Source organism: Falco punctatus, assembly GCF_963210335.1.
Source record: "Falco punctatus genome assembly, chromosome: 3".
Taxonomy (NCBI): domain Eukaryota; kingdom Metazoa; phylum Chordata; class Aves; order Falconiformes; family Falconidae; genus Falco; species Falco punctatus.
Window position 1 is genome coordinate 40,135,063 of NC_137582.1, and position 55,008 is coordinate 40,190,070.

The following is a 55,008-nucleotide window of genomic DNA, read 5'->3' on the forward strand; positions in this document are numbered from 1 at the left end:
AAAAATCTTATAGCAGCAGAAGCCCTCAGGAGAAGCTAAGAGGTTTGGATTAGGATCTTCTCTTTCATTGATAAGAATACTTTTTTCTAAGCTAAAACAAGAGAAAGAGCAATAACATCTGCACTTGAATAATAGTGCCTAAAGTAAACTCTTACAAGCACAAATGCAAACAACCCTACTTCACCCCAGTCTTTCTGGATCAAGGCATGTCTTGAGGCAGATCTTCTAACACCTACAGAAACAGTGACAGACAAAGAAAAGGCGGAAACTTTAACTCTTATCTGAAAGACTTAGATGACTTCTTTCTCATCCTCAAAGGCCAGAAGACAGCTCTTTCTCTTTAAAAATAATTAGTATTGTTAATTAAGAAATGTCTAAATCCCCAGTGATTTACACGTATCTTATGCTATGTATGGTATATTGATCTCGTGCCTAAACTGAATAACCTTCAGTAATCAGAGACTCATTAGCTGAAGGAAGCAATATGCTGGTTTTCTCTTTCTCTGCCAGTTTTTCACCTGTGCCACACACCAAAATGTTATGGCCTGTTTGGATATCTCAATTTAGAGGACAACATACTCGGCACATTAAACTTTATTTCAGGAGTTCATTAAGTTTAAAAAAAAAAATCAAATGTGGCTCAATGCCCTTTGTGCAGACCAGTGTAACACATGAATTATCTAATTCATCACTTAATTCGCAAATTCTCCAGCTCACAAACTCGCAGATCTACAGGCAAAGCAGCTCCTAACGGATGATGAGCGTGCTTGCCCTTCCTCCCGCCTCGCAGTGTGGGCATCCTTGTGCCACACCGGGGAGCACTCAAGAGCCTCAGCGGTCTGGCTGCTAACAGAGCCACTTTGGAGGCTTTTTTGGTAAGCTGGTCTGTTTCTACCTTCCAGCTTGGGAGGCTGGTCTATACATTTCCATAGTTAGTGGATTCTGAAGAAACCAACAGAGGACTCCTCTGCAGGAGATGGGAGCTGCAGGGGAGAGCAGGCAGCAGGCGACAATATCTGCAGTCACCCTTATCTCTTCTTCCCGCTGTGTCCTGCCCAAATGCTGCTTTTGCTGTGCCCCAATGGCTACTCCACTACACATCAGGCTGTGGCACAAGCTGTGTGTTGGACCAAAACCGGAGCTGAGCGGACAGTCACACTTTCCCCTGGGCATAGAGCAAACACACAGTGAAACCACTGCCTAGGCGAGTGGAGGTGCTGTCAGTCCTCTTGCCTCGGCGGGGGTGAGGGCAGGGGGAAGATATGGGCACTCACTTAAACCCAAATCGGGTAACAACTGGTGAGGCATGCTTTCAACACAACAAGATATGTGATAGATATAGATATAAAAACATATTAATAGCAAAACTAATAAAATACAGCACAATAATACAATGATCATAGGATGTAACATAAGATGTGATATGCCATTTGCAGATGGCACATATCTCATAAAACGTCATACCAATGATGTCCAGCAGTTTGTTCTATTTCTGTTGCAATTCTGACAATCCAGCCAGTATCATGTTTGATAGCAATGGTCACCTGCTTTTGACAAATAAAAGCCTTTTCATATTTGGTGCTTAAAGTTTCCAGTTCCTCAATTTGAGAATACACTGTGTCCCATATAAGTCCTAAGGGACCAACTGGGTGCAAGCTGTAGGCCAATATTCCACCAGCACTGACATGAGCTTACCTTTACGGTCTCTGTAAAGTTGTCCACAGGTCTCTGGTGACATCGCATTGCACCAGCACTCTTGGACAGGAATGATGGCTTTATTCCGGTCATCCCATAACAAAGTTCAGAGCAGACATCATGTACTATCTAGATGGGTAGTACATCCATCTGTAGTATATAGGTTGAATGATGATTTTAGCTTGTTCATCAAGGAGGTCAGCAGTTCCTAGAGAGGAACAAAGAAGACTTAGGTCTTGGACCATATCCAAGCTATTATTAATTTCACTCCCAGAGTATCAAGTTTCCCATATTCCTTTCCCTCAAAAGTGCTGCAAAGTAACACAGTGTCTTCCAAGTGATGAGCATCAAATTCTTAACTGCTCTCCTTGATACCACACTAAGGTGTTTAAAGCATCCTGGTGGTGTTGGTTCAGCACAGGGCATTCTTGAAAAACCTCTCTATAATGGACTACCGGTCGGAGTCTGCTGGGATTTCAGCGCTCGCACATCCTGCCATTAGGTTTCTTCCCTAGCCAGCATCACCATTTCACCATTTGAGTTGCTGTTTAAGCAACGCATTCCATCTTTTCTGATATATCATTACTCTAAGGTTGACAGAGTAAGTGGGAAGTCTGCTTAACACCATGCTTGAGTTATCATTCTTGTACTATTTTATTTTTGATGACACACATTATCTGACTGTAACACTTGTGGCGTTGGCTGCTGTGTGTTGGGTTTATGTGGCAAGGTTTTGGTAGTAGGGGGACTACAGGGGTGGCTTCTTGGAGAAGCTGCTGGAAGCTTCCTCTGTGTCTAACAGAGCCAGTGCCAGCCAGTGCCAAGACAGACCCACTGCTGGCCAAGGCCAAGCCCATCAGTGACAGCGGTAGCACTTCTGGGATAATATATTTAAGAAGCTGAGAAAAAAACTTTGGCACAGAACCAGGGCTGAAGAGAGGAGTGAAAACATGTGAGAGAAGCGACTCTGCAGACACCCAGGTCAGTGCAGAAGGAGGCAGGAGGGGCTCCAAGGCTGGAGCAGAGGTTCCCCTGCAGCCCATGGTGAAGCCCATGGTGAGACAGGTTGTGCCCTGCAGCCCATTGAAGTCCATGGTGAAGCAGATACTCACCTGCAGCCTGTGGAGGACCCCACACCAGAGCAGGTGGATGCCCAATGGATGCTGTGACCCTGTGGGCAGCCCATGCTGAAGCAGGGTGCTGGCAGGGCCTGTGACCCCGTGGGGGACCCATGCTGGAGCCAGCTGTTCCTGAAGGTCTACAACCCTGTGGAAGGGACCCACGCTGGAGCAGTGTGTGAAGAACTGCAGCCCATGGGAAGGACTCAGGTTGGAGAAGTTTGTGGAGGACTGTCTCCCGTGGGAGGGACCCCGCACTGGAGCAGGGGGGAGTGTGAGGAGCCTCCCCTGAGGAGGAAGGAGCAGCAGAGACAGCGTGTGAGGGACTGACCGTAACCCCCATTCCCCGTCCCCTGCGCTGCTGGTGGGAGGAGGGGGAGAAATCGGGAGGGAAGTTGCACCTGGGAAGAAGGGAGGGGTGGGGGGAAGGTGTGTTTAACATTTGGTTTTATTTTTCATTTTCTGATTTGATTGCTAACAAATTAAACTAATTTCCCCGAGTTCAGTCTGTTTTGCCCATGACAGTAATAGCTGAGGGATCTCCCTGTCCTTCTCTCGACCCAGGAGCCTTTCGTTGTATTTTCTGTCCCCTGTCCAGCTGAGGAGGGGAGCGACAGAGCGGCTTTGGGGGCACCTGGCATCTAGCCAGGGTCAACCCACCACTGCTGCATAACAAGTCCTTGGTTTAAACCCAATCTGGATGTGGTGAAGGTTAACAAACATTACCCAAACTGCTCACTACTTCAACCCCAATTATAACGAATTTCTATCCTTCAGAGGTATGAGCCATAGGTCCAATACAGCAAACACCCCAAAGGACTTTTTGTTTCCTAAGGTTTGCTTGCTGTTGAATTTGGACAATGTAAGCCTTTTTTTTTTTTTTTTTTTCATTACAAAATCCACAGGTGATCACTAGCTGAGCTACTTCCTTGCAAGTCAAGTCATTAAGAGTACCAATGATCCTTCTTACAGAAGTAATTTAGTGTCTCCTGAGTGAACTGCACAGCTACTCTAGCAAGGAAATCTGGACTTGAGTCCACTCTAAGGCTGTAGATTTCACTACATTCTTTTTTCCTTCAGCTTTCATCACTCAACAAATAGTCCATCCCAGTCAAATCACTTTTCTTCTGTCATGTGTGTATAAACCTAAGCAAAGCTTTATATACATAAGCGATGGAAGAATATTATTTTGTGGAACCCCTTTCTTCAGGTTTGACTTAAATTCATATTCCACGGAGTAGGCAGAAAAAGGTGAAACACTTTAGTAAGATATAAAATCAAGAGTCTCATCACTGCTGGCTATTAAATAGATAGGGTAATGTCCTGTAAATGAAATGCTAACCTGGTAAGTCTAATAAACCACCTTCTCTCTTTGTTATGTTTTGCTAGCACCAACACCTTCACTGTTCAACACTTAACATTTTGTCACTAGCACTGCTATACAGTATTTTCTGAATTCTGTGAAAAGCTGCTTTACATTTTGTAGAGTAAAGGTTTCCTATTTGCTGAACAGTCTCCAAATTTGAAGCCCCATGCAACCCACAAGTCTGTAATTCTTTATTTCTTGGCACACAAGTTAGAATAAATACTGCATTCAGTTTTAACACTGACCTGTAGAGATGTAAAGCCTCAATTAAAAGAAAGCTGTTCAGGAATTCCTTTAGAGAAAGAATACATGTAAAAGTCCAGGGGGACTACAAGGTACTGAAGTCTCATCATTCAAATAAATATTCAGTCCTGTTGGGTTACCTGTTACTCTGTTGTTCTGAGGAGACTCATCCAGCTAGTCAGGGCAGAGTTCAGTTCCTGTGCCTGGTCTGGTGTGGCCAGGGCGCTCTCCCAGGACAGCTTTCTGGTCTGCCAAATGTGCTTGAGACTGCTGACTCCCCAGTTCAGCAACCTAAGAAATGAAATTGTGATCTCCATGCTCTGCAGCTCTCTTTGCATGGCCATCATATGTAGCCAGGTTCCCACTGAAACCCCTTTCAGAACAGCCTGACTGGAGACCTAGCAGAAGAATTTCACATTTGTGGACGTCAGCTCCAGCAGGAGCATCACCCCCTGCTCTCCTGCCACATCCTAAAGCAGGCTTACGCTTGGCAGCCACATTCCCCCAGTAACACAGGGTGCCTTTAGCAGCAAATCTGAAGGACCACTCTCAGTCACAACTGACAGCAGTGGCAGCAGAAAGTTATCATCCCCAAACTAAAGACATCACCTTGGAAAATCACTGGGGTTTATGGAACTTCTTTTTCCAGATTCTTTGAACAAACATTCAGCTGTTCTCGGCACTTCAGTGAAGAATATGGGGATGCTTCCCTCATTGCATGGGATATACAGACACTCTACAGCTGTAACAGGAATATCCTTGAAGTCCCACACCTGCTCATTAGCAATTACATAGCTTATTAGCACACAGGTGAGTGTGGTATTTCAAAGCTAGGAAATGAAAAGTTCTATTGCTGTAGGAATACTATTAGAATACTTTCTGCAGAAGTGTAAGTTTAGATTAATTTTTAATAATTTAAAAAACCTGTCCAAGCTCGGTTGTGTCAAATGGCTTCACTGTAGCTGCTGGAAAATCTTTCTGGCTCTAAGTAAAGTTAATGGGTTTGTATCAACTTCCACCACATGGAATTTTTCCAATAGTTGTAAAACAATAGAGAAAGGTGTGTTAATTCTTCAGTTTTGAACAGACCATGACCAATAAAACCAGACGTAGGAGCCAATTCTGAGAACCTCTAACAATGTGCATGCTCTAACGGACTGGCCTCATATTATCACCAGATTTTTCAACACTCTGAATGTTATAATACTCTAAGCTGTGTCTTAACACCTCTTAACACAAGGTACAGCTTGCAAGGAGAAATAACTTGTGCCAATTTTCCCCATATCAGAAGTGTTTGGGATTTTCTTGTGTATCTGCTTTTCATGACATTCAGAAAAGATTCAGGTGACCTTTTCTCTTTATGGATGACATCCACATCTGTGCAGAAGGGAAATGGAAGATATAGTGAGGGTCATCAGAACAAAAATAGCTTCCTCCCTAATAAACTCCATGTATTCATGCTGTAAGTGTAGTTGCAGGCCTGACAGAAATGGGGAGAGTGAAGGGAACACATTCAGCAAGGTGATTACACCAGGCTGTGCAGGAGTTTGAACTGCATCTGCTAGTGCTAAAAAAGAAGCCCCAGCCCCTTTGCTATGTCCGCTGTCAAAGATTTTATATATACATATATGTATTCATACACACACACACACATAATTTCTTTCATCAGCTATTATCTTTATTTCTGGGGTTTTTTTTCCTTATGAAAACACATTTCGAGTGTCTGCTGATGAAAAGAACTATCATTTTTGGCCATACATATCATGTGCAAAAGCTGTATGCAGAATAAAATTAGTTTAGCAGTTTTAAATAGAAGTTAAAGAAGACATTTAAATAGAATAACCGGAGCTTGTCTTGAAAAGGAAGATTGAAAGAATACATAAGGGCATGTGGCTGATATGGGGGTTGTTGCTGAAGTTAGTAGCAGAAGCAAGAAAAAAATGTTTAAATTTAATACTAGGCCTGTAAAAAAGGAATGGCAAAACTGCATCTAAAAATAATATTCATGGGCATGCCATTCCAGGATATATTCACAGTGGCGTTCCAGGCAACAACAACAGCAACAACAAAGAAACACAACACAAAAAATTAAAGAAAATGCTTGTTAAATTAAATTATTAATTAAAAATTAAGGAAGACGTTTTCTCCTTTCACCAGGACAGTAGCTTTATGCCAAATGCCAGCACAGAAGTCACTTTGCACTATAAAATATCTTTGTTACAGCAGCCATTGCAAAACTTAATGAACTTGTTCACTTTCACAAAACAGGGTTTGGATTATTTGCTGTTATCTCTTGCTTTCTCACAGCACAAGCACATTAGACTAGTACATAACATGAAGCACGGTTTTTAATTTGAATTGTTACTAGTTTCTTTAATATTCAAAGCAGCCCTGCTAGAGAGAGAAACAATAGCTTAAAGGCAACAGAAGCTGTTTGCTTCCCTTCCACTGAATAATAATCTTTCCCAGCCTTACTTTCAGGCTGATGCTGAAATGTGGGTGGAGGTGCTCACAGTTGTTGCAGACCCAGGCGGCTATCCATTTCCATACCAACAGAGGAGACAGCCTCCTCTTCCTCCTTCGGTGCAAATGGGGGCTAGGGGAGAAGGTGAGAGGTGTTAAGGAGCCCAGACCTGAGTTGGTAGCTGCAGTGCAGCTCCAGTGCAGCACTAGCATGCTGGTGGGGCATCAAGCATGGGACATCTCTGACCTCAGTAGCAGGACACACCATTGCAGCCAAGTTAGTCAGCTCCCTAGAGGGCTCACCACCAAGCTGTGAGGGTGCTTGAGCTTTCACGGACAGTTTTTGCCACTATTAGCATATAAACCAAGTACACTTCTGTGGACAAAGGACTCCTCACCACACTCTGCTGCATGCTTCCTCAGTGGCTCAGCATCACTGCTACTGCTTTTTCTTTCAACTCGACTAGTGTGATGTCAATCATTCTCCAAGTTAATTAGGTTTCAATTAGCAGGATAATTAACACCTCATTTAAAGCAATAAAATAATTCTCTTAATTTTAGCACTGTATGACTAAACTTGAGTTTTACCTGCAGCTCAACAGCTCCCAAAAAACTTGACCTGATAGTGAATCCACTGGAAGAGCTAACCAGGAATCAAAATCCCAACAAATTATGAAGTCACAATGACTTTCCAGCTCTGTTTATTCCAAATTTAGCAGGATTTTTCAGGGCTCCCAACCCAGTTTTCCTTCAAAGTATACCCATGGCTTTGCAAACAGTTTCACTCTACAACCACACAGAGAAAAACTCTGCCTGCTGCAGCAGAAGAAACACAAGTGGCCACTACATGAATTACCATCTTCATTTGGGTTTCTTCTCACAGGAAGGGTAGAAAGGTGCTGCATTGGTCAGTGGCCAATCCTTCAACAAAACCTTCAAAACCTTCGCCTGTGCATGGAGTTGAGTGACCCTGGGTCATCTGACTAGCAAAACCCCCTCTGTGTTGTGAGAGATTTTTACACAGTAGGTCTTTAGTAAGAGGAGGTAGGCAAATTTGCTAATACGTGCAGAGATCTGCAGAAAATAGGAGACCTTCAAAGGGACAGTTTCTTGGAGAATTTAAGGTAATAGAATTTGTCTTTAGGAGAGATTCTTGTTCAGATGTAAATCTGAAAGGAGTCAGATTTTTCTGTGGAAAGGCTAAAGGAGCATTTAGATCTCTTGTATTTCATTTAATGAAAGCGAATTACATCCCAGGAGGAAAAAACTATTTAATCTGTAACTAGCAATCAGTAATATTCCTGATTGTATAAGGGATCCATATCCACTTAGTTTAAACAGGTATTCCTCCTTTCAGCTTTGGTATTTTAAATCAATCAATTTTCAGGAAGATATTTTCAGTACAACTGAACTTTGATCAAGACAGTAACCATGAACTGCAGTGCCACTCAAATGTGTGCTTATTTTTGTGTTCCCTTACTTACACTGCAATAAGCTTAGGGGTGCTCAAAAGCTGAATAAAGATTTCTGTTCAACAAAGAAAGATTTTCTGCAGATTTGGGGAAAATGCCTGTACCACACTGCTCAAAGGGTGATATGTGATTGGGTTATTAAAGTCTGAATCTTCAGGCTGTAACAGATAGGGGCACATTAAAAATGAGTGACAACCCTTCCCGATTTGAGTAATAACTATACAAGCAGCCTTAATATTCTTCTAGCATTGCTTGGAATTCTTGCATAAAATTTCTTGAAGCAGGGACTTGTGGTTGCTTGACAGATTCAAACCGACAGTCTACAGGTGAAAGGTTACTTAGTCTTCTGAGTCATTCAGGAGCATAGTGACAAGTGCATATTATGTGTAGGCACTTATCAAGGGCCAAGCTGTAAAAATCCTTCTAAAAAATTGCTTCATTGGCTTAGGTAAGTTTGTGTCATGCTTAAGGATGTGTAGAATTTGGTTCCAAGTACAGAGCTTCCTTTCATGTTTGATTGCTCATTTCTTATTCAGGAAGATAATAGCCTGTCAATCGTCGGTGACGATAAGCTCTCCTAGCACTGTAATTCAGAGAGCAGAGCAGTTGTTGATTTTATAAAGTGAAGCAGGAACTTGCAGCCAACATCCTTTTTTTATTCTGGTCTTGATATCAACTCTGGAAGAGTTATTGAGAATTTAAAACCCAAACAGAGCATATTCCATTTCTTTCTTGAACATTTCAGTATTTATCTTACCTGTTTAAATCATCAAATATTACTTCTTTTTTCCCATCGGAAACGAGTAGAGAAAAACCAATACAAAGCATGCAGGCAACATTGTGCAGTTTCCTTTCATGTGCATCAAGATCTCCTGAATGGAATAATGCACTCTTGGCAACTCAAAAGATGTACCCTGTAGGCTAAGTTTCATTATTTAGCATATATGCATTTATAAAGTAACGGTTCCTGGCTTGTGTGAGAAACCTTGCTGTTCTGCAGTAATTAAAACACACCCCCAGTGACAGAGCCAAACTCTCACCCAACGGGGAGGACTTCACTTCAACTGCAAGTGTGCAAACTGCTTCACAGTTTCAAGGGAAGGAGGAAAATAGGACTACGACTTCATGTAGGGGATCTAAGATCAAGAACTAGGAAAGCATGGTAGCCTAGCAAGAGGAGAGTCAGCCTGGGTCATTAACCCTTCAATATTTATTTCTTCTTGGTAGGAAAATTTATCATGTGTAGAAAATTGAGGCAACCACGCAACTGCTAGACTCTCTTTGTGGTACTATGCACATAACAAGACACTTACTGTGGTGGGTTTAGGGAATCAGATTAACGTATAAGACCATTCTACTTAAGAACCATACTGTGGTGAAGGGTCACAACCCTACAGGAGAGAAGGTGCTGAGCATTGGCTGGCAGCTGCTACCCCAGTCCACTGAGGAGTGACTCTGCTGTTCCTCAGGTCCATGAGTTTACAGTGGTTCCTGTGAATGACCTCTGAGAAACTGAAAAACCACCCGGACCTGCCAAAACGCAGCAGACTGAAAGTTTTCCACCTGACTACAGTGAACATTAGGGCAATGCACCTCAAAAATACATTGCTTTTTTCTTGGTTTCTCAGCCTTCAGATAGAACCTGAAAATAGAGAAAACAATCACTGAAAGGCTCAGTGATTTGGTCTAGAGATTGCATCGATGTTCTCCTTGTGTTTGGACCTTGTTGATAACACGGCCACATACTTTATTGTAGTGGAAAATAAGGCAGTTTAGTTTGCCTACCATCTTATATTTCACAGAACTGTTGTCAATGTGATGTCCCATGGAAACTTGTGAGGTCACTGCAAAAAATGTTGATGTTAAATCCATGTAGCATCAGTTTAAACATCCAAACGATACATATGGTTAAGACCCATCAGAGTTGGGCATCTGCCTCTATTTTCCACTTGGTATTCCTTGTGCTTATATTCTGTTATATACTTTACTGTGTCATGCTATATGCTTTTCAGGCTGTTGATGCTTTGAAATACAAATGACAGTAGAAAGTGCATTGGAAAATAAGAATTAATTCAGTTTGTCTGCCATCCTCTGCAGAAAACTGTCTTGCACTGCACCGAACCAGTCCCTTCATTGTGTAGGATTTATGGGTTGCTTTTTGGAGATGCCAAACAATCTCACTGCAGAATTCAGGGATTCTGCATCGCTCTCTTGGGGTTAGGTACTTAGCAGGTGCTTTGGAATTGGCCGTGATTAACATTTCAAAAAACCCTTAATATATTATTTTACTAATTTCATAAATATTTATACAGCATGCAGCAGGGAAGCAACAGTCCTGATTACAAGCTACTTATAGAAGGCACCACTGCATTTCAGGTCTTGAAACAGATCGTTGTAATTGTAATTGCTGAATACCTTGGGCTCATGGTAAATTTTAGCTCTTCTCACAGAGTTACGGTGTCTTAGTCAACCTTGTTGTATTGACAGAATGTTTGGAGAAAGTATCCTCTTTCAAATAAACTTAATATTAGTGCCTGACTCACTGATACTGCAATGTTTTCCCTATAAATATTTCAAACATTTTGTGTTTGATTGTATATTATATGTAGCTCTTTACCCCACCTATATTTTCTTCCCTATTTTCTTCCACATTTTCCAAACTGAAATTTTATTTATCATTTTATTCCATATTTTCTCCCCAGAACACTGTGATTTTTGGGTGAAGAAGTGGACTATCACAAGGATCGGCTGTACCTACTGATGGAGCAACAGTAAAACAGGGAGCAGCTGTGTTTCCACTCCCGTTGTGGTAGTGGCAGGGACTGGGCTTTGCAGAGAGCTGTCCCTCTGAAGAGGCCAGAAGAAAGCATTTCCCCCATGTTGCTCACCTGTTCCATCCAGGCTCGGCAGGTTGAACAGAGTAATATTTGTATAAAACATTGGCTGTAGAACCAATACCAGTCTGGAAGGAAATACCTTTCCTTTATCACAGACTTCTCAGCTACACTTACATGAAATCATTTGTATTATGACTGTGCTAAGATTGGGATATATGAAAATATATATTTCTGCGTATGTCCAGCTCTGTTTCAGTAAGATTTGGAAATGCTCGATACCTCTAGTAGGGTTTATCAGAAGTTGGCATGTCAGGTCCAGGATGTCACTAAAATATGCTTTAACTTTTGGTCAGCCCTGAAGTGATCAGGCAGTTGGATAAGATGATCGTTGTAGGTCCCTTCCAACTAAAACTATTCCATTCTATTCTGTTCTGTTCTAACTTTTGGTTACCCTAGCCATATACTCCTAAAGGTGCATAAGGAGCAGGCATATCAGTTTATTTGTTCTATTTGTTATAACATTTGCTTTTTATAAAACCAAAAGTACCAAAAGAAAATAATAATTGACAAAGTTAAAATACATGGTTTGATCTGTTCCCCCTGACATCCTGCTTCCTGTTGTACTGTTTGTAAAGTCTTGATGTTTCCATTTGCATATCAGTCCTGGAGGAAGGCATATAAAGTCATTTAGAACCGGGCTGTGCACCTGTACCCTATAGGGCAACTCAGATTTTCAGGTACATACTAATATGAGTACAACTATCACAGCTAAACGCCTGGCTTGTTAGCAGAATTACAATAATTGAATAATGCCAATTCGTCAAAAACAAAAAGTAGAAAAATATTTTTTATTGGCTGAAGCATCTCAAATTTAAGTGAGTTGAATTTTTTTTTTCAGTGAATATTTTTAAATTATTTGGTCAAAATAAATACACAACATTCTGAAGTAATCAAAACTATTTATTTCACACCACCACTTTTTCCTTATTACTCATCTGAGAATACTTATTCTTTATTTTAATATTTTGGATTGTCCTAGATAAGCAATTACTTTAGATGTTTTTTTAGGATCCCCTTTCCTCCGTAATTAGAATATTAAAACCACCAAAACTTTTACAGGTTAGAGAAACTTTATCTAGCCATCAGAGTCACTGGAAGGTAACTTGGGGATTCAGAAAGGTGTATTGCTGCTGACAGTCTGCTTTTCTGACAGCTATATGCAAAACTTTCATTAATGATGTTCATTGTTCTATCCATGTTATATCTATGCTATTAAAGCATCTTTAACGCTTTAAAGATATAAGGAAAATTCCACTACATGCAACATCCAGTGACACAGGAGAGATTGCTTCAGCATGATATATGATTACGAAAGATAACCACCAGTTACTGATACTCCAATGTGACATAAAGTGAAGTTGTTCTAAAACAGGTCAAATTAAAGTGCTCGCTCTTGTATGCATTATGTTTTGATTGATTATTTCCTTCTCTATGCACCTCATAAGTGAAGGGCAGATTTTAAAATTCTATTGCTTTCAGAGGACTAGTGCTAAAATTTTGCTTTTCTGTATTTATCTTTACTCACTGTAGGGTTGTGGGTTTGGGTTTCTTTTCTAATTTGCATTACTGAAATTGTTAAACTAAACTACCATATTAAAAATACAAAAAATGGTGAAAAGTCCAAATTGAATCCGGCTAAACAGAATGTATATAAGAATTAATCCAAGTTCACAGTCAATATGGAGGTACTTCTTCAGGAGAGATGCCAAATCTCCTGGAGAACAAAAAACGCAGTGGATGTGCCCAGTTAGCAGAAGTTAAAAATTAATAACAAATTATCATTTGCTCTGTAGCGCTTGAAAATTTTGTGCAGGGCAGGAAGATGGGCAGACGGGAGCTTAATGCTCAGAATGAGTGACAGTTCTCTCCTAAGAGCAAAGAGACAGGTTTGCTATTAAAAGTTTTGTTTTCTGAGATGTGACAGTGAGAAATTATGTTAGCAAGAAATTTAAGCTTAAAACCATACCACCTGTAGCTAAGGCAGCTGTTTAGGCTAAAGCCCAAGAGAAAAAAAAAAGGGGTTTTTTTGCAGGCAGAAGCTTTGGGAAGCTGTTATAAATTGTCTGGCCAAATACACATAAGTGTATATATGTGTATATATATTAAATATGTATTTTTATATACATATATATAAGGTCTGTCTTTGCCAGCAGTAAAATGCATCTTGAAGAAAAGAGGTTATGGACATACCCATCTACAGCAGCCATGCAGCAAGGCCCTGGTGTCTGGGATCCACAAGACAAGCATGCACGCACAGTGACTATTTCCAGGGATTTCCAAAGTCCAATCATTTCTAACGCCAGTGAGGAGAGTTTCCAAATTTCCTTTCTCCTGCCCTCTCTCACCTGAGCTCTGCAGACATGAGCTGCCCTCCCTCCCCTCCCTCCCTCCCCGCCTCCTTCTCCATCCCTCCCCATTAGAAATGTCACTATCCCCATCTGCTGCCCCTGAACTTCCTACGCTGGCAGGAACACACGGGCAGAATGAAGCAGCTGAAGTCATTCAGCATAATATGTGCTACATTGACACTTCGAAGGCAATTGCTAGCATTTTCCACCCAGAAGAAAATTGTGCCAAAGGTTTTAATGCTGCCATGTTTCTCTTTTGATGCCTGTAACACAGATCAGGATATATCTCCTGCATCAGCGAGCCCAACTCCTTGCTGCAGGCACCATGTAGTTTATTTGTTCAGTATGACTGCGCATGCTTTTTACCAGTTAAGCTTACTAACTGGTGCCTGAGGGATTGCTTACGCCCCCTGGTACATACCTGGATCAAACTATGCTGTCATAATACCTGAATTACGTGGAATGTTCTTCGTGTGTCTCTCTCAAATGGTGTTACAATTTCAGCCAGCAAATGTGTGCGTTATTGCGGTCAGCAGGACTTCTCTCATTTGAAATTATGCATGCCTTACTCTTTTTATCAAATTAAACTGTAATAACAGCTCAAAAAGTGTGCGCTCTTACTGGGAAACCATTTTACAGGAACTGCTTCTTCTGATAATTACATATTTGACGACAGAGGGTGAGGGGGTGAAGAAAAGCTATTTTCCCATCTGCAGTAAATCCTGACAGCCGCTTCAAAACAACAGTAATGAGGGAGAGAAAAAGAGATATTTGTGAAGGCTTTAGATAGCAGTTTCAGATAAGCACGCCACACACAGACAGGCCTTCCTTGACTTACTTGGGTTTGCAGGAGAGGGGGCTCTGCACAGCTCACTAGGAGTCCTGGCAAAATGCAGGTATCTCAGGCTGTGTAGGTCTCACTGAATATTTTAAGCAAGAAATACTTAGTGAATGGTTTGCTTCACAGCATTCACACCATTCAGACTCTGGACAGAGCCAGGAAATGAAGAAGTAAAAAATGGATTCAAGTTTACTGAGCCAATAAATTGAAGAAAAGGGAAACATTCAGGTCTGTCTTTACTGAGCCCAAGTAATTCACTTCATCCTAAGTAGACTCCTCTTTGCTGTAGAGCCCTGAGTATGGGCTCAGGAAAGTTTGGAAAGGATAAAAGTTAAATGATAACTGTTGTCGACTCTGGACAACAGCAGGAGAAAGAAAAGCCCTGTAACAGCTCTGTCCTGTCCTGGGAACAAGCCACGCTGAGCAAACCTCTGCCTTCAGCTTTCCTTTTCACCCTACAGTACTGCAGCGATTTCAGAGGTTTTGCATGTTTTCATGCAAAGATCAGCTGTTTGCGTGGTCTTACACCTTACAAAAACCTGTCTCCTCTTGTCCAGGGGGAACATGGCGCAGCAGCCACCAGCACGGCAATAAGTGGAAACCTGTCATGTGCAAGAGAAAGCTTGAGGCTTTTGAAAGGTCTTTGCTTTATAAAGTTGTGGCTCCTGTGTTCTGCCTCGCAATCCTATCTGCTGGCATGTGTAATCATAACCCTTCAGCTAAAGATGTACACTATAAATGTCTGCAACGCAAGCTACCAAATACATATGTTTATCTGTAAATGTCCCTATTTAGATACAGAAATTCTATTTCTACCTTTACATATACTGTAAATTTTCTGTAACATCTATGAGGCACGAAAACACATGCTTATGAAAAATAGAGCATATGAATGTCCTTGATTTTCTGGAGCTGTCAGTCTCTCCTGCCTGCGGTACTTGCTGCTTAATAAACAAAACATTTATTCTAACACCCTGAACAATTCAGGGCAGCAAAAATCTCAGAACGCTTTGTCACTAAAAACCATTTTGAGGCTTTACCTGGTGCTTGCTGGACACTGTGAAATGGGTACACAGGAACATCATACAGTAAGACTGCTCCCTAGATCAGCAATACTATTTGAAATGAGCAAAACAGAAGAAGGAAAGTACTTAATGGCTATCAGGCTGCTTTTGATTCATATTTTAGATTAAGAGGAAACTGATTGCAACTCTAGTAACTTGGTTCAAACGTAAGCAGGAGCTGCTGTGGTACTCCATCATGGACTGTTCCTGGAACGGTGCATAGATGGAAGATGGAAGGCAAGGACAGATGCTTTGCCATTGCCACTTGGGTGTAACTGTGGCTTCTTGTACCTAGCCACGATGCAGTTCTACTTCTTATATTTTTACTGACTCAATGATTTTGCTTTAGATTGCCAAACTAGCTATACTGAAACCAAATTTTCAATGGAGTATCTATATACTTGGGGAGGGGGGTAGTTGTTGATTTTTCTGATGCCAAATTTGAAAAACACCTTTACGTGTAAAGTAAGATTAAAAGCTTCACTTCTGCTAATCTTCATGCTTGGTATTTAGCAGTCTGAAGGAGGGATGGTTTGTTCTGTTTTTTCTTTTTTTCCAGGCGTTTGGAAGCAATTTGCTAGACACAGCACGACCTAGCGGCCAGCGCAATGTGTAACTTCAACTCGGGCCCATTCCTTAGGGAAAAGCTTCTGAACTCACCAAGCAACCACTGGCTGGGGGCTGAGGATGAAAAGAGGATACGGCATCCACAGGGTGTAAGGAGGGTATCTGTCTGAAGGCAGCAAGCACTTGCACACTGCACCGGTCAGCTGTCTTTCACCATACAGCAGCACCAAAGCACCACGAAGCATGAAAGGATGCCACTCTCTTCCCAAGGACCAAATCTTATACTCCACCAAAGTCTTGCCAAAGGCCTTGGGTGCAGAGATGCAGCAAAGTAAGACAGTGCCCATGGTCAGGCTGCCCATGAGGCAGAAGCCACAGCTTTAGACATGCTTTTGATCCCTGAGGAATAGATCAACCTGTTGGGCAATGACAATCCTGCTGCTTCTGAAGGAGACAGCTTGTGTAGCCTCTGCTCCTCAGACCCTGAGCAAGAGCTGAAAACATGTTAGGGCGTGGCAGATACAGCTCTGGACAGCTAAATACAGCTGTACTATACCAGTGTAACTGGAAACATGTTCCACTTTCTATGTTATTCACATCAGCTGATACCACATAAGAAATCATTACTTCTCTGGTTCAGCTCAATGCAAACGGAGTAGAATATTAGGAAACATCTAAAGATAATCACAAAATAACAGGAGAATAACAACTATTTCTCAAATTGATTGTACAAACAAGTTTTATTGTTAAAAGGGAAAAAAAAAAAAAAGAAACACAGCAGGGTTCCCAGTTTCAATTGCTGTTTTATTTCAAACTGAATACTGGTGAACTTCTGATTCTTGCACTTCAAAACTTCCTATACTAGTTTTGTGCAGTCTGAAGGACTTGGCATTTTCATAACTCAAGGCACAGCACCAAAATGCAGTCCTCAGCCTGACATCCAGTCAGGGTTATTCTGTGGATTAATCAGGATTCTTGATTCCCAGAGATTTTGTGCACACTGGTTGAGCATCTGATTACAATGGTGCTATAAATGGGTAAGACTATCCATCAGGTAGCTTTCCAGACAGTACATGATGTATTCTACCTCAGGAAAATTAGTGTGCTTATTATTTCACAGCTCGGATTCCAGTTGCTTGCAGAAGTGACCTCTGTGTTCTGGAATTATTTGAAATGTTTGTCACATTCAGTAAATGTCTTGTTTTACTATCATGGTGATATTCAAGCACATGAACATATTATTCTCAGAATCATCAGAGAATCCTTGTAAAATAATGTCATAATTGCCCTAAAACAAGCAAGAAAAAAAATATTAGTGCATAAGGCTGTTCACTCTTGTCTAAATAGCTGCTTGGAATAGTTCTGGTGATTTCTGTTAGGACTGAAAAAGAAAGATTCCCATTGGGGACTGTTATCATGGGTATATTCAGATATATGTGTATATAAAAAAGTATCACTCATCTTTCTTCCCATGACCTGGGTACTAAGGAACAGCAGTAGGCTGTGGTCCAGCTTGCACTTGTCAGGGTCCTCTCTCAAACCAGAGTCCTGTGCTCCTGAGGGCATCTGCTCCTCCTTCCAGAGCTGTTCTCTTGAGTAACAATTCTGACTCCACAAATGGGAATTAACTGAGTTGATACACCAGGATGCTTTCTGCAGCAACCAGCTTTTTTGTTGTCAGCTATAATCACATACTGGATAACTAACTGCTATTCACCCTCAGTGGTGTTTACCAAAATCATCAATTCATAGTGAACGTATGATGTGAATACATCAAATCTCTGCTTGATGAAAGCTAAAGTAACTTCATACTATTATTGGTGGCAAAAAGTTTCTCCTGAGTTTGGACGTGATGTCAAGATTAGGATGAACTAAGTTAGAGAGAGGAGAGTAGGAGGAAGGAACCACGTGAGAAGAGTGCTGTAGCCATTCTTCAGTCCCTGATCAAAGCAGAGCCAGTGCTTCCCCTAGTGTGAGGTCTTAAGCTGCCTACTTCAATCATGCTGTCAGTGGCCAGCTCACCTCCCTGCATGAAGCATCTGCTCCCTGACTAGTGGGATACAGCTTGCCTGTACCTTAGACATAAGCCTGGCTCTGTCAGTCACACTTTCTCGTGGTGCACACTGCTGTAAGCAACACTGGTACTCACATCAGCTCAGCGTTCCTTCCAGACCCACCACTGTGCTCATTCACATCCAGCAGTCTGATTCATAAAGCAGCATCAACCCAGGCTTAGCTGTTGTCTAGCTACCCACCTTCACGCTCTCGCACAGACTTTTGTAGGTACCAGGACAGAAGACAGCTTGGTGGCCCCTACTGAATCCAGGTCTTACCTTACCTTCTTTGACACCTGTCACCTTCCTCTTCTGATACGGCAAACTGGAGATGAGTACTTGGGAGGTGAAGGGCTCTTAGGACCAATCTAAAGACTGGGAGGCTTGCAAGTGTTTCTAGTTTACAGGGAAGGCTATGATTAGAGTTAGCTCCTGGTCTGGAAGAGTCCCATCAGGAAGTGTCAGGTCTGCCTCACCTATAGGAGGACTGTTTATGGCAGAGGATATTCCTGTCTACTACCAGCTCTGGGGCTAGAAGAGATGCTGTGCTGGATGGTGTTCAACACCATTGAAGGCCCATGAGCTTTGAGTTAAGGAGAAGCTGGAGATTTTGTACCAGTAGAAGCTCCTTAGTAACATTTATGGGGATTAATAGGGATGGTAAGGGTCTTAAGGCTCAGGCACCTGATGAGGCAGGTGTTGGATGAGAGTGGGCTAACCTGAGGACTGATGCTCCTCCTGGTTTAATGCTGGAGCATTGCTTTTACTCTTGGATATGGTTATCCCTCTTCAAATCTTTGAACAGGATTTCAGGGAGGAACAGATGAGCGTGTGAAGACAACATACCATAAAGAATGAAATGGGCAAGAAGAGTATGGATGGATTTACTCAAAAAGGTTAAAGGAAACACAATAATTTACCAAACAAAATTGAATGATTAAGGTGACATTAACTGATATCTTTGGTCTTTTCTTTTATAAAATAAAGGAGTAATAATAAAGGAATAATAACGTGAGGACATCTAACATTTCAAGATGCTACCATTCTGGAGTCATAACATCAGGCATGAGAAAGTTTTCTGACATTTCCTTCTGCTGTTTTCTACAGTTTGAATGAAAATCTCTTTTCAGAAGATATATACCTGTAAGTATGTGATTCTGCTATTGCTATTTTTTTATATAAAATGCTGAAAAGTACCTTTGGAAAGTTTGTTCTTGAACCTTTAATGTCAAATGTTGTTTCAATTGTTTCTGTAAAACAGAGATAATGATAATATAAATGGTTACTTAAGCATAAAGCCATCAATCAAATTTCTTAAATAACTTCAAAGCAATACGGCATATCTCTCAGCAGCAGTGCCCATACCATTTACTCTTCCACCGATAAAGCCCTCACCTGTTTCTCCTCCCAGAGCTCTGCCTCTTTGTCTAAACCACAGAAGAAAATAGAAATTAAGCCCAATACTCCTGCAACATCTCCTACAGACCCACCCTACTGTGATAACTCAAATAATTTAACTTGTAATAGTAGTTCAGTTGAATGATAACCGAAGAGAGCTGGAATTAATCTTAAAACAAAGGAAAACACAGATTTCATATTTTGACTTCCTCGCAGGTCTCTTTGGCCTTTAGTTTGACATCCTGCCTGAATTTTCTGGATCTGAGCCTGTGTCATGTTAACGTTGGTTAGCCCTTACAACAGGATTGATGCCTCTCTAATAAGAAGAGCGTTATACATGGACGTAGAGAATCTCTTTAAAAACACATCCAGACACATCTAAATGAATTGTTTTCTGTATATTAGTAGTGCCCCTAGCTCCTCTCAAGTTTTCTGTCCAGTCCAGTCAAATGTACTCTTTCTGGGTAATTTTAAGAGATGTTAACAATAAGTGTCATGACAAGATGAAGGGTATTAGCAATCCTAATTTATAGAGATGGAAACTGCAGTACTGCAGTGATAATCCTAATTTATAGAGATTAGTAATCCTAGTTTATAAAGATAGAAACTGAAGCACTATTAAACCGCAGGATATTACAGCATAGAATATGGAAATTTTCTATTTTAGCGGGGTTCTGGCACTGGAGGACTGCCTGCTTTGAAGTCTGCTGCCTGTCAAGCAAGGTGAACAGGTCTAGATTGTGGAGAGAAAAATCCATCTGCATGGGTTGATCAATCAGTCCTTTAAGAGATCTGCTTAGTGAGGAAAAAGGGCTGGCAGGATATGGCCCTGTTGGGGAGGGAAACTGCCAGGCAAGAGAAAAGCACGGTATGTTTTCCTTACTGACCTCCTTTCAGCCTTCTGCACACTGAATATTCGTCGTCAGTGGCTCCACTACAAAGGACTTCTTTCCAGTGAAACGCTTTGGCTCCGTCAAACCAGACATAGAAGATGACCTTCAGGAAGGTGATGTCACTTCCTAGTTAAGACATTACAAGTAAGAAAATGGTAGCTGGTGGGGAGGAGAAACATATATGCAGACGTGCTACTTAAATAAAAACTATTTTTCTCTGAAATACAGTATTTTTTAAATACTCCCCCCCCCCCCCCTCAACTAACAAAAATACATATCTTGAAAACTGTTACTTCCAGAAAAACAAAAAGCTGGTTTTCAACAAAAAGCATCAGTCATAAAAAACACTTGAGCAAACAATTTCAAAATCAGTTTTAATTTCTTTAGCAAAGATATCGAAGTTCACTCAGCTCCACAGCTAACCCAAATAAAGAGTCAGATGAGGACTATGTTGTTTTAAGCTGGTGTTGCAAACAAACTCTCCTGGATGCTGGTAGCCATGATAAAGACACCTTTCTAGTGAAGCAAACTTAGTCCAGCTCCAGCATATTTACTCAGAAGGTAAAGTTTATCATACAGCCATTTCATAAGTAACTCCACCTGCCAGCTTAAAGATAGGTTTAAAGATTAAAATTAGGTTTGCATACACAATCCGGTATCATTTCCAGCCTCTGGAACACACATATTCTTAGTAGGAGTCCTGCCTACTTGGATAGCCTAATAATATTCTCCTTCCTTAAAAAGACTTGGAAGTTCTTCAGGCCAGAAGAGTTTGTGTGCTGCAGCTCCTGCCTGCTTCTTCCAGACAAAGGCACGTGCACCTAAACTGTCTCAGATGTGCATGTACCGTGGCAGTCAGCATGCACAGTTTTGGTAAACGCCCCAACAAGCAAAATTCAAACATGCTTATTTCCATAAATCATTTCTGTCCATCAATATAATTTACCTATTCAATTTTTAATCACAGAAACTAATCTCCTAAATAATTTGTCATTTAGGATGAAATGTCAGCTTTTTGCTTGTATTCCATTTTCTGCATTTGCAGAATATAATTGTCTAGTCAAGGGGGACTCACGTGGAATCCAGGTAAGTGCAGCCTTCCAGACGAAATTGTTCATAATGCTGCAAGGTGTCAGGTTAAACATGAAAATATGATCTGTGGAATCTACAGGAAAAAAGTATTTCATATTGGTAGTGTGACTAGGCTTCTCTGGGAAAATAATAAAAATATACATATATATACACACAATAAACACATACACAGTATTTAGTATAAGGTATATACTATAAAATTGCCTCATCTAAATATCCATTATAAGTATTAGATAATAAACATCTATTTTGAAATACAATTTTATTTATTTATATGCTTAGAGGTAAAAATAATGTATTTATTTAAATAGCAAGAAAAGTCAATTATTTGGTCAAAGATATTTTGCACACAAAACATAAGAGGCAAAATTATTTTTATTCCTCTTCTAAAGTTAAACAAACCTTTTATTAGCACTAAGCCAGCGTGGTCCTCTGCTGAAAATATTACTACTAATGCTAACGATGGAATCTATATAAACTTGCTGACAACAGCTGAAAATGTTTTTAAGGTACCAGCATATTTTCCAGGATAAGGTAAATGAGCCTTTGAGCAGATTTGCTTTGTGTGACCCACCTAGCACTGTACAATGCACAGTGTCAGAAGCAGGGTGATAAAGCATCATACAACCTGTATCTAACCAAATGTAGACCCCATTAGCTGATATTTTAATTTTTTAAAAAAATAAAATTCAGTGACAGCCTTTGGAAGGGTTTTCAGTCAGTGTTTTTATTTTTATTTTAGGGAAGATGTCTGTTCAGACGTGCGCTGCGTGCTGTGGCGGGGAGGCGGGCTGGGGAAGGGGTGCTCCTGCACAAAGGGGGCGGCAGGGACATGTACAGGGAAGGGTTCTGCCTTGTGTTTCAGGGATTAAAGCGAGGGCGTGCAGAGGGAAACTGTCTGGCTCTCTGTAGCCATCAGTCAGCTTCTCATCTGAGGCACAACTATGCATGGGGAATTACGATGGGAAAAAGGACAAACAAAACCCACCATGGTCCCAAAGGTTTGGTTTGCAAGCTTAAGCACTGCCACTTTTACCCTTGTGAAGTTTTTGAGTATTAATATAAAGCAAAGTACCCCAAAGAAACATGCCTTCCTGTGCCTCATTTTATATAGCTATTTTACTGTGATGTACAGTAGGCATGCACACAGATTTCTGAAAGACATGGGCTTTTCCTTGCAAAGTGTCTCCTCCAGTGCCCACCTTCTGGCCACTGGGCTCGCCTGGGCTCACGGAGCCTGGTCGGCACAGACAGAGGGGGGTGTGCCACGTCGTTGAATAATCAACCAAAACTCAGTGAATGATATGGATCCAGTAGCCCACAACACAGGCGTGGCAAGAAGGGACACGCCACGTTTCCCCAGTGCCTGACCAGGCCTCCAGCCCAGCAGGATATCACATTCCCCCTTTCCTTCCATATACTTAAAGCTTTTCATCGTAATACATTAGTTAAATCGATGTGGATAATTTATACAGCACAGTACTTGCAAAACACATTTAAATCACTTGTCTTCTAATATTTCCTGAACCAAAACATGCCTGCTTTACCTGGGAGTAAACTTAGCTGCTGCAACCAGCATTGTGGTAATATTTACACCTATGCAGTATAATTCTTATAATAAGGTAATTAATAACAGAAATATACTTCAGCTGAACTTCTTATTTTGCTGTATTCATCAAAAAACAATTTTGAAAGAAAGCTCACATTTCATCCAACTACAACAACTATTGTGCAAACACCAGTAAGAAAAGAATAATCTATGTTTTACTTACCACAAAAAGTGTAAGACAGTTCTAGATCTGATGATATGCAAAGAAATTCACTGACTCCAGGGGCAAATAAAATGAAAAAGAAAAGTCCAAACATAGTTACTTTTTTTGCTCAGTATTCAACGGAATAAAACTTTGGCTGGGGGAAAGAGGAACAAAAATTCAGCGTAGTCATGCCCCGTCACATGTCTTCAGGGAATATTCAGTTGTTTTGTCAAATTCTCTGCAAGCTTAATTAATCCTACTACAGCACGATCAGTTATCAACACAATAAATTTTGTGTAGAAAAAGAATTTCTGCCTTTGTTGTTACATTTTCACGAGACAACGCAGATCGAGCCACGAGTGAAAAATGAAAGAGAGAACTGTATGAAATGGGGAAGTGAGGAGAAGTAAAATTATGATCACTAGAAGCACGTAAAGGGCAAGTTTAGTTGACTCATCAGATGTAACATTTGTTAAGGCATAATTTCAAACACTCACAGTGTTTGCTGTGCATACTGAAGAGAAAAGTTTGCAAATTATGAAAACGAAGTCTACTCTTTTTATTGATATGGTAGCCAGTAACTCTCACAAGTTTTCAGAATGAATTTCTTACAAAGTTCACCGTGCTTTAAGAACACGCCAGCACTCTGGAGGAGCGTAATTAGATGACACATTTCCAAATGGAGGTAAGCACGGAAGCTGAACGCAACTGTCTGACACGTTATTGAGTAGCACCACCGATATCCTTCACAATGTCAGCTGCCATCTTCAAAGCTGTATCTATCAGTTAGACTACTTAGTGAAAAAAATCTTAAAAATCCATAAAATGACAACTGCCAGTGCAGCGCTCAGGCGTGGGTCCAGGCCAACACCGAACACTAGGCAACTAATCACAAAAGCTGTTGGATTTTGACGGAGATGTTTCTGTAAGAACAGAGAATCTACCTGCCACAACTGAAGACGGGTTAGGAGCCCGATTTTAACCTAGGATGTTGAAAACAGTCCAGGTTGCAGATTTTGATACCTAAGTTTGAAAACGCTTTTGGTATTAGATATACCCCCTTATTCTGTCTGTTAGTGCAATACAAAAAAGAATAACATATTTTGCCTCTATGTGCTATATTAGTTCTGTGGGATCATTTAACCATCTAACTGGCAGGAAACACAATTACATATTATTTTTTTCTGAATGTAATTAAATACACAAAGTTACTGAATTTACAGAACTTAAATTATTTTCTCATGAGTTATCTTCTTGATTTGCATGTATGTCTGTAAGGTCCTCTTAGATCAGAAATTGTATTTGTTTCATGAAAAAGAAGCAGTATATACAATAGGCAGGTATTTGGTTTTGTGCTAGGCAGGAAACTCAATAAAAATTACTTAGAACAAATATAACTTAATCGATTGTTCTGACTCTCCCCACTTCCTATCACAATTCTCACAAATTGTGTGCACACCAGGGCAATATTTTACCTATTATAAAGGTGAAGTTGCAAAAGATTAATAAATTGGTTTTCAGAAGTCTGAACTTGTAACACAAAAGGTGATTTAGGAATAGTGGCATGCACAAGAACATGGCTAATTGTGCCCAGAAGATGGGGGGAGTTCACAGTCTAGTTAAAGAAGGTGAAAATTCAACCAAAAATGCTTAAAAGTACCAACTAATGAGCTAATACATGTAATAATTCACAAAATAAGTTAAAAGTTTTAAAATTTAATATGGGTAGACAATTCTTTTCATTATTTCCCTATCTTTCTACAGACCACAAGAAGAATCCCACTGGCCTGGCAGAGTTCAAGACTGAAAGAAATTTCTGGCATTTGGCTTTTATGTGGGGAATTAAAAATGATACAAATTTCCTGACAGATCTCCAGAGTACATATATCACACAATTTTTGCTGTTGTTTAATTGGAGGCTATAAAACATGCAAACCCTTTGTGATCACAGCAATAACACAGTTCTGTTTCAAAATGGCCAAATTTTGCTTAAGAATAGTAAAATATGTAGTGACATTGAAATAAATAGAGAAGGCTGTAATAGTGGGAAAGAAGAAATGGAGTAATGAGACAGCCACTAAGGAGTGATGAAGCAGCCACTAAAGAAGAGCTACCCTATGCACATACGGTCAAATAAAGGTTCCTTTCAACCCCAAAGCCATGGCGGCTGCTGCGGAGCGAGTCTCATCAGTGGGAAGCCAAGCCAGGCTCTCTGCTGAGTCTTCTGTCAGCCCAATAGATTTAGCAAAAGTCACAGGTCAGTCTGAATCAGGCACGAGATGGCACTGGCTGTACCCTATGGACGTATGCGATCACCCAGCTGAAAGCACGTCCCTCGGCAGCCAGACTTGAACTTGCTTTGCTGCACAGTGCGTTGGGTGGCTCATGGGCAGAGAGGAAAGAGCACTGCAGATGTACAAGGTTCTATATCAAAGCTCTTTAAGCAAAACTGAAGACAAGCTCTCTGCTGAACTCCGTGACTTTCTAGCCCTGGTTCAAGAACAGGTGGTTTTTTTCAGATACTTGACGCGGTAAGTGATATAGATGAGGAATGAGTCCCCCCTGGTGGCTTAGACAGACACAGGGTGAAAGCTCTCTCCTCTCCTGTTCCTTATTGCACTTTCATTGTACAAGACGATTCCAATGCTTTGAAAGATCTGCGTAATGGGTTCAATTTTAGAAGGATCTGGCTGACTAATGGGAAAATAGGAACAATACCTGTTACTGGTATCAGGGCTAAAATATCATGTAGGACCACGATTATAAAGTCTATAGCCTTGACCACTGTTGCCTGATCATTTTTTCCTTAAATCAAATTAACCTCAAACATTTTAAAATCTTTTCAGCAAATTCAGTTTTAGATGCCTGTGGCTTTTGATGCCCATATCTGTGCTGTTCATAGACGTGACCTCTTGTGATGCTCACTGAAACCCCAAACCAGTACACTAGAGGTGTGAGGAGTCTGCTCTGTCCCTTTCAAGTCAGTGTGAAGGTCACTGGAGAAGAAGGATATAAACTTATATATACTCAATTTTTACTAAATACTCTTTCCTTACTCTGATCCAGAAGGAAGGTGAAAAAGAGAAAGAGAAGTGGAAAGAGCTACACAGCAGTGTTAGCTCACTGACGTTTTGTGACAATTTACTTGATTTATTTTGAAATCTTTGCAACTACATTTGATATGGACCAACTTTCCTATTCAGTTAACAGTACACAAAATAAATCCAAGTCTGGAGAATTTAGGACTTCATACTTCTGATACTTCATTTTACCTACATCTGAGATGCTAAGAGTAGAAGCTTAACTCCAAGCCTCCTCACTGATTTGTAGTTAAAATCCTTAAACCAAACTATGATATTTTTATCTTCTTTCCCAGTACAACTAAAAAGTGCTTAACTTACTTCTGACTGAATTTCAAAATAATAATTTTGTATTTGGATTGTTGGCTGCAGATGAGTACTTTGACCAAATAAGCACTTCTAAGTCACTGAAATCTCCCTCAAGAAAGATTTATAACATACATTACCATAGTATCCCATCACAGAAAAATGAAGAACATTATATCAGTACAGCAAACTACTCTGTTTCAAAGAGTTAGTCAGAGAGAATTAAAAATTGTGTCCTAGTTCTTGGCATGTACCAAAACCTCCCATTTATGGAAAACTCTTTTAAGATGTTCAGCACATTTATTCAATAAAGAAAGAGGCAATAATAATTTAATTTTCCTTGCAGGACCATTTGTGACAGTTTTTGAAGCAGACCTTTCCACAGCTGGAAGGAGACATGTTTATTACTTCTGATCCTGGATTTAGGGTTGCTGCTGAAGACACTCCAAAGGGGTTACATATAAGGCATGTGTTCACAAAACAAAAAAAACGTTCAGCCATCAACATGAAGAATAGAAAATTGTAGCAATTCATGAATAAATCTCTCTTCTGAAATCCTCTCATCCTATCTTTGACAATGTGTTTAGTGGAAGTAGAAAGTTGTGCCCAGGGATACTAGAGAGAAGTTGAGAATTCAGCTCCTCTACATGCAGCTGATGGGTGCTTGAGGGTGCCAGGGGAGTCTGACCGGAGAGCAGTGCACCAGCATGTGTCCAGTGGTGAGTTGGTAGTGTTTGAATAAGACACCAAATAGTTGTGGAAAGAAAGAAAAAGTGATGTGCATTATTCTGAATGTACTTTTTAAATGCCGAATGCACTTTGGCTTAGTGGTTTCATTTGAATATATCACATTAAACCACTGGAAACTATTAAAGTGAAGTAAATACACACCAGGTGGTTTCCTGTGGAAACAATTATGTTGGAAATAACTCTCTGCCTGTTGCCAGTAGGCTTATGGTTTATTCTTTCCAAGCCAAGTTTAGGATTAAAGCTTATACTTATAAAGTATACAGTGAAACATTAAAGTCAAAAAGAAAAGAAAGCAGAGGGTGAAGGGAGAAGGGTTGTGTCCTACCTGAGGCTGACAGAAAGCACACCACAGCAATACTGCCCACCCTGGTATTCCAGAAATGGAGACAGCTGGAGATGTTTTGTGGCCATTCGCTCTTGTTCTCTGTTTTTCCCTGCTTAAAATAGCTGCTCGCTGAGATCTATATAGCTGTGGGATAATCTTATTACAGTGGGTCCAACTCCGAGCTAGCACACTTGTCCCATTCCTCAGCGGGGCTGTAGCAGGCTATGTTGTACATGTGGGCATGAAGAAATTTGTGGTATGACCACAGAACTTCAGAGCAACAAAATTACAGCAGCTTACCAAGTTTCCACTTATTAAGTTATACTGAGCGATTGTAATAATTCACATGTGTGCTTTTAATTTTTACAGCACAAATAGAATTTCGTGACGTTTCCACCACCTAAATTAGGCCCTCATGGTACCATGCAAAAATCTGCACAGACTTTCTTCATCTTTGCCAATGCAATGACTTTGGTTCATAACGAAACAAGCTCCAGTGAAATTAGTTACCTTTTAGTTCTAGAGCGTGCTTAAGATTGTGAAGTACCTCAGAGCTTTAACGATTTCTTTGAAGTATCAAAAGGAGTTAATTTTCTCGTCAGAATTTTTTACATTTGCAGGAAAAGGCTGAGGGTTGTGGGAGAATTTAATTTTAAAAATAACATTAAAGAATGACAAGAAGCATTGTGCTTTATAATTAAGAATGGATAGGGACCTACATAATATTGTAGACAAAGCCAAAAACTTGAGAAAAAGGCAGAGGGACATCATCAAGAAAATAGTACATAGTCAAAGACTAGAAAGAAAAATTTGCACGTATCCTGTCTGTTTTCCTAGGAAAAAAAAGCAGTCATCTGTGATCTTTCGTGGGAGCTTTTAAGGCTGGAAGAGGACACGAAGCATGTGTCTAGGAAAGAGGCTGGAGTCATTTTGTATATTCCTGCTCTTCACACCAGATTGAGTAAAACTGGCTACCAGGGTAAGATGTGAGACCCAGCTGCCAGGGACAAGTCATTGGCTGATGCTGGAAAGGCTGTGGGAGCTGGCTGCCTTCGTAGTACCTATAGCCTTGCAAATAAAACAGCTTGTAAATCCCGTCTTTTAGAAGACTGGGCTTCTACATCAGTATTTCCTTCAGAATCTCCACATGTATGAGCACATTCTCTAGGTCTTATAAATTAATTGTTTCTTCTGTGTCAAACACAACTTACCTACACCCAAAGAAACATCAGCTGTTTCCGGGGATGAAAATGTTAGCGGGTAGTAATACTTCTGCAATTAGAACTGTTTTTCACCTAGTGTATAAAACTGAAGAAAAATAAACCAGAAGAAAATAGTAGTACACAAAATCAATAGGATTGTGAAGGATATGGAGCTAACATAACCAGGCTTCGGGAATTACTGTTTATTGAATTACTGTTTATTGAAACACTCACGCTACAGTCAGTTGTCTTGCAGGATTTGTGAGCAGCAAGAGGTCCTGTTTTGCTCTGTGCATATTTCCTAGCTTAGGACACCAAACATTTCAGAGCTCCCCACGTGGAAATGCACGTAAAACAGAAATGCATCTAGAAGTCTTTCTGGATTACATTTCCGTTCCTTTATTTTGTTTCTGCCATTAAGAAAAAACTACAGTTGTCTGAATACTAGTCTCTACTGCTCTCAACAAATTCCAGGGATCTAAACCTGTCAAATACATGCAAGTATACTCGAATGTCGTGTTCAGGTTTGGGCCCCTCACTGCAGGAGGGACATTGAGGGGCTGGAGCGTGTCCAGAGACGGGCAGCGAAGCTGGTGGAGGGGCTGGAGCACAAGGCTTATGAGGAGCGGCTGGGGGAGCTGGGGGTGTTTAGCCTGGAGAAAAGGAGGCTGAGGGGGGGATCCTGTCACTCTCTACCACTGCCTGAAAGGGGGTTGCAGCGAGGTGGGTGTCGGTCTCTTTTCCCCAGTAGCAAGCAATAGCACAAGTGGAAATGGCCACAAGTTGTACCAGGGGAGGTTTAGATTGGATGTTAGGAAAAATTTCTTCACCAAAAGGGCTGTCAAGCACTGGAACAGGCTGCCCAGGGAAGTGGTTGAGTCACCATCCCTGGAGGTATTTAAAAGACTTAGGGACATAGTCTAGTGGTGGATTTGGCAGTGCTGGGTTAACAGTCCAACTAGATGATCTTAAAGGTCTTTTCCAAACTAAATGATTCTATGATTCTAAGTACACACTGTAAGTAAAAATTGTAAAAAAGCCAGACCTGAGAATCCTAGGATCATATACAAGGACAGGCAGAGGTGGAAATGCTAACAGGGATGGGGCCAAAGCCATACATACTTGGAAACCGTAACAAATATGATGATTGGTTGTTTCCCAAACTGAGTTAGAGAAGTTAGCAGCAAACAAGGAATAAACAGGCAAAAACTGTGCAAATCTAGTAAGTTTGGTCTTCCTTTTCTTTCATATAAAAATGCTATTAAAAGAAACTATGGAATCATAATTATTTCCAAGTTGCACATTGGAAATACATTTTTCTGAAGTCTACATCATGGCTAGAATCATCATCTATCTTCTGGTAGAAATCTGGATTTTAAAATATTTTCTTTTTTAAATCATCTATGTGTCAGAAAGCCATCTACTAGCTTAACTTGCATTTCACTGCCACATGACAGAAAGAAAAAATGATATTTAACTTCCATACTTTTTTTGAGAAACTAGCCACTGGGATGGAAATCTCTTACTATTGCTTCTTAAATCTGAACAAGCCAAATCTCAAATTTAACAGTGACAATTCTCTGCAGTCTAAAGAAAAGGCTGAGGATTTTGATATTGCTCGAGGGGTACCTAAATATAATTACTTAAAGAGAATTTTGAGGCCTTTCCTCTTCCTTCTCTTGCAAACTCTTCCTATGCTCCCTGTATTTGGCATTTAAAGATGAAGTTAACTTCATCGGCAAGCACAAAGAGAGTGAACGCATCAGACAGGGAAAGAATGGAGTTTTTTAATTAAGTGTAAAACTTTTATTTCAGCAAGGACAAGCAGTTCAACCAGGTTATCAGAGTTGCTTGTTACTGGCCTCACATCTTCAGTGTCATCTGTGGTAGTATGAAGTGATACCGGCTTAATGGGGCTAGATCAGGTTTATAAAGTTATAGCTGTGCCAATACAAAATAATTGCCTCAAAAATATCTGGATGAGATGTTTTGCTTTTTAATTACTCAGCAAGTACATCAAGAGCAATTTCAACAGTCAGGAAAACATTTAAAAACACCGATGTTTTAATATGATCTATAGTGTCATCCTATGACAGGAAAATGAAATAATAGTCTTGGAAGATATTTAAACTTTAAAATACATTTTTTCAGTTAGACTTGGTAAACATCTGGAAAGGCAGCAATAAGTATTTTATCCTTACTCGCAGTATCAGGATGACCTAATTAGTAGCAAGCATCAGATTTACTTACTATGAAGGGCACTGCTAATAGAAAAGGATTATTCTGATTTTTGCTTTTTCTTTTAAGTCAGCAATTTTTAAGTCTCAAAATATTTAGGCCCTTCATTATTTGAAAACAAGTATCTGTCAGTTTATGTGACAAACATCTCATTGGGCTAAAAACATTTAAACCCAGTTTCTGCATACCTGGAGTGCAGAACTAGTCACATGAAAAGATCTAATTCTCTTTTTGAGAATTGAGAATAACTTGAGCTAACAGTTATTTTCTTTGCAGTGCTAAAAATCAAGAGGCTTGTTTTTTAAAGCCACGAGATCTGAACAGTACTCTACAGGAGATTCTTTTTTGCTTCCTCACCTTACGTAAATCCTAACAGAATCCATTTTAGCTGCTAGTATTTTAAGTTGGTTCAAATACAGCAACTGTTTCCAACGGGATATTCACAAAGCAAATCCTATGCTAAGGTGCTTCTCCCCACCTAACTGAAGAGGCTTCTTGCTCTCAGCCTCTAGGGACAGGGCTGCTCAGAGTGGGACTCTAGCTTAAGAAAGCATTTAATAACTGTGAGTGGCTCGAGATTACCGTGATGCAGCCACCCTCCCTATCTTCTCCAGAGGCCTGCAGGCCTCTAGGAGGCTGTAGCAGGAACTAGCAACAATACATGCCTGCTATCTGAAGACTCCTGGCTACCGTTGCTCTCACAAAGGGAAGTGAAAGCCAACTCCATTCCCTTTATACTGCCAGCAGCATTGATGAAAAAGCCCAGTCTTTTTGGATTAAGTACAATTTATCTTTAAGGCTTACAATCTTAATTATGTACTTGACAGGGTAATGAGTATTGATGATTTTTCTTATACGAATGGTATTTGAAATGGAGATGGTGAGATCATCGCACAGCCCATGCATTTTACAGTCCTCTTGGATAGTTAACAATAAAAAAAAACCAAGCACAACACATATCGAAGCATATTTTTTTTACTGTTTTGTGTCATTAATTCTGAAGAAACCTTCACATTGTTTACAAGTTTTAAAAAATGGGTTTTTTTAAAATACATTCCAAAATGCATTTGGGGAACTCTAGTTATCTGATACTTAAGGAAGTGTAGAAATTTTACATTCTTTCACATATATAGCACTGCACCACGAACAATGATGGTGACATTTGTTATCTTCAAATTATTTCCTTTCATCAGCTTCCTTTTCCTCCTCTAAGTTAAAATAAAAGGATTTGTCATAGCCCATGAGATGGTTATAATCCTGAGGATTCGGGAAAAGCGTTGGATTAACAAGCATTGATTTAGTTTTAGCATAAAATGTTGTAAACATCTTGGTGATGTCAGGAATCTTTACATCTTTCTGATGGAAAACAGTCGCTTTTTCTGCCAAGATTGCATTGTATGTAATGGCTGTATATGTGTCCATTTCATCTTTATAATAGAGTCGAATCACATAGCCTTTTGTAAGTACATGCAAAGTAACCGGTGTTACAAACGTAAAAAATCCAATCAACCCATAAAACGCAGCTTGTATAACCAGACTTTCAAACCCAATACCAGTTTTGAGCATGATGTAGGGCATCATGAACAGGTTGAATACGCTGGTGGAGTAAGAGAAAAACTTCACACCTACATAAAACAAAACAAAACACAAAAAGGAACCAAAAGTTAATATTTATGAGTAGAATTTTCTCTTTAAGTACATAATGTTCTGCTACTATATATCAATGGTATTACTTGAACAGCTGAAGTAACTGAAAATCCACTTCCTTTTTTTTAAGCTCACAAAGAAACCATTTTAAGTTCAACCCTGTCTTGCCAGTGTTCTGGTTTGTTTATATGTTCATGTTGGGTTTATCAAAGCTGATAGCTGGCTCTATTTCTATGATGAAACCAGCCATTAGCTACTATGTAGCTAACTGACACCTATGAAGCTTTTACTTCACAGATAGGAAACTGATTTCAAAAGAAACTTGACTCCAGTCATGGACACACATAATGGTAATCATCACAGATATGACTGGGAATTTCTTCACCAACGACTAACGTTGACATTCAGTGTGAGTTACAAAGAAGCTCGCTTGGTCCCCCACCATGCATAACTTGACAAACCTAGGTTATTCCATATTAGCAAGTACTCCACAGCCATCCTGCATGCAGTCTGAAAAACAGTAGTCAGTGTTGTGGATTACCCACAGTCCTTATGCCACCATGAGAACCTGCAGTCTAAGATGCTTAACATACTAAGCCACACTTCCTCCTTCTTTAAGACACATTTCAAAAACCCGTATCAGAAAACATCCCATGGATTACTTTTCAACAGGTCTTTGTAACATTAACCAGTCAAAGATCAACAATGTCTCATTTCATCATATCTGTCTAGCTGGAAAGCATACAGAATGTAAATAGCAGGCACAGCTAGTCTTTCTTTGCTTCTGGGTCGGGTAATGCGCACTGAAGGCTGCAAGAGAAACAGAAGAAGGCTGTGGGGTTACAGAGGTGCACTGTACCTACAGAACTCCCTGCACACCTAAGTGTGGAAGAAAAAAGCAAGCATCATAACATTTTTTGCTGTACAGAGTATCCAGGTTTCAGTAGCATTGGAAAAGAGAACATTCAGCTTTATAACATTCCATTTTAAAGTTATTAAACACTACTAAATAAATACAAAAAGCAATACAACTCATTTCAATTCACATACCTAACACTGCCTTTGCCATATTTCCTTTATAAACTAATCTTCCATGTTCTGGGTGTTCATAAGGGGAGGATGTGCAGAGGCTGCGAAGAGCCACTCCTTGGAAAGATGCAACCTGAAGGACAAAAGCAGTATATGGCCAAGGAACATCAGTACCAATCTACACTTTATATATATACATACACACACATATATACACACACACACACACAAAGCTTCTCCTTGCCTTGAACCTATTCCCAGATCTTAAATTAGGGATTGACATTAGGTTATACTACAAAGCATGCCACAAACTCCAACTAGTATACTGCTTGGCTATTTAGTAATCTTCCATCTAGATATGCCAAATGGGCACTAAATATTTGCAATCCCACTGACGAATACTAAACTTGCAATCATTTTACGTAGGGCTTTGCAGGGAGACATTCACAGCCCCCGCGCTTGCCAGGTCTCCTTTTGATCTCTGGTATGCCCTGAGGGGAACCGCAGTTCCCTCCTTAGATTCGCATTTTTTCGAAGGAAAAAGCCGCGAATCCGAGGACCGCCGCCCTCCCTCCGGCCGGCTCCTCCTGGGGAGCGGGGACCGCGTCGCGTCGCCTCACCGCCACCCCCCCCCACACACACACAACCTGCTGGGCCCCAGCGGCGGCGGGCAGGGCCCCCCGGCGGCAGGCGGCCGGCAGCCCGCGGTGAGCGGCGCCCCGCAGCCAGGCGGAGGCGGAGGCGCGCCGGCAACCGGCAGCCCGCAGCAGCAGCAGCATGTCCGCCCGCGTCCTGTTGCACCCGGCGAAAGGAGAGCGGGCAGCGGTGCGCCAGGCGGCAGCCCCCGCCGCCCCGCAGCCCCGCGCTTTGGTTCCGCCCGCAGGAAGGGTCCGGCCTCATTCCACCGCGCCCCCGCCAGGCACCTGCCTGTAGCCTCCACCCGGCGACGCAGCATCCCGGCCCCGCGGGTGATGCGGTGGGTTTCTCAGACGGATCCCCGGTGATGCCACTGGCACTGCATTCGTAGGGGCATCTGGGCGCAGCAGGACCCGAGACCATACGCCCGCACAGTTAGGACCCGCGTGCAGCGAGTTTCTCACCCTGCCCGCCCCGGGCGCCGCCCGGTAAGACAGGCCCTCGGACGCCTCGAGTCCCGTCAGCCCCGAGGCAAGAAGCGCCACCCGGGCAACCCTCCCTCAACATCTCTCCCGAGCCGCTCCTAACATGGCGGACAGGCCCCGCTCCCCGGAACTACGCGCCCCAGCATGCATCACTCCCTGCCCGCACAGCATGCCGGGAGCCAGGCGCCGCACGCCTGCCAAGGACAGGGCGCGGGGGGAGCGCTCGCGCTGGGCCGGAAGTGACCCGTGACCTTACCGGAAGTTCTTGGGAGGCAGCTGGCCCGACACCGCGGGGGCCCTGCGAGCGGGGTGGAGGGAGCGGCGCTGACAAGTGAGTGGCCGTGGGGGCTAGCGCCGCGGGGGGTGGGAAGGCCCCGCTGCTGTCGTCGTCTGGGGGGGCTCGGCGGGTGGAAAATGGGGAAGGGGGACCCGCCGGGGCCTGCCCCTCGGAGGGAAGCGGCCCTCGCCCTCCGCGTCGCGCTCCGTGAGGCGGGGAGGGGGGAGGCGCTGGACGGGAGCTGGCCGCGGAGCGGGGAGACGTGGAGCGGCTGGGGGAGCGCGGGGAGCCGCCGGGAGGTGTGTGGAAGGGTGCGGTGCCAGGTCGGGGTTCCCCCGCCGGGACGGTGGCGAAGGGTGCGTTTTCCTCCTGTGAGTGCGGGATCGAAGTGGTCTCCTTGAAATCCAGGCGCCCCCAGGCAAGGAGCTTCCCGGAATGGTGTTCTAATTAAATGTCGCTCTTAAACTTTTTCCGCCACAAACGACGTTCACCCTCTTCCCACGCCAGGCCCTAGAGAGAGGGGAATAAGGCCGAAAGAATTTAGGATGCACCCCCAGGGGTTGTTATACCAAGGTGAGAAGTGCTGGTTAACGCGCTTTAGCTGTAATGGTCGACGAGTATAAGCAAAGCAAGGTTGACGGAAATGGTGATACACTTATCTGTAGTAAGAAAAAAAGCTTTTGAGTACTGTGTGTTCCTCAGAGGGAGATTCTGCTTTAACATAAAGGAGGAGCCTGAGTATTAGTAAGTTGCTGATGGTTTCATATATATGCCTGAAAAGGTGATGGGATGTTACCAGTTGACTCAGATGACCAGTTTAATCTTACACTATGTAATACTATGTGCAGAAATGTTAATAAAGATGTTTAATACTGTAGATTCTGAGTTAAGCTTTGCACTGTAGGGAGTCTGAGATAGCCATATGCCATTTGTTTACTTGAGTTTGCTGAAGATTGTTTGCAAAAGTTCAGTTTGGAAGCGAGCCAAAAAAAAGTAATAAATAGACAGAAGAGAGACCGTTAGAATAAGAATCACTTTGTGCACTTATTTCTGAATAATCCCTTATGTGTTCCAGTTTCCTCCTTTTGCTGTACTAAGGAGAAAAAAATATAATTGAGAGAGAAATAATGTTTATTAACCTAATAGTTACTTAGAAGGGGAGTAAGTGCTAATTAGTTTTTCTGTAATACGTTGGCTCCCATCTTTGCACATATGTAGTACACACCTTATACCTTGAGATCTGCCTCCTAATGTGTTTAAATTATGCCAATAACATTTTCACTAACATCTCTCATTAACATTGGGAGTTTTAAGATAATCTTTAGAAACCTTCTGCACTTAATCACTTAATTTTTTTCTTGTATCAGAGAAAGGTTGTTTGAGATTTCTTTTTTTATGCTAGAATGTGTGATGGTTTAGGTAGTCTTAATGTGAAGACGTAATACTGGTCGTGAGGAGATCCAGTTGATTCTCTGAAGTACCTTCTTCTGTCTCTCAACTTCTTATTTCTCTTTCTGATATATTTGTGTTCATGCTTCTGTCCCTTATGCTTTGTGTGGGGATAAATGAATATCCTTCCAAAGTATGCTTAGCTTTGTATGTTTTACTGTGTTTTAGCAATTCTCACGGTATATTACAAGAAACCCTTAAGTTTTGTTGTAAAAATATGGGGTTTGTCAGATTAAAATAAAGGAATTTTGATATATTTTGACAACTTTTCTTATACCTAGAAAGGTTCAAAGATTAATTATCTTCATTATGGGGTAATTTGCATAAGAGTACTTTTTGATGAATGCTTATAACAGTAGGGCAGAAATACATGCCCAACAAAATTTTGCATTGTACTAGCAGCTTTTTTCCCCCCTAATGGCAAAAGGTGTACAGTACAAGCTTTTGTATATTAGGAAGAAAACAGTAACAGCCCCCTGGCCATGGATTTTCTTTTGGGTTTCTTCCCCCCACCCCCTAAACTTCCTTGGGAATTACTGAAAAGGAAAATTTCCTTAGATAGAAAAAGAACATCTTATGTGAAATCCATATTAATAATCCATACACGATATCCTACCTCATCTACAGTTTATCTTAACTAGCATTCAGCTGTAGTATAATTTCCTGTCACACTTCTGTGTACCCCTGAACATTTAAATTTTAGTGCCCATAAGTATGTAATAGCGAATCAGCTGATTTGGAAATCGTGCTGTACCAGTTTACCCTCATGTTTTTTCTAAATATATGTCTATCCTTATTTTCATTATTTTTTTGATGCATACTACACAATGAATACTAAACTGAAGAGCAGTGTCATTTTTAAACAAGTTAGTGAATCAAGAGTAGGACTAGAATTTAGGACTGAACAGTAGGAGGCTATGGTTTTAACACACAACAGCCTTTGTTTACTGATAAACTCTTACTAAAATGTGACTCAGAAAACATCACATTTGGCTTCTAAACTAACCTAGGAATTGTGAAGGCATTTGTGTTATTTGCCCCATATTTTGCAAAAATTTATAGTGTAAATACAGAAATGTCACCAACTGAAGCATCGAAAGCCGTGTGTGCATTGCACAGCTAATGAGTTGGAAGCCATCTGAGTTTCCTTAAACCAGAATCTGAATTTTTAAAGTGTTTTCTGTGGGATCAGAGAATGAGAGTGCTTGAATTATTGCATAGGTTCAGTTTTCTTGTGGTAACCAGAATAAAGCAATGGGGTTTTGGAATCTGTACTGTGGTTGCATGTGTCCAGTTAAATTAGTGCGTATCCTTCGGGTCTATTCTGGTCTCATTGACATACAAGATGTACAAGGAAATGATATTCTGGAAATTGTGGAAGCTTGGGAGATGAACACACAGCTGTGGGAGTGAGGTGGGAGGGTGATGGATATGCTTTGGGGGTTTTTTTCTTGCATGTGGTGCTTAAGAGAAGCAGGAAAGAGATCAAACTAAATTCACTATACCATAGGATTTCTTCTTAGAGTTTTAAGGAGGAAATTGAGATATTTAAGTATGCTGGTTTATTTACCATGCCTTGTGTGGGTTAATTACCATGTTTTATGATGCTTTGCTCTATTCTGCCTTGTAGGTGTAAATATCCTAGCCAGTTGTAAAAGTTTTCAGTTCTGTAACATCTAATGAGAATTTTATACTTTCTGCAGCAAGAGCTTCCTTTTGAGATTGGCTAGAAAGTGTCTGTGCCAAATGTGCTAGTTTTAGTTGTATTCTCTGTCATTGATTAAGAAATGGCATGTCCTTTTTATGTAGTCTTTCTCTTGATGAATACAGTTTTTGCTCATCTCTTTTGTTTCTTTTTTTGTAGTTTGTGTTTGGTTTGTTTTTTAAAGAGGCAAGGCAGGAGAACAATAATGCCTAATATATGTGCTTTTTTGAGATTAAAGGCAGGGAGCTGAGCTACCTAATTGGTAAATGCCATATAAGTTTCTTGAAGCGGAAACGGAATCATGAATGTACTTCAACAGAAATTGGTGGTTCTTTGTAGGAGTCTGAAATAGTCAGGTCAGAAATACATAACAAAAAAGGCAAATGTTTGAGTGTCCAGAAAACTTGGATTGTTCTCTTCCCTACTGCTGCATTGGTGTAGTCTTGGTAAAACAAGACAGGCAGCTATAAAATCAGGAAAAGTAATTAAAATGTAGGTAGTTATCAGGCATCTTCAGAAATCACTTAACCTCTTTCTTCATGTTGTCTTGGCAAATGATGTAATTTCTATTTTTTTCGCTATAGAGAAGAAAAATAATAATGATATGTTTCACTATAAATAGTGTATTCAAAAATACACTGTAAGAAAAGAATTTCTGGTGAGAGAACATACTGGGTCACTAGACTTTTGTGTTTCTAACCTATTTTTTAAAGACTTAAGGACATGCAATTATCAATTTAAAAAAAAATTGTGCAGAAGTTTTCCCTCCCTACCTTTTACTGTATGAACAAGTGATAACTTCTGTGTGGCAGCGATTTCTACATCCTTCATCTGTCCTCTTTCTTTTCTGTGTGTGTTCTTTTTTTCTGGGTTTGGGGGATGTCAAACAGAAAATTGAGATTTTTATCAAAAATAAATAAAATACTGCATGTTTTCTGTGCCAGTTTTTCAGTGTATTTCTTCTGTTGTTCCCACTTATTTTTATGTCAGCTTATGAACCATTAAGATATTTGACTGAAAAAATAAGCTGTGGCTTGTGCAAGATCATGTTGATACTGGTAACATGAGTGTTGCTGTTGGGAAGAAGATGCTTTTCACAAAATAATAATTTTGAACTGCAGTGTGTTCTAATCTTCCCAAAGTGTCATGACATACTGAACATTTCTTGATCCAGAAGAGGAACCAATACATGCTAACAGGTTATTACTGGGGTGTTTTTTAGGTTTTTAAGGTTTCCCAGGTTGCTTGATTTTCTTTTCTTCTCTCCTTTTTTGTTGCATTGACTCTCTGAATTTTCAGTATTCTCTGCCATCCATATTTTGTCAGGAGTAAATCTGTACTCCTGACAGTATTTACAATTATCTTTTTAGATATTTTTTTTTTCCTGGAAATTGCTCATCTCAGAATAGAAGGTGAGTGAAACCAAACTCTATCCCTTGCTTACATGTCAATGGGTCATGTAATGGAACATACGATGTCTTTTTCTGAAAAGCAGGTAGACTTTCTCTATCTTTTACTTTTGACAATAGAGTGTTAGTTTTGTTCTATATTTGGAACCAAACTTGGATTCTGAAATAGCAGATTTTTTAATTTTTTTTTTTGTTTACGTTCATTTGTTGGACTTAAACTGAGGAATAATGTTGGCATACTTCTCCTTCTTGATGTTTATCCTTTTAATGAATTGTTATATTTATCTTAATTCCAATTGTATTTTGCTGAGCTAAGTGTGCAAGATTATTTTTCTTTTATGCAACAGGCTCTTTGGTAATATGAGTAGTTCCTTTCTGTAGTTCTTGTAATTAGAACTTTTTTCTTGAAAACAGGAATTTGGAATTGCATGTTGTATTCCATACAAGTTGTTGATCGTGTGCAGCAATGTTCGTATTTCCTATCTCTGTTGCAAAGAAAACCTTGATGTGCGTTTGCCTCTTCCCCTGCCTTTTCTTTTTCGCCCCTACAGAGCTGTATCAGTTTATAGTTGACCACAAAATGAGTATACTCCCAAGTGACAAGCCCTGACTACATGAAAGAAGCTTGTATGTGTCCCTAAGTGCAGGAATCTTGCATTGCGTATGAATTATTTTCATGTGACAGCTAGTATTTTACTTTTCAAGATGGGTCACTTGCGTGTGTGATACTCTGTGCCCCTTTTGGTGCAGTGCTTTCCACTTCTGTGGCATGTACATCTACCTATTCTTTCCTGGCAGCACTGTTTTAGAAGAAAAAAATATAATTTTTGGAGGAACTAGTAATGCTTTTCTAGTCCAGTTATTCCATGTTTACAATGTGGTACTGTATTCTTGCAGAAAGTTTCTTTCTCATTTTAACATTACCCTCTTACCACATTTCATTTAACCTCAGTTGATTAACTGAGTCCAGGTTGCATCTTGTTTGAGTTTCCTGTTCTCAAGAAAATGATTGATTCATTTTTTAGGTGTTGGATTAGTCAAGCATGTCCTAAGTCTGCTAATGCTTGCTGCATTTTTATCAGGTTTTCCTTTTTAATACAATTGAATTCAGACCACTGAGCCTGATCGTTTGTTGTTTTTTTTTTTTTTTTTCTTTAAGTGTTAACTACTGGTTTTTGTGTTTTTTCCTATCTAATCATATGATAGCACATTTCATGTGATTTTATTAAAATGCTCATTGTGATTTTTTTGAACAGCTGTAATGTTTTGGTGTAGACATTTTTTCAGTTCCTCAGCTTCATTGTATTAGCCTCTGCAAGTCATGCTTTTACCTTGAAAGTGTGAATATATTTGCATTCCCTCCAAGTAGCCTGTCTATCCCTGTATTTAGTGGCATTGTTTTGTAAACCAAGGCACATTTTATAGTCACCAGTACATCTACAAAATGGTATCGCTTCTTCTGTGTGGGTTTTTTTTTTAATTATTATTTATAAATCAGAAGCGGTTTCACTGCTCTCTTGGAATGTAGGGAAGGGTTTTGTGGCTACAGAAAGAGGTGGCAAAAGTGATCCTCTTCTGCAAAGTAGAGGTAAATAATGTAAGCTATCCCTTCAGTTCCTGAGCAACAGGTACTCTCCAATACAGTGCTTAATTTCCATTTACAAACTGTTGAAATACAATGAAGGGTTTTGTCAGTGTTGTGCTACAACTGTTCCAGCACCCAAATAATTACCTTGGATGAGTTCCTGGAATTACTGAAAACGGCAAAGGCATTTAACACTTGATTTAAGGTATCTCTATGACAGTGTACACAGCTTAACTCTCAAAGGGCATCTTGAATGTGCCTTATACTCAGGAACTTTTCACCTGCAAGAGTACAGGTGAAGGTGTTTCTTATACCTGTGGGGAAGGAAGATATTTTATAAGATATTTCTGTACACTAAGTATCATTTTCAAAGACAACAATGTAAGTGGGGGCTGCTTTTTGCTCAGTCCTCCACAGGCAACTAAAACCCATCGGTTATGCATGTAGTTTGATTAAGTATACATAACAAAGTGCCTTCTTGTGAAAGCTTGATGAAACATTTAGACTTTTTCATATTTGTAGCTATGAAAAAAGGGAGATAGAACAAATCAGCACCAAAGTGCTGTTGAGAAGTGAAGCTACTGGCAATAGTGAAGAGCTGTATTTTCTGAAGAGATGCAGAGATCTCTGTAAAACTTCCTGCAGATCTTGCAGCTCCCTCCCCAACTTGCTTGCTTTTCTTGCTGAGCTTTTACTAGACAGAGAGAAGGGAGGGGATGGTGGGAGTGGTCTCTTCTGTTTTTTTACACCTCCCTCTCTGGAGTCCTTTTCTAGTGAGTAATTGCAGTTCATGCCTCTTGTTCTTTCTTTGTTTTTGAAGCAACAACATGGATTTTCAGAATTCTTAACAGTCTCTTTGCTGCCCCTGACCCCGTATATCGGCTGGAAAGCCACCCAGAATCACTGGTGCTCTTTTCTTGAACCTGTGGGCACACAACAGTAGTTCATTGATTTGTACCCGGTTAATGTTTGGAGAGTAGCTGTCGATGTGAAAGGAATTTCAGGGCAGCAGATACGTGGGTGGAATCTCTCTTCTGAAGTTTTCTCTTCCACAACAGAGATGCAGTTCAGCATAAAGAAATATATGCTGTATCTGAACGCATCAGATTTGTTTTGCAAATAAGTGCTTCCATTTCTCTAACTCTTTGGATTCATTTACAAGGTGAAACATGCATGCAGCAAGCTGGATGTCAGTTTATAAGCTGTGGAAGCTCCTGGTTAACTTACCATGTGAATACCTACATTAAATGTTTGAAGTGGATTCCCTAAATGACGGTGGCTGTATCAGGAACTGTCAATCTTTTGGGAAGGACAGGTTGAAGGCCAGGTATTCAGCATACGCTGATTAGACTGATCCCTGAGCCTTCTCTTCTCCAGCCTAAACAACCCCAGTTCTCCCAGCCTCTCCCCATATGACAGGTGCTGCTATCCCTTGTTCATCTCTGTGGCCCTATGCAGGATTCAGTTCATTTTGGAATGTACTGGGGAGTCCAGAGCTGGACCCAGCACTGCAGACATGTCCTACTAGTGCTGAGTGGAGGGGCAGGATCCCCTGCCTCAGCCTGCTGGCAACACTCCTAATAGAGCCCAGGGTGTTGTTGGCCGCCTTTGTTGCAAGGGTACATTGCTGGCTTGTGTCCAATGTGGTGTCCGTCAGCACCCCCAGGTCTTTCTGCAAAGGTGCTTTCCAGGTGGTCAGCCTCCAGATGGTACTGGTGCCTGGGGTAATTCTTCTGAAGGTGCAAGGGTTTGCATTTGCCTTTGATGAACTTTACAGGTTTCCTCTTGGCCCCTTTCTCCAGCTTGTAAAGGTCCCTGTGAATGACAGGCCAGCCACTCATCTATTCACAGCATAGTGGACTGTTCTCAGACTTTATTTTTCTTTTCTTTTTCCCTGTAGACAAACCACTAAATCTCTGAAGTGCCTTTTGCAGTGTGGCAAGATTTGTTTTCTTTACCTCCCCGATACCATAGCATGGATGGTGTCCACAGTGATAAAAATTGTGAGGCTCTTGAAATAACTCTGGCTTTATAGTCAAGGGTCTTCAAAAAGCTTAGGGGAACAACTTCTTTACAAACTACGATAAAATTTAGAGTTTCTTGAATATTGTAGGGGATCTCCGGACAGCAAAGATATGTTTTAAAAAGTAGTATTTTCAGAATGTAATGCTCATCAACTTGCATGGTGTATTATCATATTCTTTTCTGAAGAGCATTTATGATAACATAAAGGCTAATAACTAAAGCTGACTTTAAGAAATTGTACTGCTGACTGAAAATACTGCCTCTTGTGTTTTTTCAGACACTCCTATTGCAAAAGCTGCTGTTGAAAAGAAACAATTTTTTTAATAAGAAGAGAATGGGTAAGTTCATCTTAGAGTTTGGATTCTTTTGTTTCCTATAATGTGAAGCATTTTCTCTCCTACATGAGTAGAGGAGGTAGATTGGAAGACTTTAAATGTTGATCTTGTCACTGTTGTAGCTTTAAAAGTTAATGGAACTTCATACAAATGTTTTTTAGGAGGACTTTCTCAAGTGACTGTTGATTTGTTGAAAGACTTGTTCAGAGTGCATTTATCTAACAATAAATTTCACTTGCTTAATATGCATAGTGCTGAAAATGTACAGACTAAACCAGGATGCCTTTAGGCTTTTACAGCCCTAAACTTTTAGACAGTGGACAGGAAAATTTTACTATGTACTGTTTTAAATATTTTTGTTTGTTAACTAAGGTCAGCCTTTTGATTTCTGGTTAAGATCATAATAATGACTGATTTCTGATAAATAGCATTGTATGTATGATCTGACAAAATGTATCTGCCTCTACAAATGACTGATTTATGAAATGTGATTGGACAGGTTCTGGTTTTATCTATACTATTTCTGAATGTATTCTAGCATGTTTGGCACTGGCACTGCTTTGTCAGAATTGGCAATAACTACATGGTAACTAAGATACTGCAAGGTACTTATTCTAAGATAATTAATATAATTTCTATTCTTTGTTTTTTCAGAAGGAGAAACAATACTAACAATCAAATGTCAAGTTTGTAGTCTAAACCTGTTTCATCTTCCATACTTCAGCATACAGTCACGAAATACTGGCAGTATATTACTTTTCTAGAAGTGTACAGATATGTTTCCAAGCTGAAAGAACTTCCAGGAGTTTCATTTTTAACTTTCTGTCCAGATTAATACTGTTTTGAAAATCAAATTCTATATGCAGTGTCAAATTCAAGCATTTTTTAATAGAATTCTAGCAATGCTTGCTATATTAGTCCCTCAGAAAATCCAGTATTTGAAAGAAGGCATTTACTTTCCAGTTTGAATTTGATAGGATTGCATATTTAGTGGGGTGGGTGGTGGGTTTTTTCCATTTTTCAGAAATATTTTAATACTGGCACAGTCTTTATTACTTGAGAGTTTACAAGAACATAACAACCAGCTACAGAGACAGTCTCCTCTGTGTGTTGGTGTCCTATAGCGTGCGCACTGTGCAGGCACAAAGTAGTCAGTGGTTCCTACCCCAGAGAGCATGCTGTTGAAACTAAGGCAGGTGCAGGGTGGAGAAACTGGTAAGTTCTGGAGAAATGAAGCAGAGTGAATATATAGTGAGACAAAAAGGAAACTGGAAAAGCACAGTCAAAACTGCTGTGGGGAGGATTTCCAGATTTTCTTGGTTTTAGTGCTTTTGCACTTTCCCTGTTTTCCACCAAAGGTCACAACATGGGTGTGCGCAAACTGTACAGTTCTGGGTCTGGCTGGGCAATGGGGGACGATGACTCTTACTTCATGTCATTTCTTCAGTACAGGAATACTGACTGCTTTTATTCTTATCTGTGTTTCAAGCTGTGCTTTTTTTTCCCTTGCAGTCTACTTTTAAATATTAAATATGTATTTAGATAAGCTCTAGTAAAGTACTAGTATGATAAACAGGGCAGTAGCCTTATGGAGGGAAGCAGTAGTGTGTTCAATTCAATTGAGAATGTCTAAAGGAAAATTTCATCCCTATGTAGATTGTAGAAATCATGTCAGAATTTGGCAGAGAAGAGATGTTAATAAAAAATTCCTACTTTTGCAAAAATGTTTACTCTAAAACAGATTTCTGAGCACTTTGGAGTCATCTTCAAATATGCAAAATGCTTTTGTCTTCTGGTTTTATTGGGTTCTTTGGTCTGCAGACATAGTCATAGAAGAGACTGCAGCTTGCATTCTTAGCGGTGTGAATCAGTCATTGTGTTCTGAAACTGTCAAATCTGTTTTCCTTTATAGATGGAGAAGAGAAAACATACGGTGGGTGTGAGGGCCCAGATGCTATGTATGTGAAGTTAATATCCTCTGATGGCCATGAGTTCATTGTAAAAAGAGAGCATGCATTAACATCAGGAACAATAAAAGCTATGTTGAGTGGACCAGGTAGGTACAAAAGATTTAGTACATTCATGTCCTTTACTTTCACATTCGGACAGTTTGAATTTATATCATGCAGTAAGAGAAAGTTGGAATAAATGATAGCCTTTCAAGATCCTGCCTAGTTCCTGTTTCCAGTGGTATTGTGCTACCAGTCATATAACTGGACTCTGTCTGCTTAGGACAGTTAGTGATCTTAGTGTCATTACTACTAGCTTCGCATGGTATGAGAAGTTGAGGGTATTAGGTGAAATGTATAGCTGTCAAGTTCAAAACAAAAACAAGAGTTGGTACTTCTTGGTTGCCACCTCCATGGTGGAACTTAAGAGTATTCTGTACTGGGTCTAGCTGGTGTGGACTTAATTTTCTTCATAACAGTTCATATGGTTCTGTGTTCTAGATTTGTGATCAAAACAAAGTGGATAACAATGCTTTAGCTATTCCTGAATGCTTGCACAATGTCTAGGCCTTCATTGCTCCTCACTGGTCCCCCCTCCCAGTGAATAAATAGGGGGGTGTATGAGAGGTTGGGAGGGAACATGACCAGGCAGATGACCCAAACAACCATGCCATATAATGTCATGCTCAGAAGTAAAAAAGAAGAGTGGTTTAGGGAGGTTAGCCATCTTTTGCTTGGAACTGGCTGAGTATCAGTCTACCCATGGGAGGTGGCGAGTGATTACCTTTGCATCAGTAGTTTTGTTTCCTTTCTCTTCCACTTGTCTTTCTCTTATTAAACGATTTTTTATCTCAATCCATGAGTTTTCTTGCTTTTACTCTTCCTTTCCTCTTCCCTTGTTCACTGCATGAGGAAGTGAGCAGGTGGCTGTGTGGTGCGTAGCCGCCTACTGGGGTTTAGGCCACGACATGTTCACAAGACCCTAGAGCAAGGAGTTTCTGAGCTCAATGACAAAAGTTAGCTTAAGTTTGAGATGGGGGTAGATAATCTTACAGATGGAATGAACCTTATGTGTTACTGCATATGTAAGACTACCTCTGGTTTGAGAAGTGTCTAATTCTTAAAAGACCGAAAGGGTGGAGGAGAGAACAGGAAGAAGTTAATGTGTGTGCTTTCCCTCTTCCATACCCTTATCCTGTATGTTTAACTTCAGTCACTTGGGCAGTAGGCTACATAGAGCCCTGGTTTAAGTATGGTCGTTCTTACGTTCTCCTTTGGATTCTGGCAAGGGGGATTACTGAAGAGATCCATTTGCTTAGCATATTTTTAAATTACTTTGTAATAGTTGGGCAAACTGAACAATTAAAATTCTCAGCTTATTGTTCTGCTAAATGTCACTGTAATGGTTGCATTGACAAGAATGTAGCAGGTCTGTGTCTGATCCACTCTGTATCAGCCTTCCAGCCACGTAAGGGGAAGAGTAGTTACAAGACCTGCTCTGAACTTGTTCCACAAACAATGTCAAGGAATAAAAGGCGAAGTACCCTGCTTAGAGGGCTAGAAACCTGACTCTGTAAGGGCATCAGCATTCAAGAATATTTTCTATAAAAACTAGCAAGATAAATGGGTTCACAAGGAAAAGTTCTCTTGCTGTCTACTTCAGTAGGTCGTAATTTCACTGCGATGTAAGCATTCTCTATTTCAGTACTGTGACATTGCCAATATGCTAATGTTTCTTCTGTTGCTTCCTACTGTTCCTGTACTAGAATTCAAGCCAGATTGGCTTCAGTACATGCAGATATTTCTACATAAATGTGTAGACATTACTAAATAGGGACTCCTATAGAAATAGTGGGAACCAAACATTCCAAGTGTCCCATAAATATGGAGTATGTGTTATTGGGTTTTGTATTGTCTTTCAACTCTAATGAGTTGAAACTTTGTGTCTTTCAATGTCTTTCAACTTAATGAGTTGAAAGTCCAGAGAAATGAGAAAGAGGGACAAAGATAACAGTAGAAAGGCTGTGGAACTAACCACAGGATGACTTCCAATCATCCATATTTCATGCCTAAAGGCACTATAGAAAACTAATGTCAAATGTACTTGTATTTTGAGGTTTGAGCTTTGGATAAATTCTTCAATATTTAATAGGGGTAAAGTTGGACTGTATGTAAGCTTTCCTCTAGTACAACTAGGGCGTCCCTCTCCCTCCTGCCTGCCTGTTTTCACAGCTCATCAGATTAATGTTTCATTGATGTTTCAACCCTCTGTCAAATCTACCTGAAACTGACTTGGGAAATCCAAAACTAGGGTGGTCACAGAAGGGACTACTGCTAAGTGTGCATATGTAGATATGGAACATCTATAAACCGTTTTTTTCTTGGATAAGACAGCTAGAAATTTGGATTGGTACCTTTTTTTTAAAGCGTTGCTGTGACATTTAGAGCTGGGCACACTACAACTTTAGAGCACCTATCAAGCAAGCATCAGAATTAAACCTACATTTCTGGTGTAGTTGTTCAGAATATTGTTAGTGGGCTGCAGCCAAAGTAAACATTTTGTAACAGGGGAATCTTAATATTCTTGGGGGTTGTGAATGTGGCACATTGTGCTCTGCACTGCAGAATCTAATACTCGGGAATATGGGATTTAGGCAAGTCTATTTAGAGTGTGTTGTATTAGTATGGTAAAATGTTTCATTTTGCAGTGAATTGAGATTCTGACTTTTGGTTTGGTGTTCTGTGTTTTCTCGTGTTTGTTTTTTCTACAGGACAGTTTGCAGAAAATGAAACAAATGAGGTGAATTTTAGAGAGATCCCATCCCATGTCCTATCCAAAGTATGCATGTATTTTACCTACAAGGTCCGCTATACTAACAGCTCTACGGAGATTCCTGAATTCCCAATTGCACCTGAAATTGCACTGGAACTTCTGATGGCTGCAAACTTCTTAGATTGTTAAATAAAATAAATTATAATAAAAAATGTAAAACTTTTTCCAGTATTTAATACATGTAGTTCAGTTAGTAACTTTTTTCAGATAGCATGTTGCGTGTGTGCTGTTGAGAACTGTAAAGTTCACTGCAGAGGCAATTGCCTTCAGTCCTTTTGCATATAGCAATCATTCAGTTGAAGTTTGTTTTGCTGCTTACACAAATAAGGACCTTTTCACAAACTTGAGACAAATAAACAGATATGCCAATTAGTAGATGGCTATGCCTTATCCTTTAGGTGTGGTAGAACTTTCCTTTAATACAATGACCATAGAAAATACTGGAGTTTAGTCTAATGCTCTCTAAAATGTAATTATAGTTAAATACGAGTAGCTGTTTAGGATTTCTAATTTTCTCTTATTGTTAAAGTTTCTAAACATCTGAACTTAATCTCCTTTGTAAGATAGCTGTCCTTTAGCATAGTTAATACTAACTAGATTAGAAGTGCCCTCCCTAAGGTTTGTATACTGAGAGCAATATTCCATTTAGGTTGAAAGTGGAATATGTAGGAGAATGCCTAAGGCTTTTAATTTAAATCATAGTATAGACGTGTAACAGTGTACTTGATACATTTTTCTTTTATAATCTAAATTTTTCCCATTAGTAGTTACAGTTAAGTCACTTGTCTGCACAGTAAAACTGTGATCCTACTGACAGTGGCTTTTAAGGGGAAAAATAATTGTTACAATCTGTGTATATTATCTTCTATATAACATATAAAGTTATTCATAATGTACTGTCACTTGACCCGATATGGTTTTTATATGGTTTCAGTTATGGTTTATTTCCATTGTTGTGATTGGTTATGTAAAGTCTGTATTTAATCTTTAGAGGGGTAGTCATATAAATTTTGTAACATAGCAACTGAAAAGACAGCAGTTATCCTATCTTTTATCTCTTCCTCGACCTCTCCCTTGTCCACAGAAAAAGACCGTGAAAGGTGGAGGTCTTTTATATTTGGAGGAAAGGGCATTAAGCAGATGTTTAAGGAGCTGTTTTATAAATTTCATAGGTGTTTCCAATGTTTTTACAAATATTTTAGGGGAAAAGGATTGGCAAGCCGCTGAGTGACATATTACTAGAGTGGAACACATCATCTCTGGGTAGTTCCTGCCGGTAGTTGCCTATGCTATCAGTTCTTTGTTCAAAACAAGTTTCCATAAAGAAAAAAAACAACAAAACACCAAAAACTTGAGACAAGAAGTTGCTTTTGGTTCAGCTGCAGCCTGAAGAACCCTTCTGCCAAAATCATTTGTAAATGAGAATAAATCTAGTGCATCATAAAAAATGATGCAAGAACAATGTAGTTAGCATTTCCATCAGCTGCCACTGCTTCAGCTTTGTTTTGATCAAGAAGTGGTTTGGTCTTTCATGGAAAAATCCCATTGACAGATGGTGGGACCTCTATTGATGTATTGACTCATGGTGAATTTAGAGGGCTGAAACTCTCCTCTAAACCTGTTTGCCAACAGAAATACAACTTTGAAGAGATTTTTCTTGGGGAAAAACCTAGTAACTTACATAGACTATGCAGTCTGCCCGTGGAGGAGTTCAGTCCCGACAAATGAAATTTTACTCTGGGCTTCAACAATGCTTGATAGACAAGCTGATATTTGTTGATGTGTTGATAGATTAGCTGACATTTATTCACATCACATACTTTGGCACAATTTATTGTGTTTAATGTGGGGATGTTTAAGACTAGATTGGTTTTGCACGATAAAGCTGAAGTGCATTGCAAGGTGATTGTCTGAAAACCTGTCTTTAAAGTGCTCTGGTTAGTGCTGTTAGTAGTAACTGATTGTCAAGAGCACTAAAAAGGTAAACATAAACCAGAGATACCCTGCTATGCTGCTTTTGTTAGAGCCACTAGGAATACCCTAAAAGGTCAAGTAATACTGACATGGATATTTTAGTCCCAGCTACATTTCAGTCTGAGTGTCTTAAGTTCTTTGGCCATTTTTAATAGTCTTGAGGTTAATGACTTGAAGTTGAAAATTAGTTTAAAATGGAAGTTAGAAGGATGTAATTTTTTTTAATTTTCATTCTGCACCACCACCGCCCCTTTTAAGCATTCCAGAACAATGTCCTGTTAAAATACATTGCATTTTATGATACAATACTTCAGCAGTAAGGTAAAATAGTTGATTTAGTTCTGAATAATAATTTTGTTGGTTTTTCTTCAGCTTAATGTATCATACAGTAGCTTTGAACACTCAGGAAATGCAGTAGTGTCCTAGAGCACACTATTGCAAAACCACTGGCTGTTAAAACTAACCCAATTTCTAAGGGGGAGGGGGGCAGAGGGAATTAGTGCAATTTCATGATAGTACATGGGTATGCTATTATCAGACAATTGGAAACTTACCACGCTTAACCCCTGAGTTCTAAATAAATTTCAAGATTGAAAATTTTTAAACCTGTGTTTCTGTTGATTTATGATTTCTCAGAGGAAGTATTCCTACATAGCAGCATAATTTTCATGGTTCTGTGGTGAGCAAATTGCTAATAAGTATTCAGGTAGTAGGTTGTGAAACTGCGTATATAAAATTAAAGGTTTTTTTTTTCACAGCACTGAAGAATTTAATAGATTTAAAGTATTTTGTTGTCTTTGTGCTCCTCTGAGTTACAAGTATGCACAATTCTCAGAAACAACCCGGTACTAAAAAAGGATGGTATTTCTGAACAGCCTTGAAGAAGATATTTTTGAAGACTTCAAGTGTCCATAATACTCTTTATTACTTAGTAAGCTAGTCCTGTATCTGATGGTTCAAATTTTGAACAGAATCACTAATGTAGCGATAAAAACTTCCAGATTCTTCACTAACTATGCAATGAGAAGAGTCCTGCTGGGTTATGGTATTTCATCATTTGAGCATGTATAAGATGCTGAAGAAGTCTCTGATGGTCTCCAACATGAAATGGTCTGTGCATCTGGAATGATCAGAGCTCCATTCCGCAAGACATTAAATTCTTTTTTTTTTGTTTTGAGGTCAAAGAGAGGAGGATTCACCATCAAGATTCACCATGCCATTACATTCAACAGCTGTGTTGAACATGATGTCTAAAAGGCATTTCATACTTAACACTACTAAGTGTGGAAATCTGGTTACTTCTGTCTGCGTTTGTTGTGTATATCATAATTCACAGGCCTAAGTTGCAGCAGTGGCTGTGTTTTTCACCCTTTCTTGTTTTCACTTTTCCTGTTGAAAGGGGTTTCCCAACACCTGCCTGAATCTGTTTGTTTTATGTGCTATGTAAAGTGGACAAGGAAATTAACTGTGCAGGTAAGTTCTTTTCAGTCCATGTTTTGTGTCCCCAGTTTTAATTATTTTGTTGTGTCAAATGTTGCAGTATAATTTGAGAGAGTAACAGCTGCAGAGTCAACAAAAGCAGAGTGTTAAGTGTGTAGGTACTAACAAGAAATAGCAGCTTTTCTAGCTGAAAACTAAGGGTGGAGACTGTGGTATAAACTTAATTTCAACAACGAAATGGGAGAAAAATAGCAGGAACTTATTATTTTAAGACTGAGTGGATTTGGAAATGAAACTATTATGCTGTTTTTTAAAGACAGGCCAAAGCTTTGCAATTAGCAAAAAAGGCATTAGGTAGTTTTTCTCATGGAAAAAAGTCAACTTTGAAGGATTTTTTGACAAATAATAAACTGGATTGGAATTGGATTTCTTTTTAAATGTAGCTTATTAGGTGGCAATTTTATTGGAAGATACCAATGCTGTGAGCTCGATGTGTTGAATGATTGGAAGAGCTAAAGAAGAGCACATGGTAGATTTGTGATTATCAGCCACCTGTGAGGCTTGTTCGAGTGTCATCACTAGGGCAGCATGAAGAAAAGAATGGTGGGGTTTTTTATCAGTTCAAATTTTAACAAGTGTTATGTGTCATGAAATAAAGCGTTGAGTATGTTACATCTAAAACATAGGTTATGGTGCAATCTCCTATGGGAGAAAGGTCACTGAGATAAAAAAAAGATAAAGAAGATACTTCTCTTTGTCATTGCTATGTTTTGTGTTTACAGAGTACAGGATTTCCCTCCCACACTATGTGGGAGGAGAATCAGAGATGCAAGATCACGGTTGTTCTTTGGACAGTTTTCAGGATGTTAATCATGTAATATTTTGTTGCCTCACTTGTTCAAGGTAGAACTGGAAAACTAAGTTAAAATTGCTGCTGAAATACATACTGTCTTGTAGGTTGGTGCAAGTAACAACTTAAGAACTTTTAGATAAATTAAAATTTTACCATACAGTGCTAAAGTTACTGCTTTTGGGGATAGTTTTGAGATGAGTTTTATGGGAATACAGGCATGGATTAATGCTACTCATCTATTTGTTGCCCATTTCTTTCCTCAATTACAAGTTACTTTGAAGTTCTAAAACCAAATACTGTTAATTCCTTTATGATTAATTCAAATTCAAAACAGTCTCTTCAGATGAGAATTCATAGCTAAGGCTTTTCTTCCCATGAAAAAAATACTACTGGTATTCTATTTGCACTTAATAATAGAAAAGCTTTATCTCCAAAATCACCACCATACAAAACCATAAGTAATACATGACTCATGTTTTAGGTTGCTATAAATTTTTGTTACTCTGTAGTAAAACAATGGGATGCTTGTTATGCAGGTTAATTTAATTCACTCTTACATAAATAGTTCTCATTTTTGGTTACCTAGAATCTAAATGCATTTGGCACAAAGGATTTGATTTTTTTATACAGGGAAGCACTTAAATAATGAAAAATATTTGACTTTTAATAAACAACTATGACTTAACAAGAGAACTATCTGAAAACATTTAGCTGAAATAGTTAAGTAACTGCTCATCCACTGTGTTTACATGACATAGCTTTGTTTCACTGTAGACATATCCTACATGAAGTCTTGTCTTTCCCAAGGGACATTAAATAAATGCAAATCAACAGGCTGGACCAATGTTGTTGGGGTGTACAGGCCTGCAAAATCACTTTCTGCAAGTTCTGTAAGTAGTGTGCAGGGTCCGGTGATGGCAGTAAGCAGTCTGATGTGTGCGTTTGTAGGATTTGCTTCTCATCCCTCAGGAGCTGTGATAGAAGCTTACTGCACAGCTGTATGTTTACCCGAGAAGCCTCTTCTCCAGCAATTTTATCTTGCTTCTAGGCTAGCAAGACAGCTACTTAATTTTTTTAATTCCTTATCAGTATCATCTTCATTGATTATGAAGTCAGAGTCCCTTCTGTGTATTCCTAATAACAAAAGCAACCAGGTATTCACTTGGGGGCTTCCCTGAGAAGCCTTCAGTTCAGTCTTTATAGGTAAAATAAAATTACTAAATGATAATTATATTTGAATCTTACTGGTATTATCACTGAGCAGCATTGGAACCATTGTATTTGTTAGACACAGTAATCTGCCTGCTCACATGGGCTCTGGAAACGGATGTGTTTGGTGTGGAAGAACTTTTATTATATTTATTATTTAATTATATATATCACCTTATAAGGTTATATATAAGATTATATAACCTTGCATTTTTTAATGCATTCATCTGTTTAATGGAGTATAGCTCCTACACAATCCTCATTATTTTATTTTTTTTACAGTTTTTATAAGTATTTATCTTTACAACATTTAAAAGAGTGAGAAGACTACTGGCACCAAAACCCGTGGCTTGACAATTACTACAAATCTGTAATTATGGCATACTACTGAAACAGGCAATTCCACTCCCTTCCCTAGGCACGCCCTCCTCCTTCCCCTGCAGTAACTGTAACAACTGAGTCCCCATATAGTAAGACAGAATCTGATCTGTTGGAAAATTATTTTGGTGGTTTAGTCTTCCTATGATAAGGTGAAAGCCACAGATCAGCCACTGGCTGCAAAACTGTGGTCCTATACAAGAGAAGAAATGGAAGCATACAACATCTGAGAACAAGATTACTCTCTTCTGCAGGCATTGCACTTGCAGTGGATCAGGAATAAGGTGAAACTTTTCTTTCCCCTCCTTTCATCCCTTTGAAATGCCTGGGGTGGAAGTGGAAATATGCCTGTTACTATTCAGAACTAATATGAAAATAGTCTATGCCATTGATGGAAGACCTACATCATCACTAAGGAATAAAACAATAAAATCTCCAGAGCTTAAAGACATCTTGGAAATGTAGGGTATTTTTAATTTTTAGCTATGTGTGCAATTTACTACTTTTATATTCTTGATATAATCTTGTCTTGGTTTGATTCTACATCTTTAGATGGTGTTTTCTGCAGGTGCATCAAGCTTGTGTTTATCAAAAGTTCTCCATTCCACAGACTTTTTGAACTCA

The 55,008-nt window shown here is 39.9% G+C and overlaps 3 protein-coding genes across 6 annotated transcripts; 1 reads left to right on the top strand and 2 right to left on the bottom strand.

Moving 5' to 3' along the window:
* Nucleotides 1-16,795: 16,795 nt before the first annotated feature.
* On the bottom strand, nt 16,796-31,987 carry LY96 (lymphocyte antigen 96). 2 transcript variants are annotated; one of them, XM_080381454.1, is made up of 5 exons: nt 23,284-29,575; nt 21,495-21,584; nt 20,414-20,545; nt 19,326-19,378; nt 16,796-17,362 (listed from the first exon to the last, which is right to left on the bottom strand). In XM_080381454.1, exons 1-5 carry the CDS (start codon nt 23,375-23,377, stop codon nt 17,261-17,263), a joined length of 471 nt encoding a protein of 156 aa, XP_080237580.1. In that variant the 5' UTR covers nt 23,378-29,575; the 3' UTR covers nt 16,796-17,260. The 2 variants fall into 2 exon arrangements, with proteins under 2 accessions (XP_080237580.1, XP_080237581.1); XM_080381455.1 differs by lacking the exon at nt 21,495-21,584 and having other exon boundaries at nt 23,284-31,987.
* A 138-nt stretch (nt 31,988-32,125) lies between these two features.
* On the bottom strand, nt 32,126-35,052 carry TMEM70 (transmembrane protein 70). Of its 2 annotated transcripts, none has more exons than XM_080381453.1 (3): nt 34,770-35,052; nt 33,864-33,975; nt 32,126-32,791 (listed from the first exon to the last, which is right to left on the bottom strand). In XM_080381453.1, exons 1-3 carry the CDS (start codon nt 34,899-34,901, stop codon nt 32,343-32,345), a joined length of 693 nt encoding a protein of 230 aa, XP_080237579.1. In that variant the 5' UTR covers nt 34,902-35,052; the 3' UTR covers nt 32,126-32,342. The 2 variants fall into 2 exon arrangements, with proteins under 2 accessions (XP_080237579.1, XP_080237578.1); XM_080381452.1 differs by lacking the exon at nt 34,770-35,052 and adding an exon at nt 34,490-34,693.
* Nucleotides 35,053-35,157: 105 nt separating this feature from the next.
* ELOC (elongin C) lies at nt 35,158-49,871 on the top strand. Of its 2 annotated transcripts, XM_080381458.1 has the most exons (5): nt 35,228-35,294; nt 35,748-35,813; nt 43,691-43,751; nt 45,661-45,804; nt 48,469-49,871. In XM_080381458.1, the coding sequence occupies exons 3-5, from the start codon at nt 43,748-43,750 to the stop codon at nt 48,657-48,659; spliced, it is 339 nt and encodes a 112-aa protein (XP_080237584.1). In that variant the 5' UTR covers nt 35,228-35,294; nt 35,748-35,813; nt 43,691-43,747; the 3' UTR covers nt 48,660-49,871. The 2 variants fall into 2 exon arrangements, with proteins under 2 accessions (XP_080237583.1, XP_080237584.1); XM_080381457.1 differs by lacking the exon at nt 35,748-35,813 and having other exon boundaries at nt 35,158-35,294.
* Nucleotides 49,872-55,008: the final 5,137 nt, after the last annotated feature.

What these genes read in the sequence shown, in the direction of transcription:
- ELOC (XM_080381457.1), top strand. An exon ending in AGCTATGTTGAGTGGACCAG is followed by an intron (nt 45,805 to 48,468) that starts GTAGGTACAAAA and finishes TTTTTTCTACAG; the next exon opens with GACAGTTTGCAGAAAATGAA.
- LY96 (XM_080381454.1), bottom strand. Translation starts at nt 23,377, where the DNA reads ATGTTTGGACTTTTCTTTTTCATTTTATTTGCCCCTGGAGTCAGTGAA. An exon ending in TGCACTTACCTGGATTCCAC is followed by an intron (nt 20,546 to 21,494) that starts GTGAGTCCCCCT and finishes TGTCTTAACTAG; the next exon opens with GAAGTGACATCACCTTCCTG. An exon ending in GTGCAGAAGGCTGAAAGGAG is followed by an intron (nt 19,379 to 20,413) that starts GTCAGTAAGGAA and finishes TCTGTTTTACAG; the next exon opens with AAACAATTGAAACAACATTT.
- TMEM70 (XM_080381453.1), bottom strand. Translation starts at nt 34,901, where the DNA reads ATGGTCTCGGGTCCTGCTGCGCCCAGATGCCCCTACGAATGCAGTGCC. An exon ending in TCGCCGGGTGGAGGCTACAG is followed by an intron (nt 33,976 to 34,769) that starts GCAGGTGCCTGG and finishes TTTGTCCTTCAG; the next exon opens with GTTGCATCTTTCCAAGGAGT. An exon ending in TATGGCAAAGGCAGTGTTAG is followed by an intron (nt 32,792 to 33,863) that starts GTATGTGAATTG and finishes TGTTTTATGTAG; the next exon opens with GTGTGAAGTTTTTCTCTTAC.